General features: G+C 40.4%; 2 protein-coding genes across 2 annotated transcripts; one reads left to right on the forward strand and one right to left on the reverse strand.

The window, feature by feature from the left end:
• Positions 1 to 10754: 10754 nt before the first annotated feature.
• Positions 10755 to 36975, reverse strand: AASDHPPT (aminoadipate-semialdehyde dehydrogenase-phosphopantetheinyl transferase). Its single transcript, XM_081099646.1, has 6 exons — positions 36155 to 36975; positions 34086 to 34311; positions 19268 to 19389; positions 18556 to 18717; positions 14617 to 14688; positions 10755 to 12857 (listed from the first exon to the last, which is right to left on the reverse strand). The coding sequence occupies exons 1-6, from the start codon at positions 36296 to 36298 to the stop codon at positions 12693 to 12695; spliced, it is 891 nt and encodes a 296-aa protein (XP_080955772.1). The 5' UTR covers positions 36299 to 36975; the 3' UTR covers positions 10755 to 12692.
• KBTBD3 (kelch repeat and BTB domain containing 3) lies at positions 36693 to 59276 on the forward strand. The gene is made up of 4 exons (XM_081099645.1): positions 36693 to 36732; positions 36972 to 37124; positions 55208 to 55453; positions 57228 to 59276. The coding sequence occupies exons 3-4, from the start codon at positions 55233 to 55235 to the stop codon at positions 58828 to 58830; spliced, it is 1824 nt and encodes a 607-aa protein (XP_080955771.1). The 5' UTR covers positions 36693 to 36732; positions 36972 to 37124; positions 55208 to 55232; the 3' UTR covers positions 58831 to 59276.
• Positions 59277 to 64750: the final 5474 nt, after the last annotated feature.

Genomic DNA, 64750 nt, shown 5'->3' on the forward strand with positions numbered 1-64750 from the left:
GCCTGGTCCCCGCTGGCAAGTGAACATTCCCCCGAGGACTCCTGGGCTACCGGAGGGATGTCTGACTGCCAGCTTAGGCCCGATCCCCTGGGGAGGGGGCCTAAGCTGGCAGGTGGACATCCCCTGAGGGTTACCAGACTGCAAGAGGGCACAGGCCAGGCTGAGGGGCCTCCCTGAGTGCACAGGTTTTTGTGCTCCGGGCCTCTAGTCCTATATAATGAGGGAATATGCAAATTGACCATCACCCCTAGCACAAGATGGCCACCAAAAGATGGCCGGCAGGGGAGGGCAGTTGGAGGCGACTGGGCCAGCATGGGAGGGCAGTTGGGGGCGACTGGGCCAGCATGGGAGGGCAGTTGGGGGAGACTGGGCCAGCATGGGAGGGCAGTTGGGGGCAACTGGGCCAGCAGGGGAGCAGTTAGGTGTCGATCAGGCTGGCAGGGGAGTGGTTAGGGGGTGACCAGGCTGGCAGGCGAAAGCAGTTAGGGGCAATCAGGCAGGCAGGCAGGCAGGCAGGTGAGCAGTTGGGAGCCAGCAGTACCAGATTGGAGAGGGTGCAGGCTGGGCTAAGGGACACCCCCCCCCCCTTCCAGTGCACGAATTTTGTGCACCAGGCCTCTAGTGATAAATTGAGTTTCAAAGCCTGCCACAGTTTTTCACATAGAGCTCTGGCTTGTCTTCAAGAACATATGTTAAAACTTTTATAACAAAGGCACTGACCTTTCCCTCTGTACCTTAGAATAAAATAACAGCATTGCCTTGACATTAAACATTCATTGTATAATTCTGACACTTTAATAAGGAAATGAACTCTCTTAATACCCTTAGTTGCTAAATTTTACAAAGGGAAGAATAACTTCAGATGATCATCAAGGGCAACCGAATTACAGCTTTAAAATAATATAGATATGAGATTCAAATTCAACCTGTGGGTGTAATTATTTAGATTCTGTACTTAGTCCCCTTTTTCTGAACCATGAGACCTGCTTCAAAGTTAGTGTCACGCATAATACGTAAGGCAGAAATAGAGCTTTTCCCCATTCGTCTTGATGGCAGTGTGGTATAGATAAGAAAAGAGGTGCCCTAGCCAGTTTGGCTAAGTGGATAGAACGTCAGCCTGCGGACTGAAGGGTCCCAGGTTTGATTCTGGCCAAGGGCACATGCCCGAGTTTCAGGCTTGATCCCCAGTAGGGGACATGCAGGAGGCAGCTGATCAATGATTCTCTCTCATCATTGATGTTTCTATCTCTCTCTCTCCCTCTTCCTTCTTCTCTGAAATCAATAAATATATATTTAAAATAAAAATGTTTAAAAAGAGGTGTTTGAGTGAATTAAATTAAAATCACAATGACACCATTTACTAGTACTGTGACCTCGGAAACATCACCTAATCTCTTTTGAGCCTCAGTTTGTATACTCTTGAAATGAGAGTAATCATACACACCTTGAAGGGAGTTTATGGTGTTCAAGTTAAGAATATAATTGAAGTTTTTTGTTTGTTTGTTTTTTTAGTTAATCCTCATCCTAGGATATTTTTTTCATTGATTTTTAGAAAAAGTGGAAGGGAGAGGGAGAGACAGAGAGAAATATCGATGTGAGAGAGACCCACCAATTGTTTGCCTCCTGCACGCGCCCAGACCAGGGCCTGGGACTCTGTAACCAAGGTGGGTGCTCTTGACCAGAATTGAACCTGAGGCCCTTCAGTCCACAGGCCGATGCTCTATCCACTGAGCCAAACTGGCTAGGGCAAGAATATAATTGAAGTTTTAACACAACGTTAGGAACTGAGAATCCTAAATTAGAAGGAATACACAGACACTATACAAATAAATATACAGATATATAGTTACAAACTGGGATAAAGACAAAGAAGAAAAGACATCAGCACCAAGTGAGCAACTAATGAGGGGGAGAGGGGACAGAAATAACCCATCTGAGGAAGTGATTACAAATGTAATAGAGGGGCGGACTGGATGAAAGAAGGTGAAGGGAACAGCCAAAGGACATATATGCAGAGCTAATGGACACAGACAACAGTGTGGTGAGGGTCAGAGGGAGGGGAGGGTGGGCTCTGGATGGAGGTGGGCAAAGCGGGGAGGGGGATGTGGGACATCTGGAATAGTGTCAATAAGATAAAAAATTAAATAAATAAAATATATTAAATATGCATAAAATACACAATATAGATAGAAACATGTTATGGAATGAATTGCACATCCCCGAATTCATATGTTGAAATCTCCAAACTCCTCTTATGACTGTATTTAGACACTGGGTCTTTAAAGATGTAATTAAGGTTAAATGAGGTCATTAGGATGGGCCCTAATCCATTATAACTGGTATCCTTTTATGGATAGGCTAGGACACCGACACACACAGAGGCAGGACCATGTGAAAACACAGTGAGACGGTGGTCGTCTACAAACCAGGAGAAAGACCTTAGAAGGAACCAACCCTGCTGATCCACTGACCTTGACTTCCAGCTTCCAGGACTGGAATTTCTGCTGTTTAAGCCCCCCAGATTGAAGTACTTTATTAAGGCAGCTCTAATAAACTAATAGAAAATCCCAACATTCATTCATTCAACAAAGAGTTTTGGACCTTTTATATGAGTTAGAAACTGTTCTAGGTCCCTGAGGAACCCCAGCAGTAAATAAAACTAATTTAAATTCTTGTCCCCCATGGAGCTTACAGTCTTGCAGGGACTGGAGCAAGGCACAGATAGTAAACAAGAAAGGAAAATAAATGAGCACCATGAAGAAAAATAAAGTAGGGAAGGGACATTAGAAGTGTTGGGGTGGGAGAAGGGGAAGTTTTCAATGCTAGTGAGAGTAGCTAGGAAAGGCCCCACAGAGGAGGTGACAGATTAAAGAGCTGATGGAATAGAGGAGGGAGTCCCTTGGATATGTGGGAGAAGAACAGTCCAGAGGCAAAGCAAGTGCAAAGACCTGAAGCAGGAATGCGCCTGACATTTAAGGAATGGCAGGAGGCTAGTGTGCCTGCAGCAGAGTAAATATCCTCCTTCCTATGTAATAAAAGGCTAATATGCAAATTGACCGAATGGTAGAACGACCAGTCACTATGACGTGCACTGACCACCAGGGGGCAGACGCTCAACACAGGAGCTGCCCCCTGGTGGTTAGTTCGCTCCCACAGGGGAGCACCACTCAGCCAGAAGCCCTGAGCCGGGCTCATGGCTGGCAAGCATAGCAGCGGTGGTGGGAGCCTCTCTCATCTCCGCTGTAGTGCTAAGGATGTCCAACTGAGGCTTAGGCCTGCTCCCCATGGAGCCATCAGTAGGACATCCCCCGAAGGCTCCTGGACTGCAAGACGGCACAGGCCAGGCTGAGGGATGCCCTGAATGCACAAATTTCGTGCACCAGGCCTCTAGTGGGGAGAATAATTAGAGATAAGATCATGGAGGTAACAGAGGCCAGTAGATGTGAAGCAGACATGTTTAGTAGGCAGTTGGAATTATGAGTTTGAAGACAGGTAAGAGGTCTGGATAGGTCTGGGCAGGATACAAAGATTTGGGAGGCACAAGCATTTCAGTAGATTTGAAGCCTGAGGTTGGATGGGTAGAAGAGTTGTGGTTCAAGGACCAAGATTCGGGCTGCTCTACCTTTTAGGAAAAGGAGGAGGAACCCACAAAGACCCTGGTAAACAATGAAAGGTGGGGTGGGAAGAGGAAACAAGTAACATATCACGTTCTTGAAGATTTGTGGGGCGAAAAAAGTATTTAAAGAAAGTAATTTAACTGTGTCTATAAAATGGTGTCAATTAGTATTGTGAATGTCACTCACAAATTAGGTAGAACCGTTTCTATGGATAAGTGGAAGTGAAAACCTACTCAGAATTAGATTTAAGTGAGAATAAGAGAAGAGTTTGCAGTCACTGAGTATATACAATACCATAATGTAAAAAGAGAAATAGGGGGGTAGCAGATGGGGATTAATTATTAACTTTAACAGGGAGAAACAAATGTAAGTTGGTATGCTGAAGTGAATGATCCAATTCAGAAGAAACAAATGGTGATACAGAAGAGAGAGGGAAGAACTGCCAGAGCCACATTTTTTATTAATGAGAGGGGATGGGAAGTGGTCCACAGGTGCCTCCGTTAGGAGCATGATGCATCCGTAGTAACAGAAGACACGCCAGAGTTGTGAGAACAGAGGTAGGAAGGTGGGCTGATGAGATATTGCTAAGAGTTTATGGAAAGCTTCAAATTTTGTTCCGTGAAATAAGGAATGGCATCTGCTGAGAGCAATCCAGTGCAATGTCGGGGGTTTGAGAGAGGGAGGAGAGGTATGAAACAGAAATTTAGAAGAACAGAAGACTGAATGAATTATAGTGTGATGACTCACCAGGTGGCCAGCTTGTGGTCAATTATCATGAATTTAAACTGAGATCATGGAACCTAGTTTTCTCCAGCCAGGTTCAGTTACGTGAGTGCAGGCACAAAATAAACTGAGAGTGGGTTTAACCAGGTTTGTGGCTTACCCAAAAGTTTAACAAAGGAAGGGCAAGGAAATTAAGAGAATATGCAAGGAATGTTTGATCATAGAATTTGTTTGATCACATAATTTAAAATGATCAAGAAAGCAAGTAAGAACATGAAGGGAATAAGAGATAGTAAAACTGCAACAGGATCAATGAATTGAAGAATGAGTGAGATTAAGATTACTGGTTCATTTAGCAGAGAATGCGAGCTGAAAAGATGGGAGATGGTGGTTGGAAAGCAGGATGTCTGAAAATGAGGTGATAGAGAGGTTAGTTACTAAGGTCCAGGAATTGCTCATGGAAGAAAGTAGCTGAGGTAAGATGCAGAATGCTGGACAAGAGGTCAAGAAGCTGACACACTAGAATATTGGGCTGATCATCTACATGTACATTAGAGTCACCAAGAGTTTAATGTAATGGAGAGAGAGCACCAAGGAATAGGGGCAAGGGCCTCAGGTCCACAGGCAACTGCAGTAAGAAGAGACAGATGGTACGTGGTACAGACTGATGACATAGGAACAGGAGAAAGGAGGGGCTAGTCCAGTGATGGCGAACCTTTTGAGCTCGGCGTGTCAGCATTTTGAAAAACCCTAACTTAACTCTGGTGCCGTGTCACATATAGAATTTTTTTGGTATTTGCAACCATAGTCAAACAAAGACTTATATTTTTGATATTTATTTTATATATTTAAATGCCATTTAACAAAGAAAAATCAACCAAAAAAATGAGTTCGCGTGTCACCTCTGACACGCATGTCATAGGTTCGCCATCACTGGCCGCTAGTCTGAAGGTTTCATTAAGGAACAAGCAGAGAACCTATGCCACTTCCAGGTCGTGGTATTAGAACAGTCGGAATAGGAACAGCCACATTTGAGAGGTCTGGGGGGGGCGGGGGGGGGGAATGGTGCCTTCGGAAGAAAGCCACGTCTAATTAAAGCAAGGGAGTAGAGGGAATGTCAGAGGAAAGGCGGAGGAAAAAGGCTTTAGCTAATGACTGATCTTGCATTCCTGAGGGCACTATAAAAGGGTTTCAGTAGATGGTGAGGGGTGACAGATGGAAACAGATGGGGACAGCCGCCAACCTTCTCAGGGATGAACCGAGAATCATGAGCTCCCAGTGACTGACATGGGCAAACACTGGTGGGAGATTATTACTTGAGGCAGTAGGAGCTGGGGGTTATGTCAGTCTGGATTCAGTCAGGAAAACAGAAACCACTCATTATTTCAAGAAGAAAGGAGGTTTCTAATTAAGCTCTTTGACATAATTGTAAATTCACACACAGCTATAAAATACTAGAGCTATTCTACCCATTGCATATAAAACTGTAGAACAGTATCAACAGTCAGGATTTTGATCAGTCAAGATACATGGCATTAGCATCTCCACAGGATCCCTCATGTTGTCCCACAGCCATACCCGCCTCCTTTTTGCCCCCATCTCCCTCCTTAACTCCTGGCAATCACCAATCTGCTCTCCATCCCTATAATTTTATCGTCTTAAGGATGTTACATAAATAGAAGCATACAGTACGTAACCTTTTAGGACTGGCCTTTTCTCACTCAGCATAATTCTCTGGAGACCTGCCCAGGTTGTAGGTCCAGGTTGCTGAGTTAGTGCCCTAGGGTATGGATGTACCGGTTTGTTTAACCACTGACCTGTTGGACATACTGTAGTAGCCTAATTAATGGCCCCCCAAGATATCAAGTTCTAATCCCTGGAATCTGTGAATTTACCTTTATGGCAAGAGAGAGCAAAGATGTGATTTAGGTAGAGATCTGAGTGGGCCCTAAATGTACTCACAAACATCTCAGAGGGAGATTAGACACAAGCAAAAAGGAGGCAAGGTGACCATGAAGACAAAGATTGGAGTGATGTGAACAAAAGCCAGGGGATGAAGGCAGCCACCAGAAGAGGCGAAGAACAGAGTGCTAGATGCTAGAGCAGCGGTTCTCAACCTGTGGGTCGCGACCCCTTTGGGGGTGGAACAACCCTTTCACAGGGGTCGCCTAAGACCATCGGAAAACACATATATAATTACATATTGTTTTTGTGATTAATCACTATGCTTTAATTATGTTCAATTTGTAACAATGAAATTGGGGGTCACCACATGAGGAACTGTATTAAAGGGTCATGGCATTAGGAAGGTTGAGAACCACTGTGCTAGAGCCTCCAGAGGGAGTACAGCCCTGCTGACACCTTCATCTCAGCCCAGTGAAATGAATTTGCTTCTGGCCTTCAGACCTGTGAGAGAATACATTTCTGTTTTTGTAAGCCACAGAGCTTGGTTTGCATAGAACAGACCCATTCCTGTCTCCCTAGGACTTTGCCCTTTATAGCATGCCAGGAAAGTTCTGACATTTCAAACCAGTTGACTGTAGGCAGCCATTGAGTCATTGTTATCTCCACACTCAGGTTCCCAAGCCAACACATGAAATCGTGTTGCCTGTGAGTACACCCATATCAATGTGTCTGGCCTATCTTATACCATCGTTTTGGGTTTAATACTCTTAGAATTCATTCCTAGTTATTCCCCAAACTCCTACCAATGCAAAGTGATAATATCCTGCAACTCTTCTGCGTGAATGCCTTCCCTTTGATCTGATCTTCTACTTCTGTTTGGGATACACTGACATCTAATTTATTATCATTTTATTTCTTTAATCCTAATCTGAGGATATGTTTTCATTGATTTTTTAGAGATTAAAGGAGAGGAACATCGATGTGAGAAACCCCAATCTGGGATCAAACCTCCAACATAGGTATGTGCCCTGAGCAGCAATCAAACCCACAACCTTTTGGTGAACAGAAAGGTGCACCAACCAATTGAGCCACCTGGCCAGGGCTAATTTATTCTTTTCTAGTAAGTAAAGATGGACGGAAGATATGGATCTGAGAACTGATATTCCCTTATGAGAGAACAGTCTTAGTTGACACAGTTTCTTGAGGGTGTAAGGGTAAGACGGGTTCCTCAGAGAAGAAGAGTTGCTTCTATCAGCTACAAAAGATAAGATCCTCCCCTATGAGTTGCCATAAGTTTCGTGAAGTTTCACCCTTGCTTTCAATTTACTTTTTTTTCTGTGTGTATACCCTGGCAGTCCAAACCAACCACCTCAAAAGAATTACTTCTACCTCTGTGATTTACCAAATTTTCTCTTACAAAAAAACAAACAAAACACCTCAAAACAATGTTATCCCCACCAAGGCCATAGTGACTAACTGCTAAATGCTTGAGAAGTTCGGGTTTAAATGAGCTCATTATTGACACCATTGCCACTTTGAAGTGACAAAGATCCCCATTTTGATGTTTCAATCCTAATAGGAACATATAGGACATAACACTACCCACTGGCGATGGATGCATACACACATTATATGCATACAATGACAAGTGATAGGTTACTCCTGAAAGAGAAGGAGAGGCTACTGGGGGTGGGAGGTCTTTAACTGCATCTGAGGGGGGAAATTTTTCAAACAAGTATGGCAAAAACAGCATTATGTTAAACCAGGTGCTGGTTACAAGTGTGGCATTACTCTATGAAGTCAGCAAAAGCCATAAATAAAGCCTCCCAGACCTCGTCATCCCTGCCCCAGGATGCTCCTCGTTAAATCTGCCAGCATACCATTGAATTTAGTATGGTTAGGGCCCAGGATGGAGGATGTATGGTTTCAGAATCAAGTCCCCTATTCAATGACATATGATATACAGCAAGTTGCTTAATATCTCAAGACCTTATTTTCCCCACCTGCTAAATGGGGAAAATAGAACCTGCTCTATAAGCTTATGAGGATTGAATAGCTTGATGCATGTGAAACACTTACAAAGGAAGACAGCTGTTCGATTCCTGGTCAGGGCACATGCGTGGGAAGCAGCCTTGATTCCTACACGTGGGCATGGAGGAGGCAGCCAATCAATGATTCGCTCTCATCATTGATGTTTCTCTCTCTCCCTCTTCTTTCCTTTCTGAAATCAATAAAAATATTTAAAAATAAAAAAGGGGAGAATCAAGAATGATGCTAATTTTTAGAAAACTTATCCAAATCTATTTAATTCCTGAATTTCAAAAGCAAAAAAAGGTATGTACACACACAGACCCATTCTATTTATATGTTTTTATTGATTTTTTTTCTTTTTTAGAAAGAGGGAGAGGGATAGAAAAACACCAGTGAGAAAGAAACATCATTGATCAGCTGCCTCCTCCATGCCCCCTTCTGGAGATTGAGACCACAACCTGGGCATGTGCCCTAACGGGGAATCTAACCTCCATCTCTTGGTTCCTGGGTCGATGCTCAACAACTGAGCCACATGGGCCAGGCCACAGATCTATTTTTAACATCAGTTCATCAGAGTTCCTATGCAGGAAACTATAACAGACACCAATACTATACTCTGGGTAATGTGGTACAAGGAATAGTTTTGGACACCTCAATACGAAGCTGTCCTATGGTCTCAAAATGTATCTCCCATGTCCTCTTTGTTCTCGCGAAGTTACTCAAGGATATGATACACTGCTGGAAGCTATCCATTGTCAACACTATCATGAAAGTGCAATAGGGAATTTGGAAGGCTGATGGACCTTGAGCTTTAGCAAGGGCTAAAGCTATGCAGCGATTGTTCTGTGGAGATAATGGTGGCTCCAGCAATATCCTGACCTAATAGTCTCAAAGTAAACTTTTACTAATATTTACTGACCTTTAAGATAGTCTGTCTGCTACCGGATTGCCTGCCTAACTAAGGGCAAGACGTGTATTCTAAAATTGAATAAAAGCTAACAGGGCCAGGGCTTCAGGGAGCCTCTCCACTAGAGGGAAGGTTTCTGCCTGGCCCTGATGCCTTCTAAATTCTTATTTCTTGTCTAGTGTATTTGTTGTGTGCGGCCCCTTTTCCAGATCCTGAACCCTAGCCGCAAATTGATGCGACACTCACACATCACACACAAATGAAGGAGTAAATCTCAGACAGACATGAGATAGAGGAAGTGAGAAGTCAGGGAATCCCACATAGGGGAGAGGCAAGCAATCCTGGGATGATGGTGAAAAGAAATTATAAGATGACAGCTGTGTACCAGCCACAGGAGGCAAGAAGTCCAGATGGGACAAAACAGGAACAATTTCTTCAAGAAGATAGATGAAAATGATGAACAAATGAGTCTGAACATATGAAAAAGGTATTCATACATCTACTAGAGTTTGGGGTTAAACTAGCATTAAGTACATGGAAACCTCTGCAAACAAAGTCAACTATTAACTCAAGGAAATAAATATGCAGTATAAGGGGGCTAGTGAAAAAGGTGAAGGGATTAAGCAAAAACAAAGAGAAAAAAACAATCAGACACAGACAACAGTACTGTGATTACCCGAGGGAAAGGGGTATAGGGAGAGGGTAGAAGGGGTAAACAGTGATGGGAGGAGAGAGACTTGACTTTGGGTGGTGAACACACGAGACAATATACAGATGATGTATTATACAACTGTACACCTGAAACCTATATAATTTTATTAACCAATGTCACCCCAATAAAAATTTAAAAATAAATAAAATGGATTTACCTACATTTCAAAGGGACAGAGAAAAAAGTAAAGTAAAAAAAATGCAGTATGGGGGGGGGTGAGAATAATACATTCAGCTGTGTAGAGCATTAGCTAATCTTAGTAACATAAACATTCTTAATTCAGTTGTTAATGTAAACACTGAATTACAATAATTATGCTGGGGAAAGGGATCAAGGAAGGGAATATGTGATGGTTGGGAAGAAGAATAGCAACGCTTTATATTAGAAATTACAGAACTGCCTAAAACTGAAAAACCAAGCAAAAGCAATATATTAATGTTATTTGGGGATATGGTTATAAATAACAAAAATCAGCTAAAAGAGTTGAAAGAACTTGCTCTGGAGACAGGTATGGGAAGAGGTCAAGGTAGTGGTGTTTTTCATGTAAAAAATTGTAGATTTGACTCTTTACAGCAGCGGTTCTCAACCTGTGGGTCGCGACCCCTTTGGTGGTCGAACGACCCTTTCACAGGGGTCGCCTAAGACCATCCTGCATATCAGATATTTACATTATGATTCATAACAGTAGCAACATTACAGTTATGAAGTAGCAACGAAAATAATTTTATGGTTGGGTCACAACATGAGCAACTGTATTTAAAGGGCCAGAAGGTTGAGAACCACTGCTTTAAAGTATGTGTAATGTGCCGCTTTGATTCAGAAAGAATAGAAAAAAACAAAAACAAAATCTAGCACAATATCTGGCTCATAAAAATTCAATGTTAATCATTTTATTATAATAACAAGACAGATGACAGTTTTTCATATTACCATTACATTCATGCTAAGGATGATGCCATTTCTTGTATTATAAATGCCATTTGATCCATTTAAAACACGTTATTTACTATTCTTGGACTATTTGGGCATGCTTAATAAAATATTATAAAACATTCCAATTTTTTTTACTAAGCAAAGGATCTAATTTCACACAACTTTCAATTTCAGTAATGGAAACAATAAACTTATTTCACTTCTTGATATTAAGCAATAACAAGACTAATTCCCCAAGACATGCACTACAACCATATCATAGATCTGTCATCAATATGATGGGCTTGGCATTTTATATATTATGTTCCCACTTTAAATTAAGTCCTATTTACTAAAATGAAAACAGGCAAAGACAATAAACAGGCAGTTCATTAAAGAAGCAATACAAACAGCCAATAACAACACTGACATACCAATCTTATTTGTAATGAAAAGAAATAGAAATTTAAAAAATAAGGTACCATTTTCTACTTATATTGACAAAGATTAAATTAAAAAAAAATCTAGAGTTTACCAGGGAGTATGCAGGTGGTAGGTGCAAGGGGGGGTCACACATTTAAAACTAACTTGAAGTGCAAGTTGCACCACAGTTTTGGAGAGCAATTTGGCAATTTTTATCAAAGCTCTAGAAGTTTAAACCCTTTGAGCCAATCATTCCACTTCCAGAAACTTTCTCAAGGACATAAGCACATATCTCAAAATGTGTTTACAAGGATATTCACTGCACCACTTACAGTAAATCAAATGTCTAACCAAGGACAAAATGAGTCAATTGTGGTACACCCACTACCACAGGCAGTGGCTTTCCCTGGATGCCATTCTCCCCCTCACTTCAGCGTCTTCTTTACCAAGTCTGCTTCCCAGATTCCACATTGGCTTTCTCAGTGATCTGGTCTGAGTCCAGGGAAACTGAGGGGAAATCTTCTGGGGACTCATGGGAAATGTACTCCTCACTGACAAAACAGAGGTGAGAAGAGAAACAGCCTTCCCTATTTTCAGATGAAATTTTATGACGTGAAGATGGGAGCTATAGCACAGCAGCTATCATAAGCATGAGACGTCTAAGGCAAAACAAACTGAGGCTGAGGCAAAAAAAAGTCTCTCTAATGACCCCTCTCAACTGTATATTGTATGAGATAATGAATGTATGAGAACATTTATTATCTCAATTATATTTGGACACTGTTATCTCTGGTCAAAGCATCCTAACTGATATTAGCCCTTCAACAGAATACCTTAGAGCCAGGAAAAGTTTTGCCACGGAAGTATTTATGAACAGTAGATGTGCAGTTAAGAAAAAAAAAAAAGTATGTTCCCACTTTTTTTTATTAAAAAACAAATACATTAATATAGACTCATTTGCCAATAAAAGGGTTTAGAAATAGTTACCTCTGATATAGTTATGTCTGAAAGACAGGAAATTAAATGTTTCCTTATTGTAAATTTCCATTTTGTTTTTCTACAATAAACATGTATAGGCATGCTTCAGATATTACAGATTCAGTCCCAGATTACCATAGTAATCGTTTTGCTGGTGGAGGGTCTTGCTAACCATTTGTAAACAAGCAACACCCGTGAAGCACAAAGTGCAGTGAACCAAGGGGTGCCTGTGTCACCCAAAATTCTGCCTCCCTTTTCCATTTCTTCTGTCAATTCATGAGATTCTGGGGTGGGAGAAAAGGTAAACTTGTGTTCTGCTCAACTATTTTAAACTGGGAGTAAGTTTTATAATAGGAAAAGTTGTTTTTCTTTTTCAAACTGTTTTGTGAAATAAAATTTAATAGTATAATAGGATCAGGCATTTATTTTTTAGTGAATACAGAATATTACAAACAGCTTTCACTTCCTTTTGTTACTTGTCATATCATGACGTTGTACCATTTCGAATCAGAATTTCTTCTGTGAAGCAAAAACAGTCCCAAAATGAAGGATCTTCGGGGGTCATAGGAACAGCAGATGAGATTAAATCATTATAGGTAAGAATTGTAAACTGCCTCTGGGATGGTTTAGAATCATCTTGTGATGAAGCCTAAAAGGGAAAAAATAAATTACCTGACTGTTACACTGCATGTTAATCTTATGATCAAATTTATAATTAGGAAAATAACAAATAAGGCCAAATTACATTTCAGTAATATTAAAGTACAACACAGGATTTCCAATTGTTTTTTAATCCTTATATATTGCCAATATAGCAAATTCAGAAAAATAACTCGATTCTCACACTTCTTCTACATAACAATAACCTTTGATATTTGTTTAAACTGTCGACTTACTGAGTCACACATCCAAAAATTCTAATTCAGGAGATAAGTTAAAAGGGATCCCAAAATATATAACAAGAAGCTGGGTTATACTGATAGAGGGTGAGGGCCACCAGGCAAACTTTGGAGAAATACTCTAGACCCATAACCAGAGAGATGCAAAACTTCTTTAGGAAATGATTCATCAACACTAAAACTATCTTATTCTGTAAGATAGGTGCCCTTTTTCTTATTCTGTGAGATAGGCCCTTGTTTACAACTGAACCCCATAGAGACCTCTTTTAACATTCCATGCATTCTAGTAAAGATAATACTTGGATTTCATATAGTGTTTTAACAAGGTCAGTATCTATTTGCTGATATGGTTGTATTCTCAATTTTATAGATGGAGAATTGAGGCTTCGGAAGATCAACTTTGCCCAAGCTCACCACACAGGTTTAAACAGTCAGCCTAGGCCTAGAACCCAGGTCTTCGGAATAGTATTCTCGTCCTTTTCCCACTACGTCAATGCTGCTGCCTAAATAGGCTCTCTCCAGTGAAATAAAAAAGAAGTACCATGTGTGTAAATGTTACAAAAAATATAAAGCTCTATGGAAATATATGCTACTCAGAGAGAGTGCAGAGCTGAAGTAAAATAGGGTAGGTAACAAGGACAGGTAAACTTGGTCAGAACATCTTCAGATAACAGCGGTCCATTTTAATATGCTACCCCCTTTTAAGGAAGATAATCTATGAGAAATTTTAATCCTTTGTTAATCTATCTAAGGAATGGTCTGTGGACTGAACTACTTTTCTGGAAATAATGGTGTGTGTGTGTGTGTGTGTGTGTGTGTGTGTACTGATCACGCCCCATTCTCTCACATGGATTTGTTAAACAGGATATGCATGTAGTTTCAATTATTATAATATGATCAATTGTCCTTATATTAATACTACTGTAGAATCACAACTATATATAGGCTAAGCGTCCTTGGCCCTAAGTGTTCTGTGTGTTTTTTTAACTTTCTCTACTTACCAATTAACAGAAGTTTACAAACTGTAATAGGAAGAATTGAGACCACGTTATGCCACAATATGACACAAGGATTCTCATATGTTTGATAGTATAACTTGGGAATAACTGAGGATAGTACTACAAAAAAGGAGAAGGGGTTCAATTTGCCAAATAATTCCATTACTTACTACCTGTCAACTGGGTACCTTTATCTTCAAGATATTCACCGGGAAATAAACTACTGTTAAGATGACTAAGGTTGTGAAAAGGATGAGACTACTATTCAGAAGACCTGGCTTCTAGACCCAGGCTGACCATTTAACTACCTTCTTAAAATGTTCTGTAAAATCTCAAATGATTTTAAGGATTTGATAACAAAAAACACGTCTAAATCTGTAATCTAAAAATAAACAAAAAAAAATCCCTCTAAAGCTGAGGTAAACCAAGTGATTATTTCTACTAATAAAGAAAAAACTCAAAATTGATTCATGCTTTTAAAATAGAAGTCAGAGAAATCTTAAAATCTTACATCCTGATGTCTAGATCCATCGGGTTTCCTAAGAGCTACTGCAACAAAATGGTGTTCATCTATTTTGCTTTCCTAAAAAAAAAGAAAAAGTAAGTAAAAAATACAGATTACTAAATACGTAAACTTATACTTTCGTTTACATCTTTAAAATCTCAACCTCCTTCTCTCTCTACACACACACACAAACACACACACACAACACACACACACACCATACCCACCCACCCATTTTCCTTCACTTCCCCCAAACATTTAAGGAGAAGTCAAATACATTTTGACCCTTTAGTCTGAAATATTTCAATATGTATTTTCTAATAGGAATATTCTCTCACATAACCATAGTAGTTAATACCTTTGGTTTATGTAACATGGAAGTAGTACTTGAATCTACCACCTGTATTACAAATTTTTGAACTAATCCAATAATGTCTTTTATAGCATTCCCCCGACTCAAACAGGAGGTAGTCTAGGATTAATTTTGCATTCAGTTGCTATGTCTTGCTAACCTTTCTTTCAACAGTATTTTAAAATACAAGCCCCATTCTCCCCCTTTTACTGATAGAACACTGTTCATTTGGGGTTTGCTATTTCTTAATGATTTAAATAATACATTCTAAACCAGAGTACTACATAGATGAAGTGTCCTATCTAGGTACCACTAGAGAGCCCTCTGCCCTAATTGAAGATGCTAATTTTGTACAAGCTTAAAGTTAACATTAAAAAAACAAATCAGGTTGCAACACTGTGTATAAACATGTAGTTAACTATATACTATAGAAAATCATAGCGGAATTTTATAGACAAAGAATATTCAACTTTTGCCCAGTCGGTGTGGCTCAGTGGTTGAGCATCAACCTATGAACCAGGAGGTGACTGATTCGATTCCTGGTAGGGGCACATGCCCAGGTTACAAGCTCCATCCCCAGTATGGGGCGTGTAGGAGGCAGCCAATCAATTCTCTCTCACATTAATGTTTCTCTCCCCTTCTCCCGTCTCTAAAAATCAATAAAATTTTTAAAAAGTACACAAAAATACGAAACAAAATTTTCACTAAAAAGCCACTTTACTAAAGCAAACTACAATTACAAACTGAATTACTTAGGGACTTTATATCCTTTACCCTGTTTTTCTTATCTTCATATTTTAAGATATCCAAATTAATAAAACCTAAAATTCAATAAGAATAAATTTAGGAAAAAAACATTTAAAGAGGAAAAAAATATAACCAGTTAAGTATTAGAAAAGGTTTAATATTTTAAAGTTATTTTCACTTTAGCTGAAAAAAGCTCACAATATTTATTATAAACCAAACTATTCTTTTTTTTTTTAAATATATCTTATTGATTTTTTACAGAGAGGAAGTGAGAGAGACAGAGAGTCAGAAACATCGATGAGAGAGGAACATCGATCAGCTGCCTCCTGCACATCTCCCACTGGGGATGTGCCCGCAACCCAGGCACACGCCCCTGACCGGAATCGAACCCGGGACCCCCCAGTCCACAAGCCGACGCTCTATCCACTGAGCCAAACCGGCTTCGGCCAAACTATTCTTTTTAACACATGGTTGTCCTCCCATTCCTTACACAAAATATATTAATAATGTGAACATTATAACATACAGAGATGTTTTGGCTACAAAATTACTTCTGGAAAACCACTTAGATCACCAGTTCTATAGTGTCTGCATCTAATACACATGGCTTCCTTACTTTGGTAACTGGTACACTGAACTAACATAACACCCAGGGACATTTGGTGAAGAACTTCATTACTCTTCCATGGCTGCCTTCAAATGTGCCCTGATGCATCTCCCTTCCCAGCTCCTGGACAAGCTCTTTAGTCACTTTCAGCTTAAAAAACCCCTTTCACTCCTAGAGCAGATGCACAATCTTCCCCGTGGCCTCACCGTGCTCTTCGTTCTTCCTTTTCCACTTTCGTTTCCTTAAGGTGGGACATAAAGGGACTGCAGGGAAGGGGCAGAGGAATGACCAGTGCTGTTTAACGCAGTGTTTAGAACCACATGACGTATCAAAGGCAGGCTTATCTCACGGGTGGGCACCTGTGGTATTTTCAGTGACCCACTTTCAGTTCTTTAGCGCTCCCTGTACACTGCCTAGAGCTAGCAGTGTATTCAAGACAATTCTGCCCTCAGCAACTAGTAGACTGCCCACTGCCTCTTCCTTTGGAGTCCCTTTGAGTGGGGCCCTTTCTAGACACTTCAGGCCCACTGGCCACCATTTTCCACAGCATCTACTTGGTCTGAGGAACTCAGACATCTTTACCACCCAAAAACGTGAAGCACATCTGGCCCAGTCACTGACTCTTCCCTCCTCACCTTGCTACTAGGCCTACTCTCTTGGGCACCATTGAGAATAGAGGATTCCCCATGAGTGAAATAGCTAAGGTGTAATCTTGTAAGGACTAAAGGTTTTTACATAATTTTGGTTACAATTTTTAAAATTGTACACTTAAAATATCCTAAATGTAATGTACTCTTTAATTGATAAAATCCCTACCTTACTCAGTATGTTAGCAGTTTTAACCCAGTTCTCACTCTCAAAATACTTTCTACCTGCCTTGGATCCCCTAACACTACTCTCTTGTTTTATTTCTATTTTCGTCATTCTTTTTGTTTCCTCCACTCCACCTTTAATTATCAGTATTCTCAGCATGCTGTCCTAGGGCCTTCCTCTCTTCAAATTTAGGTAACCTCACTGCGGCAACTTAAACCCCATGGCTTCAACTACCATGCACATGTCAATGATTATGATTTTTCCCTCTAGCCCAGCCTTTCATTCTATTCACCGACACCTTCACTTGGGTGTTTCTATGGCATCTCAAATTTTATCGACTTGTTCTCTAGTACTCATTTTTTCAATAGAAGGTCCTATATAAGTCACAGAATTGTCATAACATCTTTGACATCTCACTTCCTTAACCTCCACCCAGACAGAACTCGGTCTTAAAATACAAATCTGATCTTATCACTCACTACTAACACTTGTTAAATTCTTTTGAGAAAACTGGTGAACACCTCTCATTTTATCTATTCATCACTAATTCTTTATTCTGGGCACCAACCTACTCCGAACACAATTCAGATGATTACTGCAGCAATAAGCACGTTAGTATTGAACCCATTTGCTGGGCTCTGAACACCGGATACAAGCTGGACCAATCACAGTAGACCACTTCCTTGGCTACAGTGACTAGTCAGAAGATAAGCCTCAGATCCAAGCTAGGTCGGGGAGTCCTTTCTCCAGGACTCTTAGGACTTGGAACAGAATGGGAGCTCACCAATCTCTGTGGGGTTTTAATCTGCAAATTGTTACACATAAGAGTGGTAGGCAGTCATTCCTGCTACACAAACCAGAAGTTAAGAAAGCCGATGTACAGAATGAGAAACCATGGTGGGAGAAAACTGAAGCTAGGATATATGGAAAGGCAAAAGTAAAATAGAAACGAGTTCTGAGTTTTCCAGTCCCTAATTCTAGTGAATCCTGAAGCCCAGTTACATGAAACACTCTACCAGCCTATACAGTATCTTTCTGGATGAAATGAGTTTATGTTGGGTTTCTCTCCTGGCAACTAAGAATCAATTACAGAAAGATAAAATCTTCAATCTGATCCATAATGCCCGGTATGATGTGACCAATCTAACATGGAAGCCCCTCAGCATGGCTTCTTTGGCTGTGCATACACAGAGCTCTTTCCATTCAGGGCCTCTTTCCCTGCTCATTTTACTTAACTCTCTGGCCAATCTTTCCAGTATCAGCTTGAATACTGTAGATACTCAGTTTCCCTGACTTCACCTTCAGAGCACCAGGATTCGATTCCAGCCGTGTTTTGTTCCAATGACTAGCCTCCCCAAATTAATCTCACACAAATGCACAAAATTAGCAAGTCCTTACAGTTACAGCAATCTGATCAATTTCTTACCTCAAATGCCCATTCCTTTTCTTCTTTTCCATCCAGAAACAAACGTGTTTCTTTATAAACCTGCCCTAAATCCAGGTTTAATGGGGACATATCAAATTCAAGCCGTTGCAATTCAAATCCAAGTCCAACACCTATGGCTTTTATGAAGCTTTCTTTCAGTGCCTAAGACACAGAAAACATTTTCTCTGAGAGCTTTTAGTAGATAAAATTTTTCATAAACTCTACAGGCCCCTAATATCTGGACCTTTGCTGGATGCAGTAAAGTAGGCCTGGAGACAAACCAGCTGTATAATCTTAAGGCAAATCATTTAAGTTCGCTGTACCTCCACTTTCTCATGTGTAACATGCAACAATAATAGTACTTTCCTCATAGGTCTTTCATAATAATTAAATTAGCTAACTTATAAAACACTTAATGTCTTCCAGCATATAGTAAATTTTATATAAGTGTTTATTAAATAAAGCCTCATCTGTATGAGTTCCTTTAGGACAGAAAACAATTCTAAAAAGTGATAAATAAAATGCCTTGTTTTAGCTCCAAAAGTAAACCTTCTAATTGAGCATTAAATATTTTCTTAAATGTCATTATAATGTAATAATGCATACATAAGAATCAAGTTCCCAAGTAATAACCTAAAATTTTCTGCTATTTTTTGCAAAGATAATGAAATAATTTCAGTCATTTACTCTGAAAATTAGAAAGAGATTATACCCAATTCCTATAAAACATATCCAGCTGAGTCCATTCATCCTTAAAGCTTTTGATTGTTTCCCATTCTTTATTCGTAAACTTTCTCTTCATAATATGGAAGAATTCTGAAATTGAACCACGACCTGTAAATTGAGGAAATAGTGAATTAAAAATAGCAATTCTATTACCAAATCTGTTAAAGACAGCACATAAAACTATAGCCCAACCTTACTTTTGAATAGTCACAATAATCTTAAACAAAGTTAAGTTTGGAATTAAAAGAATAACACACAGTGACAAGCTGGGTTTAGCCCCCCAAAAAGATAAGGCTAATAGCAATAATGAAAGTCTGTGAATTACTCAGTATTTAAGGAGAGAAACCATGTGATTTTATCAATAGATGCTCCTAAAGTTTTGAAAAAATTTAGCAGCAGCCAAACATGTTATACGTTTTAGTCAAGAGAAAATTCCTATACACAATAGAATATCATAAATACATAAGAACTCTTAAAATAGAGCAAGTCTATCCTGGAGTTTAAATTTTATTTTGCTATATAATAGGGGGAATGATTTCTTTATTATAATTTATTAGAAATGGGTTGAATGCTGAAAGTTGTTCTTTTATAAGTTATTACCACGACTGGAAAATACATTTTATTCAAAATAACTGTTTTAACATTTTGTAATATTACTTCTCCAAATAAAACAGATTTTAATTTCAATTCTTTTGGGGATAGTATGAATCAGGCTCATTTGAAATATTTTTGAAGTATATCCCTAACTCACCTATTTCCACAGACAAAATATTACATAGCATTCTAAAAATACATGACAAAAAGGACAGAACTCAAAGAATCTGATTGCTAGAGTTAAAGGCTAAGATACAAATTAAAATATACAGTATTTTTCAAAATATTATAATTATGTGTCTGTCTCTTTTTACTATTAGGCAGGAACTTTCTATCATCCATTTATTCTATAGGTAAGTAAAACACGTGAAAATATTACACAAATATGTACTGAACTAATGGTTAAAACAAGTCAATCATGGTTCTTGCCCTCACACACTTACAGTTTAAGTGGCCTATCAGAAAGCTGGGCCCAAGGCAAGGTAGGTAAACACAAATGTTTACTGTATGAATAAATGAATGTTAACCATTATTCGGTAAGTTATTTCCTAAATGTGCCCCATTATTTTCCAGAAAACCTCTTGAAGGTAGTCCCTCTGCAGATTCTGTCAACGTAGCTTATCTACTCTGCCTCCCATTTCTAAAATACCCAACTCCAAAATCTGACATTCTTAACTGATTGACTACAATTCTTAAAAAATGACATCTGCCAACACAGCATGCCTGGAAAAAAGATGTCAAATCCCCTTACTTAATGCTTTACTAGCATGTAATAACTATCTCCCCCATGACAATTCAACAATTAGCACTCTTATGATTATTCACACTCAAGTGCCCAAGTGCTAGACGCTGGGACTATCATGAGGAAAACAGATGTGACCCTTATCTTCATAGGGAGCTTATTATGTCTCCTACAGCAGCAATTTTCAACCATTTTCATCTCATGGCACACATAAACTATTTACTAAAGTTCTGCGGCACACCAAAAAATATGTATTTTTCCTGATTTGATATATAAAAACAATAGGTATAATTTTGATTCATTCATCCTGCAAGGCTATTGTTGTATTGGCAGTTGTCATCTTTAAATTTAACAGTCTAAGGCAGCGGTTCTCAACCTGTGGGTCGCGACCCCTTTGGGGATCAAATGACCCTTTCACAGGGGTCGCCTAAGACCATCCTGCATACCAGATATTTACATTATGATTCATAACAGTAGCAACATTACAGTTATGAAGTAGCAACGAAAATAATTTTATGGTTGGGTCACAACATGAGGAACTGTATTTAAAGGGCCAGAAGGTTGAGAACCACTGGTCTAAGGGAAAGGGAGTTAGTACCCCTGTCTAAATAGTTAGGTATTGCATGCTTTAAAAATTCTTGCAGCACACTGGTTGAAAATCACTGTCCTACAGTAAAGAAGTACCTTTCCCATAGTTATTTTCTACTAAGAGCAGCTCTCCCCAAAATTAAGATTCCCCTACCATCCCCACTTCAAGACTGTCAAAAGTCACCTCTTGTTTAGCCAGGAAATATTTCCAACAACCCTACAATACAATAATACATGGTCCTTTAATTCAAGACAAAGATCCTCTTTTATTTTCAAGTTCATTAAACTCATTTAATTCATCTATGTATTCCTAGCCCTCTCATTTTCTCAAGAATAACATTACAATCCATTTTATGAATTCAACTGATGTTTAATGTTTGTTAATTTAAAACTATTATTTCCTAAAAGTAGCCCAGCAAAGCTATAAAGTCATTTCATGCAATAGCATTGTTGAAGTATTAAACTGTGATCTTAGGAGCCCCAGGGCTATGAATCCCTTTGATAGTCAGCTATGTTTATTCCTTAAGGCCCTTAATAAAAACTATCTTGTTAAAATGCAAGCATCACTACTACATACTGGCTTGATAAATTACACACTAACGAAAGTAAAGCAAGCAAGCTTGCAAAAGTGATGAAAGTATATCTGAAGATTTTAACTAATGGGAGCACGACAGCTACATAAATCATGAACTGTTTCCTCTGAATAGATTCTGGCACAAACAGGGTAAATAATAACAATGGGAAGCTAGCTACCTTGGATTTGGAAGACAGCATTATATAACTGGATCGGAACTGTAGTTTAATAATACTATAAAAAAGCCTAAAATTTTAAAAGATATGCTTGTTGTCATATAAGTAATTTTATTTGTTGGTTTCTTCAAGTTACAATTTCATAATCTTCAAGCCCTCTGATTTTTAACTATATATGATGGGGCAATCAAGAAAAAGAAATTTAACTATGCATGCCAATAAAAAGCTGATTAACACAAAAAGCAACCTAGCACAATCACTGGAAAGCAATCACATAACTGATTATGTATCTGATATGAGTGCATTTTCATATACTTTTGAGAGCATCTTATTTATTCCACAAAATAACAGATTTGACGGCAAAAGAAAAAGATGATTTTGTAAACATTCAGCCAAAGCACAACAGTGCCACCCTGTGGCATTGTGGTGGAAAGACAAAGTGGGTGAGTACTCAAGGACTTTTGTTTAGAAAATTTAAATTAAAAAAAAAAATCAGCTCAGCCCATTTGGCTCAGTGGTTGAACGTAGACCATAAACCAGGTCATCACAGTTCGATACCCGGTCAGGGTCAGGGCACATGCCCAGGTTGTGGGCTTGATCCTGGTAGGGGGCATGCAGGAGGCAGCTGATCAATGATTCTCTCTTATCATTGATGTTTCTATCCCTCCCTCTCCCTTCTTCTCTGAAATAAATTAATATGTATATAAAAATGAAAAAAACAGCTAGAGAAGCTGGACAAAATATTTAATAAAAAAATCAGTAGGAAATACCACAATAGTAATTTGTCCTTCAAGCTATCTGAAGACAGCACAATTATTGGACATACCAATTGGCAAACCTGCCTAATAATACCATCACATATTCATGTTTATTACAATCTTCATTTTTATCATTCTATTACTGCACATGTAGAAACAAGTATATACATAAGATAAAATTACTTAAAATTTATATAGAACTATTAACCAAGTTTTAAAAAACCAGAACCCCATCTTATAGTTTAATCTTTAAGGAAAGCAGTATTAGATATTAACTAAATGTTCACAATAATAAATTAATCAAGGTCATACAGCAACTTGGGAGCTGATTAAACACACAGTATTAATCTACAACAAGATAATTGATAGTCAATACCCTAGGCTGCTACTACAAACCTATGGGAAAAAGAATCCTACTAATACCAGAACCTCAAGACCTACCACCATCAATCTCTCCTCACAATAAAATCAGCATCCCAGTTAAAGTTTGCCCCTCTTTTTAAAAAGGGCCAGTTATTTTAGAAGGAATTGAGCAATGTCCATATGTGTGCTTCAGAGTAATGAAATTAGCTTTGGATAATAAATTGTATTAGAAATTCTAGTAGTTTCATTTTCTAAGTACTGAATTACATGTAATCTTGCTTCCATGGGAGGTGATAGTCTTCTAAAATTTGAGATAATATGTATACAATAATGTTTGACTTACCAGCTCACTTGTCTGGGAATTTATCCAGATACAAATTCAGAATAAAACAAAAATGTCTAAGCTGCTAATATAGGTTTCATAACTACCACAAAGCCTGTAGCATGCTATTGACAAATGCAGACGAAATGGACCATATGCTAACCTGACTAGTTAGAGAAGGCCTGTATGACAGTTGTGCAAACTCAAAGACCTGGAAAAAACCACAAACGATGGTCTGAAAACTAAATATTTAACTACAAACAAGTTATAGTGGGTAGTCATGTCCTAGGCCAGTATTTTCCCTGACAAAGATCAACTTAGATCTTTACTGAGCCCATTTGTCTTTTTGCCTCTAAGATAACATATCTGTGAAATGTATGGGTAACTTGTAACTTCCCTTCCACGCCCCCAACCCCTCAGGGCACAGCAAATGGCACTGGGGCATTCCCTCATTGTTGCTGTTATCAAGTTAATCATCAACTGTTAATTATGTTAAACTATCCTGTATCCATCTATGCAAAAGAAGCATGTCTATCATTTCATTTTTTATCCTATCCCAGAGGATTCCCTGCTTTGCTTTATCCCACCTCCTTCATCTATCACCAATGAATTTCATGTAACCCACTTACGTATTTTCTTTTTGATGGTAAATTTATAAAAACAAGGTATGAACTACCCATTCTCCGGAGCATTATCTCAATTCATTGAGCTTCTCGGCAGATGTCCACAGTTTGGCTCAAATAAACTCACATAAATTCTTTACAGGTTTCAATGGTTTGTGGGTTTTTTTTGTTAACACAAAGGAGCTCTTAAGCCCTCCATACAAGTGGCTCAGCACAGAACACTAGATCGAAATATGACGACACAGGCTTGAAACTCTCCACCACTTAGGCAGGCCCAAATTGCAGTTGCCTAGTGTTTTTATTTCAATGTGCAGTTATCAACACCTACATGGATCAATACACACAGGCAAGAAAGGGCCTGCAGTTTGGGCTATGTGGCTGCAAAGATTTTATCCTTCAAGTGAAGGGAAGGACTCCAAAAGCAGGGCAGAAGGGCAAAGGGTGGGGCCACGCTGAGGAGCCAAAGGACAGTGCAGGGAGCCCCCAAGGATTAACCTTAGGCATGGACACCTAATGCAATTTGCTCCCCTGGGTTTTGAACTTGGTTGGGATCCTTGCCTGACCTCTTTTTCCTTCCAACTTCTCCCTTTTAAAATGGAAATGTCTATCATATGCCTGCCCCACCAATGTGTTTTAGAAGCAGGTAATTTCTTCTCCCGTTTTACAGATTCACTGATGAGAGAAGAATTTTGTCCCACATTGCATCATACAGAGTCTCACCCACGCCTAATTTAGATGATTCAGATAATGAGATTTAGGACTTTTTGAGTTGATATTTAGGTAAGACCTAGGCTTTAAAGTTAATGTTGGAATAGTTTAAGACTTAAGGATGCTGGGATGGGATAAATTTACTTTCTTAAAGCTATAAATTAGGGACAAAGAGTTGGGCATATCTATCTATCTATATAAAAGCCTAAGCGACAGTCTGACCGGTAGCTATGATGCACACTGACCACCAGGGGGCAGACGCTCAATGCACAGGCATGGAAACATGGAACAGATTGATGAATCTCATGGAGAAGGGGATAGGGGGGAGGGCAGGAAAAGATTAACCAAGGATCTTATATGCATACTAGAGGCCTGGTACATGGATTAGTGCACTGGTGGGGTCCCTCGGCCTGGCCTGCGGGGATCAGGCTGAAACTGACTCTTCGAATCCCCCGAGGGGTCCTGGATTGTGAAAGGGTGCAGGCCAGGCCAAGGGACCCCACTGGTGCACGAATCCGTGTACTGGGCCTCTAGTTAAGAAATAAACATGTAAAGTGCCCAGAACTATTAAGTACTTAATAAATATTAGATCTAAAGTTGTTGGGGTAGTAGTTATATATATTTCCTCTTTTGTGAATTGTTTTCTCAGGTTCTTTGTCCATTCATCAAGTAAGTCTTAAGTAATTTTACTATTAATATAAGCATTTTATATATTAACAACATTAACCTTTGTCTGTCAGATTTTGCCACAAACATATTCTCTGGTTTGTGAGAGAAAAGATATCATATGAAATTAACCACAAACTTTGTGGTTTCTTGCCTTTCTAAGCTTAAAAGACATCCTTTAAGAAGTCACATCAAGGCCCCCTGGTGGTTACCACAGGCTGTGTTCTGACACTGACTGTACAGAAATAGGAGGCAGAGTAAACTTACCCCATATACACCTCAGCTCAGGCTCTTTGCCTGGTCTGTATTGTGAATGGGGAAATATTGAAAAAAAAAAAAAAAAAAAGAGACCAAATATACAATTCTATTGTGTTCTATTAATTGTTATTAAAACCTAACTCTAACCATACTGTTGTACAGTGTGAAACAAAGGTCTAAAGGGCTTTATGATTATTTAACTCATAAAAAATGTTGATTGGTTGTAATTTGCTTTGATAACTCTGAAAATTACATCTAATATGTTGTCTAAACATTAATGTGTCTAACCTGGGAAATTATTTATATAGAGAGAGAGTCATTAGTTGCATCTCAGAAATTCTGGGTCAGTAAGGTAGGTAGTTTCAAAAAAATTTGAATTTTTATTAAAATCCACACTGATTTTAATATTCTGACCACCATTCTGGAAATATTATCTTACCTAATAATAGACAAACATGTAAATTGATTGTACCTTCACTACACTAACCAGCCAATCAGGAGAGTATGCAAATTAACCCAACAAACATGGCAGTTAATTTGCATACATAGGCTCCAAGCCAGGGAGCGAAGCCTGACGGAAGCGCAGTGTGTTTATGTCTCTTGTCAGGCCCCAGCAGCCCCAAGCCCCACCGCCTCGGTGCTGGGGCTGCTGGGGGCCAGAATGGAGACACAAACACGCAGGGGAGCCCGGCACGCAGCAGCCCCAAGCCACTCCAGCGGGCCTATCACAGACTCGGCCAGGAGCCGCGGGGCTGAGCAGCGAGGCACAACCCACCCAGGCCTGCGGGCCGATTGTGGCAGTGTCCAGGCCTGTGGGCCGGGCCACGGGGGATGAGCAGGAAGGCATGACCCACCCACTCTGGCAGGCCAATGCAGCCTCGCCTCTCTGCCACCGCCGCCTCCACCTCCGCAGTGTTCGGACCCAGGCCCCCAGCCTGCCCTGGGCTCCGCTCAAGGAGGGGCTGGGGGCCTGGGGTTTACTAAACTTTACTGGAGCTGCTCCCCAAACCCCCAACCCCTGCCCCAGAACCACGCTGCCCACAGCAAGACGCCCCGGCAGCGTCCTGACAGGTGGGGGTGGGAGAGCCATGGAAGGGCGGGGCCACCAGAGCCAAGCTCCCGGGGGTCTGAGAAGAGCCTGAAGGAAGAGGAAGCTTCAGCAAAGCGGCCGGCCAGGAGCCCTGGCCATGGGGTCTGCAGTCGCGCAGACAGGCCTCTGCCTGAGGGGCGGCTCCTGGGCAAGCGCCACGGCTTCGGCGAAGCAGCGCCAAGGTGGGGTGCACTGGAGGGGGCTCAGGCCTGGGCAGGGTGCTGGCGGGCAGGGATCTGCCTCGCCCGCAGAGAGCAAGGTTCTGCAGTGGCCCCAAGACATGGGAAACTAGAGGCAATGACTGCGGCGTGGAAGGACACGCGGGCGGAGGGGCACAGACTCACAGCCCTGAGGCGGGGGTGGAGGGGCGGCGCCACCTCAGTGGAGGAGTGCCGCACTGCTGGGTACCCCACTGCGGCAGTTTGGTGAAGCTCCCGGCCTAACTGGGCCTCGCCGCAGCCTGAGCACTTGAGAGGCTGGGACTCCTACTCCCACGTTGGCCCAAAAGCCAGCCTGTGCCCACCCTGCACCCAGTTCCCGCCTCGCTCCACGCCCAGTTCTCGCCCCGCCCCATGGGGGTGCACACCTGCACGGTGAGTGCAAGCCTACCGCCTGCTCCCCAGAAGGGGGGGCATAAAGAATGGAGTCGGGGGCGGGGGAGAGGAAATAATGTGGAGCATCCATGATGAAGAGGTGGTTGAGAACGAGGCTCAGAAGCCTCACGGGCAGGTTTGTTCTGTTTGCTTTGTGGCTGTCCCTTAGGAAAGGTGGAGAGCATGGCTGTGAGGGCTCCCTGTGCGCGCGGAGTCCAGTTCCATAGCAAACTGGAATTGGCCTCAGTTTCCTGGTCTGTAAAATGGATTAAGCATGTCCCAGTGCCTTCGCTGAGCTTTGAGGGCCAATTGAGATACTATATAAAGAAAATGAGGGAAGACATGAGAAAGAAAAGGAAGGGCGAGCAACACAAAAGAAAGACTGGAAGGAACCTGTAAAACTATTGTCACTTAAGTAGGGAATATAGTCAATAGTGTTGTAATGATGGTATGAAGCCAGGTGGGTACTGGAAATATCAGGGAACACTTTGTAAAGTATATGATTGCCTAACCCAGGGGTGGGCAAACTTTTTGACTCGAGGGCCACAGTGGGTTCTTAAACTGGACCAGAGGGCCGGAACAAAAGCATGGATGGAGTGTTTGTGTGAACTAATATAAATTCAAAGTAAACATCATGACATAAAAGGGTACGGTCTTTTTTTTTTTTTTTAGTTTTATTCATTTCAAACGGGCTGGATCTGGCCCGTGGGCCGTAGTTTGCCCACGGCTGGCCTAACCACTATTCTGTAACTAATATAAAACCTGAAACTAATACAAAATAATATTGAATGTAAATAAATGAAAAGAGGAGTGAAATTTTTCTAAATTTCAAAGTTTAAATAAAGGCTGTAAAGGAAGGAAGGGGGAGAATAAAAATAGTGTTTTTCATTTTACCACTTTATTGTCGTTTTAGTACATGAAAAAGACAGTTGTCTTTATGTGATGCTTTTATACTTTTCTAAGTCATTACCTCATTTGATGTTCAGGGCAACTTAAAGATAATTATTCCCTCCACTATTCAAAGAAAGGAAATCTTGGTGCCTGGCCCCAATGATTCAATCGTCAAGCCCTTATTGTAAAGCAGGGTTAGTGAAATTTTCTGTGAAGGGTCATATCTATACTAATAAAAGCCTTGGGGGTGATCTGGCCAGCAGGGGAGGGCAGTTGGGGATGATCAGGCTGGCAGGGGAGTAGTTAGGCATCAATCAGGCTGGCAGGGGAGCTGTTAGGGGGCGAGCAGGCAGGCACGCAGGCAAGCGGTTAGGAGACAGTGGTCCAGGATTGTGAGAGGGATGTCCAACTGCCGGTTTAGGCCCAATCCCAGCAATCGGACATTCTGGGATCAGGCCTGCCAGACATCCAGGGACATCCTGGGATCAGGCCTAAACCAGCAGTCGACATCCCCCAAAGGGTCTGAGATTGGAGAAGGTGCAGGCTGGGCTGAGGGACGCCCCCCCCCTCCCGTGCACAAATTTCGTGCACCAGGCCACTAGTATACATATAACAGTAACAGCCACCACAACAATTTAGAGCTAACATTTATCAGGAACTTAAGAATACCATTCACTTTACATGTTTTCCCTATCTACCCAACTCTGATGTTGATAGAACTGTTTAGCCATCAGGATCTAAAATATACTATATACATATACCCACAAATTCTACAGGAATACAATTAAATATAAAAAAATACAATTTTAGACTAAAATCTAGGAGACTCTATAACCTACGATTGGGAGTAAATCTTTTACCAATTTATTCTTTTTTCCGAACGAGACAGAATTCAGAATTTATCAAGGAAAAGACAAGTATATTTAATCAAGTAAACTTCATATGGCAAATAATAAAACCCAATTCAAAAGATAATATATAAATACTGGGCTCTAACTCTTCTCTCTCCTAGTTGTCTATTGTTTTGCTAACACCACACTCATGTTTATAATACCTGTTTTAAAAATGGTAAGTCAAGTTTTCTTAGACATTAGTTCCTCTATAAAAACTTTAAATTTAACCTAGTTCCACAGAATTGTAAATCCTTAAACATTATCAATAAAGCCTGGCATTGAGAGGCCATATATTGTAGAGCAGGGGTCCTCAAACTACGGCCCACGGGCCACATGCGGCCCGCCGGGTGTTTTTGCCGCCGCTGTGTGCATAGGAATTTGTTCATAGTTTTTTTTTAAACTATAGTCTGGCCCTCCAACGGACTGAGGGACAGTGAACTGGCCCCCTGTTTAAAAAGTTTGAGGACCCCTTTTGTAGAGGGTAGTGCCCAAATACACAGGTTTTGTAGTATGGGTTCAAATCCATGATCTTCTCCTGTTTAAGTTGCCTTGAGCAAGTGTCTTAATCTATTTCATAAAATAACAACATTGCTGGCCCTTGAACAATGGGGGTTTCAACTGCAAAAGTCCACTTACATGTGGATTTTTTTCCAATATAGTCAGTCTTCCCTATCCCAGAGTTTCACATCTATGGATTCAACCAACCACAGACCAAATATATGTATATATTGGTTAATCCTCACCCAAGGATATTTTTCATTGATTTTTTAGAAAGAGTGGAAGGGGTGGGGGGAGACAGAAAGAGAAAGATAGATGTAAGAGAGACACATTGACTGGCTGCCTCCTGAACGCGCCTGCCTGGGACCAGGGATCGAGCCTGCAACCAAGGTATGTGCCCTTGACTGGAATTGAACCAGGAACCCTTTAGTCTGAGGGCTGTCTATCCACTGTCAAACCAGCCAGGGCTTACAGACAGTTATTTACTTATTCATTTATTGTATTTTCCCCCACCCCAGGCCTTCAGCACCCTATTGGTTATGCATATATGCATATAAGGTCTTTGGTTGATTACCTCCCACCACCCACCCTCTCCCACCTTCACTCTGAGATTCCGCACCCTGTTCCATGCTTCAAGTCTCTGGATCCACTCTGTTCATCAGTTTATTTTGTTACTTAGATTCCACATGAGATCACGTGATACTTGTCTTTCTCTGACTGACTTATTTCACTGAGCATGATACTCTCCAGGTCCCTCCATGCTGTCTCAAAGGGCAAGAGATTCTTCTTTTTTACTGCTGCATAGTCTTCCATGGCACCAGTTTTTTTATCCACTCATCTACTGATGGGCACTTGGTCTGTTTCCAGATCTTAGCTATTGTAAACTGTGCTATGAACTTAGGGGTGCATTCTTTGCAATTGGTACTTCAGGTTTCTTAGGATATATTCCTAGAAGTGAGATCACTGGGTCAAACAGTATGGAAAACATACTGTTTTCCATAATTGTTGCACCAGTCTTTATTCCCACCAGCAGTGTACTAGGATTCCCTTTTCTCCACATCCTCACCAGCACTTGTTTGTTCATTTTTGATGACAGCCATTCTGACAGGTGTGAGGTAATATCTCACTGTGGTTTAAATTTACATTTCTCTGATGATTAGTGACTTTGAGAATATATAAGGAACTCATACAACTTTAAAAAAGGAAGGAAGACAGTATTTTTGAAGTAGGGTTGGAAATCCACAGATGCAGAGTTGACTGTATGCATTTGTCTATACCATTTTATGTAAGGGAATTGAGCACCTGCAGATTCTGGTATCCACAAGGGTTCCTAGAACCAGTGCCCAGCAGATATTGAGGGAAGACTGTAGTTAAGTCTTTGGGGAGTCCAAAGTTAGACAAAGATTTTCAACTGCATGGGAATTCAGTGCTCCTGAGCCCGGTGTTTGTTCAAGGGTCAACTGAACTTACATCTTAGACTATATTTTCTCCTGCCCTGCCACAGAAGCAATGGGAGAACTGGGAGGAGGTGGAGGGAAGTGATCTGCACCTAGTAGATATAGCTAATGAGACAAGGAAAGACTCCACAAGTTCCTACATGTTTCCCTGCAGACAAAATAAGAGTCATGAAAATGAGTCTTTCAAATACAAATGATGCCCACAAAGATTGACTCCATCTCCAGAGGTGACAATCTAATAACATGTCCAGTACAAACTACAATGCACTCAAGGCTGTCCTAAATGTTACCCTCCATCATTTAGTAACTTTTGGGAATGTCCCTTAGCTCAATTTCATTCCTTATTCTGATAAGCAGTGGGATTCAAATGATTCTCCAATGAAATAAACCACTGTCTGCTACCCACCCTCACTGAGAAATAATGTCCATCACTGTTATCACTAGTGGAAATTACTGACATGATAACAATACTAGTGACACTGGAAAGTATCACTTGTCTTATGATTTACTGGATATATCATAGCTTTTTGGCAATCAACCAGACAAAGAATAGGAAAAGGCATGGATACTATGCTTAGTCAAATAAGATAATAAAAGTTGGGGGTAAAAAAAAAGTATTAATATAATAATCAGGAAACTAGACCTTCAATATAATGCTCAGTTATCATCCTATCATTTACTAAAAGTTTCAGTGAGTAATTATCTGTTTATTTAGTGTTGATCAAAGCCAACATTATCCATCAAGGCAACTGGTAATAAAATCTGTGTCTTACAGTAAAGCATAATTTCCAGGCAGATATCAACCTGATGAGCCAACCTTTCTATGTAATTAAGCTGACTGCACTCTGAGGAGCAATGGCCTCTCTGGTAATTTCTGACTTTAGGAAAAGTTCATAAAGGGACAAAAGAACATTATGAAGGCTTAAGGGCTCATTCCAAATCCTCTACAGCAGTGGTTCTTTCAGAATAAGCATTTTATGACACTGCTGAAAAACAGATCCTCTCCTGAGAAAAATTCACACAAAATGTGGCAAATAATTTCAGTAGGTTAAAATAAAATGACTTGATGCTTATCCTGGGTCTCAGGTCAAGAATCCCTGTCATTGCTAGCAGAGCCTCTTGCTGAGCAAAGTTAACAATAGAGTTGTAATAGAAAGGTTTTATGATCAAGTCAGAGAACAAGTAGCTGGTGGGAAAATTCAAGGTAAAGACAATTACAGCAAAAGTGAGAGGTGAGATTCACAGCCATACTCTGAATGAAACCTTACTATAGCAGCACATTTGACAAATATTTATTGGGCATTATTATAACCTAGGTAGGGTGCTACGAGATGTGATAGTGAACGAACTCAGAGGTAGCTAACATAGTTCCTGCTCTCATGTGGCTTATTAGAACTGGGGGAATGGCAATCAATCATCCTGATAAATAATTATGAACAGATGTAATACCAGAATGCAGGAAATACATTTTATAAGAGAGCCTACAACGAAAAAACCTAGCTTAGATTAAAAGTTCGCCAAACCGGTTTGGCTCAGTGGACGGAGCGTCTGCCTGCGGACTGAAAGGTCCCAGGTTCGATTCCGGTCAAGGGCACGTACCTCGGTTGCAGGCACATCCCCAGTAGGAGATGTGCAGGAGGCGGCTGGTCGATGTTTCTCTCTCATCGATGTTTCTAACTCTCTATCCCTCTCCCTTCCTCTCTGTAAAAAATCAATAAAATATATTTAAAAAATAAAAAAATAAAAGTTCACAAAGGCTTTCCTAAAGACTGAGGTGAAAGGTAACCAGTCAATAAGTTATCTACACAGAAATTGGGGTGGGGGATAAAGTTAATACAAATCTTCCAGACCCAGGAAAACATAAGCAAAGATTCTGAGGTAGTGTGGAGATGAAGAAGTTGCACTATGAAATAAGAAAGATGTTTCTATTAATAGCTTTCTTCTTTGCTACTTATCTTTTGATAAAAATAACAGTATATCCATTTTAGGGTGGTTGGGACAATTAAATCAGAGAATATATGCAAAGCACTTAGTAAAATGCCTTGGCACACAATAAGTGCTAAATGTTAATGATGATAAAAATTATAGCTAAGAGAACCTGTGTTCTATAAAATTCCCTGGGCATATTCAACTCACAACAAATGTTAGCAGTTCCTACATCCACCAATTACAAATTTTTAAGGCAAAATATAAGCAAGTTAAATATTTTAATAATTGCTTGCTCTTCATTTTTACTTATATAAATGTGCTACAAAGAGTTGTAGATATAGCATAAACACATGTTAACTTTTCTAAGAACTACAATATACTTTATCATTGAGATTACCTTTTAAACAAACCAAACAATTTACTGATTAATTTTGAGATATCTTTAAGTGAAACAAAGTTCTTATAATTATTGTTTTTAATAGAACGCCACTAAAAATTAACTCAAGCCCAGTTCGAGTTAACATCATTTAAATAAGATAAGAGCTATTGAAAAACTTTACACATTTAAGACTTCTAAAATAGTTTCAAATTTAGTCTTTCTTAAGCTGAGGTATAGTTCAAAAATCTTTACATTTCACTTTGCCTCTGGCAGAACATTATATGGAGAATATATTCTTTTTTAAAAATACATTTTTATTGATTTCAGAGAGGAAGGGAGAGGGAGAGAGAGATAAGAAACATCAATGATGAGAGAGAATCATCCATCGGTTGCCTCCTGCAACCCCTGCATAAGCCCTGACTGGGAATGGAACCATGACCTACCTCCTGGTTCAAAGGTCCATGCCCAACCACGGAGCCACGCAGGCCAGGAGAGAATCTATTCTTTATGTAGAAGTTCATTAATATTCTAAGTAATATACCCTTTTTATATATATGCTGTCTCAGATATACTACCTTTGAGTATTGAGCATATTTTTCCTAAATTTAAGTATGTAAATTACATCTCCTGGCCTGATTACTCAATAGGTATGAATGGAGACAAGGAGATACAAACTCTTGCACTACAAAAATTCAACATTACCTGGAAAACTAGTTTTCATTATATCAATTCCAACCTGTAGCTCAGGTTCAGCAGCAAGTACAGCATAGTCCCCTTGATGAGAGATGTTAAAGTTGAAATTGGGGTAAGGATTCAATGAGTCTTTTGCAAGAACTGGTTTTCCTTTTGCAGTTCTTTGCAAACGAATATTATTCCAAGGGATATTCAATTTCTCTGTAATTAATTTCCTTATCATCAGACGACCAGCCTGTTAAGAAAATAAAACATAAATATTTGGTATGTGTAAGTACATTGCCTGTAATATACAAAGTATGTTTCTGTGGTTTCTAAAATATTTTTTAGGGTTTTAAAACATACATTGCATTAAGATTTAAGCAATGCGTAAGAAGATAGGAGAAAAAGTTAGTCCCTCCTTAGCAATTCTCTCCCTTCAACAGGTAAGCAATATTAACAAGTAGGCATCCTTCCAGTCTTTTTTCTAAGTACCCAAATATAAGTTCATGGGCATATGATTTTGCTATCTATCTACACATATGTGATCCTACCCTATGTAGTATTCTACCGTGTATAATCTTTTTAACTCGTGCTGGGGATTATTCCGTATCTGTCCATATCCATCTGTTCTGTGCACTTTTAACTATAGCATAGTGTTTCACAGTACCAAGGAAGTATAAATAGATTGACTTACTCCATTATTGGACATTTTAGGTTGCCTCTAGTCTTGCTATTACAAAAAACTCCCCAGTGAGTAACGACTCCTGTTGTACATACATCTCTGTGCATATGTGCAAGCATGTCTAGATCCTACACACCAGCGACTTCCAAATGGTGTGATGCAAGAATTTTTAAAACATGAAATACCAGACTGGTCAGGGGCACTGACCTCTTTTCCCTTACATTGTCAAATTATAAAATGACAACAGCCAACACAACAACAGCCACAGGTGTGAACGAATCAAAACGATACCTATTTTTGGTCAGATTGTAAAAAAAAAAAAATTGTATTTTTTGGTGTACCACAGAATTTCAGATGTTTATGTGTGCCACATGAAAAAGGTTGAAAATCGCTGCTATATACCCATCACTCATTTTCAACAATTGGCTATGCATGATCTACCTTTTGTCACATACACGCCCCCTCCTCCTCTCCCCCACCTCCACCTAATACTTAAGAAATTACTATAATCACACATAAATACCCAGGGGTATAACAAAGTATACAATATTTTGTAAGATAGCTTTCATTGTTGTTTTTTGTGGGGGTTTTTTTTGCTTCAATCTAACGAGTTTTAGATACTGCAATACTTTGAATTTCACAATGTCTTACAACTGAAAAAAAAAAGAGTATAAAAATATTCACCCATATACCTTCAAAAGATTAATGAATTAGGCCAGATTTCAAGTGAAAAGGCGTTTCAACATAGGAGCAATTTCAAGAAACGACTGTTTCTGGAGGGATGGCCATTACAGGCTGCTTCAAACTGCGCTACACAGAAATAATTTTGAAGTCCAATTTTCCATTTGTTGCTTAAAAATACGTAACTAAAGTAAACTTCTATTTCAGACGCTGTGTTCCAAGCTATGTGGTCAGGAAGGTAGCCACGGGGCCGCATCCTCCGGGGGCTCCCGCTTCGCGGGCGCAGGAGGCCGGTCTGGGCCTCGTCCGGCTCCCCGGGGCGCAAAGATAAACGCAGTCGCACCGCCAGTGTTTTGGGGGCCTCTCACGTGCAGGGTGCCCTCGGGGAGCGGTGGGACATTCCACAGGCAGGCGCCCAAGCAAAAAAAAATTAAAAAGGTAAAAACAGAAATACAAAAGCATTCATTGCGAGGAAAGAAATGCAAGTCCCACGCAGGCCTTCCCTACACCTTCTCGCGGTTTCGCAGGGTCCCCGTTTCCATGGCAACGTGGGAGGGGCTCACTTTTTGGCCGCGAGCGAGGCCTTCGAAGCGACTACAAAGGCCGCGGAGACCAGGCCGAGGCTCCGACTCGCAGCGCCCACGCTCCGCGCCCGGACCCGCCCCGCGTGTCCGCCGGCCCGCCTCCCCCAACAGCTGCGCCCTCGGCTCACAATCCCCAAGCCCCGCAGTACCATGGCTGCCTTGGCGTCCCGGGCGAAGACGAACTGGCCAATGCGCTCCTTCTCCTCGGGCTGGATCGACCGCACCGCCAGCAGCCACTCGGCGCGGCTCGGCAGCCACGTGCCGCAGGGGAAGGCCCAGCGCACGCCCTCCATCGCGGGCACCGAGCAGAACCGCCGGCCGGGCGGAGCCGGGAAGCATACGCTGGAAACGAGCCTCGCCGCCACCTCGGGCCTGGCGGCACGGACGCTGACCGGGCTCCAGCCCCTCTTCCCGGCGTCCGTGCGGAAGGGGCGGGGCGTCGCGTCGCGCAGGTCCTCGCGCACGCTCCCACCTTGACCCCTCACTGCCCCGCCCCCAGCGCCGCGGCGGGGCGGAGACAGAGACCCGCCCCTGCGCTCTGCGGCAGCGTGTGACGTCACGGGGCGGGGCTTCGGCGCGAGCGGAAGGCGGGACCAAGGCCAGGAGCCGGCGAGTGATGCCACTCACACTCGGGAAAGAGCTAACGGGACAGCGGCGCAAGCCAATCGCAGTCAGCCCTCCGGAGGCAGGGAGACCGGGGTGGAGACTTCGGATGCCGCGGTTGCAGGTGGGTGATCTCTGGGGTCGGACCGAGTGGGGTGATGGCGTCTTATTCCAGGAGACCCCCGGGGCCCACAGGAGAGAGGATCCCCCTGGCCACGGCTGCCTCTACCGCTCCTTCGCGTTCGGGAGAGGTTCCCGCGTCTGGGAAGGGACTGCCTGGTGCCGGTTGGACTCGCCTTCCTCCCCCAGCCCCCACCCCCTTGGTTGGACCCCTCCGCTCACCTAGGACTCTTCTGCCCCCAGGAGCCCAGTGGGGCCGAGGCTGCCCGCGAGCCCGAGCCGCTGGGCCGCTGTTGACCCTTTGTTCTCACCATCAAGTGACTCGGGCTGCTCTGCGATTGCCAAGCCTGGACCAAACCCCGGGGGAGAAAACAGGATTCCCTCGCTGAGGCACCGGTGGGTCCACGCGTCACAGGTCCTTGCTCTAAAAGCCGCGGAGCCGAGTTAAATAACTGCAGCAGCCCTTCCGAGCTGCTGTCTCTGCTCCGTTATTTTTGCTGATGTCTCTGCTCCCACAGTTGTTCCAGGTAGACTGTCGGTGACTCCTAGGACCGCCCTGGTGACCGAAGCCCCTCCCGGGGACGGGTCCAGGGGAAAGGTGATCTCTGCAGATGAATGCCAATGCCTGACTCTGGTTGGTTCCGTGCTACACACACGGTGGGATTCAGATGCTCTTCTTCCTCCGGTTGCCAAGAAACGCCAATAAAAGGCCAGCGATAGGAATGAACACAATCGTACTCTTTCACGCGGGTTGTGTTCTGTTTGCATCGATGCCTGTTTCCATTAGCTTTTCGTGGTATCATGAGCCCCCTTCAATACTTTGCAGATAAGTGGGCTTTTGAACACACACATACACAAGTGTGCAAAGAGCTGTAAAATGAATTCCTCTCTTGATATATGAGTTTACGATAAAAGTCCGTGGCAATGTGTGATATTTAAGGTCTGCTTACCATCTTGCAGAGTTTACAGTCTGGCAAAGCAGATAAGATAAGGCATGTACAAAAATGCTCCTGTAAGAAAAAATATAAAGATATGTAAAGTATAAGGCATTCTACTTACTAATACTTGTTTTAGTGCAGTGAAAGAGAGGACCTTGATTATAGTGGTCTCTGCTACCTGGAGGTGAAGAACTAGAGACTGTTTTTTGTTTTTATTGATTTCAGAGAGGAAGGGTGAGGGAGGGAGAGAGGTAGAAACATCAGTGATGAGAGAGAATCATTGATAGGCTGCCTCCTGCACACCCCCTACTGGGGACAGAATCCGAACCCCCGTACCTGTGCCCTTGGACGGAATCGAACCCAGGACCCTTCAATCCATAGGCCGATGCTCTATCCATTGAGCCAAACCAGCCAGGGCACTATAGATTGTTCATTAAAGAAGTTTTTCTCAATTAGGGTGTAACAAATGGGATGATAGCTAGAGGGGAATAAAAGGTCAAAGGATATAGTTTTGTTTGATGTTTATTTAAAGATGGAAGGTACTAACATGTGTACACTTACGGAAAATGTCCAGTAGAGTGGAAGAAATTGTTGATGTAACGTAAAGAGAGGTGTGTGTGTACCACTCTAAAGTTTATTCCAGAGTGCAGGACTTTGTATTGTTTTTGCTGCATTTGCAGTACCTTGGATAGAGCTTGCCACCATATTAGCTACTCCGTAAACTTTTTAAATTTGTTGAATAAATGAGTGACTTGGACTCGATTTCTCTTACCTTCTTAAAATTCATTCTTCAAACATCAGCCAGAACGATATTTAAAAATATAAATCAGGTTCTGTCACTGTTCATTTCAAAATCTTCTGTGATTCCAGTTGCACTTAGAATAAAATTTCAGGTTCTTGTGGCTTATGGGATCCTGCATGAGGTAGCACTGGCCTTCTGGAGTCCTATCTCACCTATCTCCTAGCTCTTGTTAACTATATCCCAGTGATGAAAGTGATAGGGGTGACTTATAATCTAATAGATAGGGCACCTGCATTAATCTGAGAAATAATCATTTTAAATCTTAGGACATATACTTATGTGAATAGGGGGTTAAGTTTTTTATATGTGAACTAGAGGTCCAGGGAAGGACATTTGTTTACTGGGGGAATTGGGGGGAGGAGGGGAAAGGGCAGGGGGAGATCCCAGCGCCCTTTCACAGTCCAGGAGCCCTCGGGGGATGTCAGCCCCGCTTCTGACTGATCGCATTGACCACCAGGGGGCAGCTCCTGCATTGAGCATCTGCCCCCTGGAGGTCAGTGCACGTCATAACGACCGGTCGTTGTGCTGGTCAGCTTATTTGCATATTACCCTTTTATTATATAGGAGGATAGGAGGGTAAGTTTTTCTTAAAGTTTCCTTTTCAAGGGCTGTGTGAGGTGATTAGGGAGGTTACTCAGCTGTGAATCCAGCAAGCAGAACCGATAAGCAGGGTCAGATGGACCCACCAAGAGCCAAAACATGATCTCATCAAATCATCTCGCCCCCTTGATGACTAGTTACAAAAGCTGACGTCTGCAGACCCCCAGCCTCACCTTATCCCCTTCCCCTTTATAATCCTGTCCCCTACACCTTGCTGTAAGACAGGATTTGATGCTTGTAAGCGCCTTGTTTTCTTGGGACCCTTTCCCACTTTAGGGCTTTATACACATTTTGTTCAGCAGCCCCTTACCTTCTCATCATTCAGGTGTCAACTTAAATGACACTTTTCTCAGACAGACTCTCTCTCCCTAATGTTGTAGTGGATGAAAACAAGGACCTGGGATCAGACTGTGAGTTTTCAAGCCAGCTCCCTATTTATGTGCTACATCATCTTGGGCAATTTAGTTAAATTCTCAAAGCTTCCTTTTCCCTGTGTATAAAATGGGGACAATAGTGGTTTAGAAGATTAAAGAGTATATAAAGTATGGACTACAGAGCCTGACACATAGTAACACTATGTAAGTGTTCACTGTTACCATTTTTATATGAAATTGAATACTTCCCCTCACAGTGTTCATTTTTATTTCCTTTTCTCAGGTGTTTCTTCACAGTATTTATAATAATTTATAATTTGTCAGTCTTTTTCACTAGATACTAAATACCAAGAAACCAGGGATCAAATCTGACTTTATTCTCCACTCGTAGCCTGGTGCACGAAATTCGTGCACATTAAAAGGGAATTAATTAGAGGAAATATTTTAGTATTGCTATTTGCCCTTTTTCTATAATAGAAGTGTCAGATATGAAAGAAAATTAGTAAAATGTATATGAAAATCTTCCTCCTGTCAGAGTCTGGGGCCTGCCGCGGGACCCAGAGTCAAGTCCCCGCCCACCCACATCTGCCTAAAAATCGCATGAGACCCAGACCTGGCCAGCCCCACCCCCATTAGGCGAGATGCAGACCCAGCCGGCCCCATCCCCGTTAAGCCCCACCAGATGAGGGGCACAGCCTCAGGTCCCCCGGTGCATGTCGGTGGGGGTGCAGCCTCAGGTCCCCTGGCCTGGGCCAGGGTGGGGGACATGCCTTGAGGTTCCCTGTCAAGCCCCGCCAGGCGGGGGGCACAGCCTGAGGTCTCCCGTCAAACCCTGCCAAGTGGGGGGGCACAGCCTGAGGTCCCCCATCAAGCCCTGCCAGGTGGGGGTGCGGCCTTAGGTCTCCTGGGCCAGGGTGGGGGGTGCACCTTGAGGTCCCCCGTCAAGCCCCGCTGGGCTGGGAGCACAGCCTGAGGTCCCCTGGCCTGGCGCCGGGGTGGGGGATGTGGCCTGAGGTCTCCCATCAAGCCCTGCCAGGTGGGGGGTGCGGCCTGAGGTGCCCCAGCCCAGCCCTGTGCAGGGGGCACAGCCTCAGGTCCCCTGGCATGGCGCCGGGGCAAAGGGCGCGGCCTGAGGTCCCCATCAAGCCCCGCTGGGCAGGGGGTGCGGCCTGAGGTCCTCTGATCCGGACTGGGGTCGGGGGATGCTTTGAAGTCCCCTGTCAAGCCCCACCGGGCAGGGGGCGTGGCCTGAAGTCCCTCCCTCCCCCCCACCCCCTGACCGGCCCGGCGCTACACAGCCTCAGATCCCTGCTGATCGCTTGTTCTGGCTCATTATGGGAACCCCACCTCCGCTGTGGGCACAGTCATCTTGTGTTACAGGAACCCTGCCTCTGCTGTGGGCACAGCCATCTTGTGATGGTGTGAGGATTAATTTGCATATTACCTCTTTATTATATAAGATACTATCTCTAGTGCCTAATTTGATACCTGGCAATGTAGTTAGCACTCTATAACAAATATGGAATAGAATAGGCCAGAAATCATGCTCTTTATTAAAACATCAGTGACCAAACTAATATCACTGGGGGGACCAATGAAATCAAAGTCCTTTTCTAAAAAAATTATGTATCCCCCTAGTACATATATAAAAAAATATATAAGCAAAATTAGTTGAGATGCTCTTAAAACTTCTTCACATTCAGAGTCTTTAACTCTTCTAATTCACTTTCTTGATGTCCATATTTTACCACATACCGTTCTCTGTTATGAACATTAATGATGTATCATTTCTTTTTTTTTAAAATATATTTTTATTGATTTTGTACAGAGAGGAAGGGAGAGGGATAGAGAGTTAGAAACATCGATCAGAGAGAAACATCGACCAGCTGCCTCCTGCACACCTACTGGGGATGTGCCCACAACCAAGGTACATGCCCTTGACCGGAATCGAACCTGGGACCCTTCAGTCCACAGGCTGACGCTCTATCCACTGAGCCAAACCGGTTTGGCAATGATGTATCATTTCTTAAATGAGTATCCATTATTATCTATCTCCAGTGTTTTCTTTAAGATGCTGATACCCATTCTTCACACTTGGAGGCATGTACACATAGTTACAAATATGATGACTGCTCCCTGAGCAAAAGTGATTTTAAGATACCTATCAATTTTAGATATGTTAAATGTGGGAAAAAGTGTCAAAATTAATGAAATATGATATTGAATTTGCAGAATGTTTGGAGGGGAAAAATGCCTTACAGATATTTTTCCCAGAATTAAAATAATGTTACTGGGTAAGTACATGCTATTACTGATTTTAATAATACATGATTTTTATTTGCATACCACTTGACAATATTTAATATTCATGATATCAATTAAGCATTACAATAGTACAGTGTGATTGGTGTGTCCACTTGGCAGATGGGCAAGCCAAACCCTCAGAGAGCCTCAATAGAAGTCACTAGTAACTGCTGAGCCATTTAGGACAGTGATGGTGAACCTATGACACGCGTGTCAGATGACATGCGAACTTATTTTTTTGGTTGATTTTTCTTTGTTAAATGGCATTTAAATATATAAAATAAATATCAAAAATATAAGTCTTTGTTTTACTATGGTTTCAAATATCAAAAAATTTCTATATGTGACACGGCACCAGATTTAAGTTAGGGTTTTTCAAAATGCTGACATGCCAAGCTCAAAAGGTTCGCCATCACTGATTTAGGACCTTTACTCAAACCAAATATAAGAAATAAAATTTTCAGCTTTTTTAGATTTGTCATTAGGATATACATGAAAGACTTTAACTTTTAGCAACTTTATACAAGTGAATAGCTACATATGAGATTTTATTTATTTGTTTTTTAGAGAGGAAGGGAGAGAGAGAGAGAGAAGCATCAATATGAGAGACGAGCATCTATAGGCTCCCCTACACGCCCTGACAGGGATCAAACCAGCAACTTAGGTATGTGCCCTGACTGGGAATTGAACCCACAACCTTTTGGCACATGGGGTGATGCTCCAACCAACTGAGCCACACAGGCCAGGGCTGTATGGGCTTTTTAAAATTAATATTCTCAAGATTTGTGCCACTACGCAAGAAATACAGTTTTTATCCTTTTGAAAGTTTCAGGTTTGGGTTCCTTTCAGCTGTTTTGTTTTACATTCAACTTCGTTTTTAAAAACTGAGGAACCACATATGGATACCAAAAAACAATGTTTTCTTTGCATTTTCTAAGTATTTTAAATTAGAACAAAACTGGGATATCAAAATAGTTTCTGAACTGAATTTATATTTTATTGTATTTTTCTTTCAATTTTTATTTTGAAACATTGCAGATACAGGAACTTATAAAGATAGTATAGAGTGATCACATGTATCCTTCACTCAGTTTCTTCAGTGGTTATAACTTTATAAATTATTGACCAAAATCAAAACCAGGAATTTGTTATTTGTACATATAGTTCTGTCGTTTTATCACATGTGTAGATAGATTCCTGTAACTACCACCACAATCAAGTTACGATTACTACAAAGGTCTTATGCCTACCTCACCCCCCACCCTCACCTTGTGCATACCCATCTCCTCATCTTCCTCAGTCACAGCTGAGGATTGCGAACCATAATCTCAATCCCTGGAAACCACTAATCTGTATTCCATGTCTCTAATTTTGTCATTTCAAGAATGTTATAGATATGGAATCATATGGTGTGCGACTTCTAGAGATTGACCTTTTTCACTCATCATAACGCCCTTAAAAGTCATCTAAGTCAGTGGTTCTCAACCTGTGGGTCGCGACCCCTTTGGGGGTCGAACAACCCTTTCACAGGGGTCGCCTAAGACCATCCTGCATATCAGCTATTTATATTACGATTCATAACAGTAGCAACAACAGTTATGAAGTAGCAACGAAAATAATTTTATGGTTGGGTCACAACATGAGGAACTGTATTTAAAGGGCCAGAAGGTTGAGAACCACTGATCTAAGTTGTTATATAAATAATTTATTCCTTTTTAAGGATGAGTATATTCCATGGTATGGATGTACCATGGTTGTATACTCATTTCTCTACTGAGCAACATTTTGGTTGCTTTTCAGTTTAAAGCTGCTATAAAAAAATCATCTATAAATTTTTGGGATTGAGTCTGCAACCCTGGCATGTGCCCTGACTGGGCCCCAACCAAGAATCAAACCATGACCCCCTGGTTTATAGGTTAATGCTCAACCCCTGAGGCATGCCAGCCCAGCTGCCCATTTTTATTTATTTTTATTTTTTAAATTTTTATTGATTTGAGAGAGGAGGGAGAGGGAGAGAGAGATAGAAACATCAATGATGAAAAGAATCATTGATCAACTGCCTCCTGCATGCCCCCCTCTTGGGGTTCGACCCCACAGTCCAGGCATGTGCCCCTGACCAGAATTGAACCCGGGACCCTTCAGTCTACAGGCTGACACTCTATATCCACTGAGCCAAACCAGCAAGGACGGCTGCCCATTTTAATTGGATTAGTTGGAGTTTTTGTGCTGCTGAGTTATTGTTGTTATTGTTGTTGTTAATCCACACCTGAGGATATTTTTTCAATTGATTTTCCGAGAGAGTGGAAGGGAGGGGAGATGGGGAGAGAAAGAGAGAAATACCGATGTGAGCGAGACACATCGACTGATTGCCTTCTGCATGCGCCCCAAACAGGAATGGGGAAGGAACCTACAACCCAGGTACGTGCCCTTGACCAGGAATCTAATCCAAGACCCTTCAGTCCGTGGGCCGACACTCTAACCACTGAACAACCAGCGAGGGCTGTATATTATATATTTTGGATTGTAACACCTTAGATATGTGATTGCAGAATATTTCCTTCCATTTTATAGGTTGCCTTTTTATTTTGTTGACTGTTTCTTTTACTGTGCAGAAGCTTCTTACTTTGATGTAGTGTCATTGGTTATTTTTGTTTTTGTTGCCTGACTTTAGGTGTTAGGTCCAAAAAAATCATTGCTATTACTAATGGCAAGGAGCATATTCTCTATTTTTTTTCTAAGAGTTTTATGGTTTCAGGTGTTACATTTACATCTTTAATTGATTTTGAGTTAATTTTTGTGAGTGGTATGAGATAGAGGTCTAATTTCACTTCTTTTGCATGTAAATATCCAATTTCCCAGCATTATTTACTAAAGAAAGTGTTTTCCCTCCATTGAGTATCTGTGGCTTCCTGTCAAATATTAGTTGACTCTGTATGTTTACTTCTGAGCTTTCGATTCTTTTCCATTAGTCTGTGTGTCTGTTTTTATGCCAGTATCATATGGCTTTGATTACTATACCCTTGTAATATAGTTTACAATTAGGAAATGTGATGTGTCTGATGTTGGTTTTTTTCTCAGGATTGTTTTGGCTATTTAGAGTCTTCAGTTCCATATGAATTTTAGGATTGTTTTTTCTTTTTTGTGAAAAATGCCTTAGAAATCTTTTTTTTTTTTTAATTGATTTGAGAGAGAGAGAGAGAGAGAGAAACATCTTTTGGTTTCCTCCTATACGTGCCCTGGCCGGGATCAAACCTGAAACCCTTTTTGGTCTTCAGACACTCCAACCTACTGGGCCGGTGCATGCCTTGGAAATCTCGATAGGGATTGCGTTGAATCTCCTGATGGCTTTGGGTAGTGTGGACATTTTAACAATATTAATTCTTCTGATCCATGAACACGGGTTATCTTTCCATTTATTTAAGTTCTTTAATCAGTGTCTTTTAGTTTTCAGTGTATAAATCTTTCACCTACTTGGTTAAATTTATTCCTGTGTATTTTATCGGTTTTGATGCTATTGTAATTGGAGTGTTATTATTATTTCATTTTTAGATAATTTGTTGTTAGTACTACTAATTTTTGTATGTTAATTTTGTATCCTGCCACTTTACTGAATTCATTTATTAGTTCTAACACTTTTTTTGGTGGAGTCCTTAGGCCTTTCTATATAGAAAATCATGACATCTGTAAAAAAGACAGTTTGACTTCCTTTCCACTTCTGATGCCTTTTATTTATTTTCTTGCCGGATTACTCTGGCTAGAACTTGCACACTATGTTGAATAGTGGTGAGAGTGGGCACCCTTTTTCTTAAGCCCAATATTAGAGAGAAAGCCTTCAGCTTTGCACAATTGAGTATGATGTTAGCTGTGGGCTTGTAATAGTTTGCCTTTATTATTGTGTTGAGATTTTTTTTGGTCTTTATTATTGAGAGTATTGTAAATGTCCCTCCTTTTTCCCCCATTGCTCCTCCATCTGGTTCCTGTCCCACTTTAGGCCTTCCTTCACAGCACTATTGTCTGTGGCCACGGGCAATGCATATGTGCATATAAGTTATTTGGTTAATCTCTTACTGCCCACCTCTCCTCTTCTCTCCAAGGTTCCTTAGCCTGTTGCATGCTTCTATGCCTCTGGATCTATTTAGTTTGTCAGTTTATTTTGTTCCTTAGATTCCACATATAAGTAAGATCATGTGATATTTGTCTTTCTCTGACTGGCTTATTTTGCTTAACATAATAACCTCTAGGTCTAGTTTGTTGAGAATTTTTATGAATAGAGATTGAATTTTCAAATACCTTTTCTGGATCTATTGAGTGATTGTATGATTTGTATCTTATAATTAACTGGAGGCCCAGTGCACGAACTTCGTGCACAGGTAGGGTCCCTAGTGGCTGCCGGCTGCTGGCCGGGGTGCCTCCCTTCCCCTGGCCACCTGTCGCCTGGTCAAACTCCTGGTCAAACTCCCAGTCAAGGGGACAATTTGCATATTAGGCTTTTATTATATAGGATGTAATGAATCACATTTACTGTTTTGTGTAAGTTGCATACCAGGGATGAATCATGGAATATCTTTTTATAATATGCTGTTGAATTTGGCCTGCTTATATTTTGTTGAGATTTTTTTTTGCATCTATATTTATTAGGGATTTGCTTCTAGTTTTATGTAATGGCTTTATGTGGCTTGGTATCACAGTAATGATGGCCTTGTAAAATGAGTTTATGTGTTCCTTCCTCTTCAGTTGTTTTGGAAATGTTTGAGAAGGATTGGCCTTAATTCTTTTTTATTAAGTGTTTGGTAAATTTTACCCATCAATCCATCTGCTCTTGGACTTTTCTTTGTTGGAAGGTTTCTGATTATTCATTCAATCTTATAGTAATTGGTCAGATTTTCTATTTCTTCATGAGTCAGAGTTGGGAGGTTGTTTCTAGGAATTTATCCAGTTCATCTAGGTCAGGGGTCCTCAAACTTTTTAAACAGGGGGCCAGTTCACTGGCCCTCAGACTGTTGGAGGGCCAGACTATAGTTTAAAAAAAAAACTATGAACAAATTCCTATGCACACTGCACATATCTTATTTTGAAGTAAAAAAACAAAACGGGAACAAATACAATATTTGTATTTGCATGTGGCCCACGGGCCATAGTTTGAGGACCCCTGATCTAGGTAATCTGATGTGATGATGATAAATGTTCATAGTAGTTTCTTATGATCCTTTGTATTTCTGTGATACCAATTTTAATGTCTCTTCTTTTATTTATAATTTTATGCATTTGTGATCTCCCCACCTCTCCCTCTCTCTCTGGTTAGTTTATGTACAGTTTTTTCATCTATTCAAAGAACTATGTCTTGGTTTTGTCAATCTTATTATTTTTTTCCCTATTTCATTTATTTCTGCTCTAATCTTTATTATTTCCTTACTTTTCCTAGCTCCTTGAGATGTAAAATTAATTTGTTTTAGTTGAGAGCCTTTTCTTGATTTATGCATTTATTGCTATAAATTTTCCTCTTAGAACTCCTTTTGCTTCATTTCATAAGTTTTGGTATGTTGTAATTTCACTTTCATTTGTCTCAAGATACTTTTTATTTCCTACTTAATTGCTTCTTTGATACATTGATTGTTCAAGAATGTGTTGTTTAATTTCCAAATATTTGCCAATTTTCTAATTTTCCTCCTGTTACTGATTTCTAGTTTCATATGATTATGGCTAGAAAACAGAGTTGATATGGTTTTAGTCTTCTGAAATTTGCTAAGACTTACTCTGTGGCCTAACATATGTCTCTATTCTAGAAAATGTTCTGTTTATGCTTGAGAAGAATCATTATTCAGCTTTTGTTGGACAGAATGTTCTGTAAACATCTGTTAGTTCTCTTTGGTCTATAATGCTGTTCAAATCCTCTGTTTCCTTATTGATTTTCTGTCTGGATGATCTATCCATGTTGAAAGTGGGGTATTAAAGTCCCCAATTATTACTGTTTTGCTGTTTCTACCTCCTGATAGTTCTGTTAATATTTGCTTTATATATTTTGATGCTCTGATGTTGGGTGTATGAATATTTATAATTTTTATATCTTCTTGATGGATTGACCCCATTATTATCTTTGTCTCTTTTGACTATTTTTAGCTTAAAATCCATTTTTTTTGTTATAAGTACAACTACCCCTTGCTTTCTTTTAATGACCATTTGTTTAAAATATCTTTCTCTACATCTTTACTCTCATTCTGTGTGTGTCTATTGCCAAAGTGAGTTCTATGTTGGCAGCTTATTGTTGGATTTCGTGTTTTGTTTTGTTTTTAGTGTTTTTATCGATTTCAGAGAGGAAGGGAGAGGGATAGACAGATAGAAACATCAATGATGAGGGAGAATCATCCATCGGTTGCCTCCTGCACTCTCCCCACTGGGGATCAAGCCAGCAACCCAGGCATGTGCACTTGGCCAGAATCGAACCTGGGACCCTTCAGTTCGCAGACCGATGCTCTATCCACTGATTCAAACTGGCTAGGGCTGGATTTTGTGTTTTACCCATTCAGCCATTCTTTCTTTTGTTTGGAGACTTTAATCTATTTACATTTAAAGTAATTATTGTTAGGTAAAATCTTGCTATTGCCATGTTGTTAATTGTGTTCTGACAGTTTTGTATATCCTTTGTTTCTTGTTTCTTTATCTTTCTGTCTTCTTTGTGATTTGATGACTTTTTGTAGCATTATTCTTAGACACCTGAATCACAATATTCTGTGTAATTACTACAGGTTTTTCCTTATTGGTTACCATGAGACTTACATAAAATGTAACACCCTTTAAGCTGATAACTTAATTTTGCTAACATACAAACTGGACATTTTTGCTCCCTCCCTCCCCTAGTATATTTTAGGTTATTGATGTTTCAATTTATATCAGTTTTATATTGTGTATTCAGTAACAAATTATTGTATTTATAGTTATTTTTAATATGTTTGTTTTTTAACTTTTAAACTCAAGTTGTCATTCAGTTATTTAGCACCATTATAGTATTTAGAAATTTGACTTTGACTGTATATTTACCATTACCAGTTAGTGTTACACTTAACATTCATACATTCTCATGATTTTAGTTAGCATCCTATTTCTGCTTGAGGAACTTACTTTAGTATTTTTTGTAAGACAGGTAGAGTGGTAATGGACTCCCTCAGCTTTTGTTTTTTGGGGAAAGCTTTTACTTCTCATTTTTTCTGAGAAGCAGCTTTGCCAGGTATAGTATTCTTAGCTGATAATTTTATTCTTTCAATATTTTAAATATATCACCTCATTCTCTACTGGTCTGCAGAATTTCTGCCCATAGTCTATTGGGGGTGTGGTGTCGAGGGGGAGGGTTGTATGTGATGTTTTACTCTTCTGCTTCTTTCAGTATCATTCTGTCTTTGACTTTTGACAATGTCATTATGATGTGTCTCTGTGTAGCACTCTTTGGCATCCTTTGGGCCTCATGACTCTGGATGTCCATGTCTTGCTCCAGGTTTGGGAAGTTTTCAGCTATTATTGCTTTACAAATGCTTTCTGTCCTTTCCTCTTTATCTTCCTCCCAGCATTTTCCTAATGCACATATTATTCTTTGGATGGTATCCTATGAGTCCCATATGCTTTCTTCACTTTTTCATTTTTTATTTTCCTCTGTGCTCCTCCTCCTAGTAAACTGATTCTTGTAAACTGATTCTTCTGCTTGACTGAGTCTGATGTTTAAACTCTCCAATGAATTCTTCAGGCCAGTCATATATTTCAACTTTAAAATTGCTGGGTATTTTTTTTAATATTGTTTTATTGCTTAAAATATTACTAAGAGTAGTGCATATGTCTCCTTTTTTCCCCCCTTGATTGCTGGGTATTTTTAAATTTTAATTCTTTGTTGAAATTCTCATTTTGTTCATACATTATTTTGCTCATCTATGTATATAAAAGCCTAAGTGACCAAATGACTGAACAACTGAATGACTGGTCGACCAGTTGCTATGATGCACATTGACCACCAGGGGGTAGATGCTCAATGCAGGAGCTGCCCCCTGGTGGTCAGTGTGCTCCCACAGTGGAAGCGCAGCTCAGCTGACCAATGGGCGCCAGATGCAGGGCTCACGGCTGGCTGCTGTAGCCCGGAGACCACAGCGAAGTGGCAGCGAGCCTACCGAGCTACTGCAGGCGCAGGGGCGTGGGGGGTGGGGGGGGAGGGGGCCTGGATGAGCAGGAGCGGCAGGCGGTGTGGGACTGCTGGTTTCGTTCCAATCCCCGCAGGCTGCTCCAAGGGACCCCACTGGGGCATAAAGCCCTGCCCCAGGCCTCTAGTTTTATTTAACTGTCTGTGTTTTCTTATAGTTCAGTAAATATTTGTAAGAGGATTATTCTGAATTCTTCGCAGACAGTTCATAAATCTCCTTTTCTTTAGGGTTAGTTATTGGAATTTATTACTTTCCTTTAGTGGTGCCATGTTGGCTCAGCTCTCTATTCCAGTGCCATTGTAAGCAGAGCTGTAGGTTGGGCTATGCAGCTACCCGGGTATTCTGGTTAGGCTACATGGCTTGGTAGGCCTGGAGGCTATTTTCAGCCCTACGCAGGGCTCCAAATTTGCTTCCCAAACTGGTCTGTGTAACAGACGCCACAGTTGATACGGCTTGCTGGCTGGGAACCTGAATAAGACAAAACTGAGCACCAACCTTCCGGGCCATATGGGGTCACCAGCTGGGTTTTGCAGATGAGCAGGATCACTGGTCGGGTGCTCTGCTTACATACTACTGGCCTGCTTAGCTTCCCAGGTGCTCTGGCCAGGTTTCTTGGTGAGGTGGGACTGGAGGCTGCACTCAGCAGTAGACAGCTAAGAATTGGCATCCCTGCCCGAGTGGGCAGCATAACTGGCTCCCAAGCCAGCAAGGCTCGTTGTTTGAGGTCTTGAATCTGGCAAAACTGTGCATCGAGTTTCCTGGCCAGATGGGATCATGTCTTGTGTTCATATTCTTAAGAAACTGTCAAGTTGCCGAAACCGGTTTGGCTCAGTGGATGGAGTGTCGGCCTGCAGACTGAGGGGTCCCAGGTTCGATTCCGGTCAAGGGCATGTACCTGGGTTGCGGGCACATCCCTGGTGGGGGATGTGCAGGAGGCGGCTGATCGATGTTTCTCTCTCATCGATGTTTCTGACTCTCTATCTCTCTCCCTTCCTCTCTGTAAAAAATCAATAAAATATATTTAAAAAAAAAAAAAGAAAGAAACTGTCAAGTATGACAGTTGAATGTCAAGTATGAATGATCCAGTGTCTCTACATCCTCTTAAGCACTTGGTGTTATCACAGTTCTTCATATTAGCCATTCTAATAGATGAGTAGTGGTATTTCATTGTGGTCTTAGTTTTGCAATTTCATAGATTTTTGCTCTTTACGTTTCCTTCTGCATATCTTGAGTTTAATTTGCTTTTTATTCTAGTTTCCTGAGATGGGAGCTTATATCATTGACTTGAGACCTTTATTCTTTTCTAATGTCAGTGCTTAGTGCTATGAATTTTTCTCTGTGTTGTTTTAGCTACATCACACACATCTAGATATATTGTATTTTCATTTTTATTCAGTTTAATGTGTTATTGTTTGTGGTGTTGTTTTTTTTTTTTCGTTCTCTTGAGACCTTCTCTGACTCATGGATTAATTAGAAGTGTGTTATTTAGTTCCCAAGTGTGGACAATTTTATGTTATCTTTTTCCTGTTTCTAGTTTGATTCCATTGTGGTCAGAGAACATAGAATGTGTGATTTCAGTTCTTTTAAATCATTTGGGGTTTGCTTTGTGGGTCAAGATACTGTCACTCTTGGTATATATTCCACAGTCACTTGAAAATAATATGTATTTTGTTGTTTGGTGGAGTTTTCTATAAAAGTTTATTAGATTGTGTTGGTTGATGGTATTATTGAGTTCTATATCACTGCTGACTTACTGACTTCTTGATTAATGTTAGAAAGAGGTATTAATGTTTCCAGCTGTAATAGTATATTTGTCTGTTATTCTTTTCGGTTCCATCAGTTTTTGCTTCACATATTTTGCAGCTCTTTAGTTTGGTACATACACCGTTAGGTTTTCTTCTTGGTAGATTGACATGATGTAATGTTACTCTCTGTCTCTGATCATTTCCCTTGCTGAAGTCTACTCGGTAGAGCCATACCTGTCTTCTTTTAATTAATGCTTGCATAGTCTGTCTCTTTCCATCCTTTTACTTTCAACCTAATTATATAATTCTATTTGGAATGAGTTGTTTGTAGGAAATATAAAGTTGATTCATTTTTTTCAATCTATGCTGCTAATATCTGTCTTTTAATCAGTGCGTATAGACTGTTTACACTTATTGATTTACATGTATTGCAGTTATTGATAAGTTAGTATTTAAGTCTGCATTTTTTTGTTTGGTTGTCTGTTTAGTAGTCACATTGATTAGTTGCCTCCCATTCGCACACTGACTGGGGCCAGGGATCAAGCCTGCAACTGAGATATGTGCCCTTGACCAGGAATCAAATCCATGACCCTTTGGTCTGAGGGCCAATGCTCTAACCACTGAGCAAACTAGCCAGATCCATACTATTCTTAATATAGTACATGAGCTATCCAGTGAAACTTGATTTGTGCTATGAAAAATAATAGGCACTACCCACATGTCTTAGTTGAGGGTTCTCCAGAGAAATGAACCAATTGGAGGGAGGGATAGATGATAGATAGATAGATAGATAGATAGATAGATAGATAGATAGATGATAGATAGATTGATTTACTATAAGGATTTGGCTTACATGTTTATGAAGGTAGAGAAGTCTCAGTCAGCAAGCTGGAGACCCAGGAGAGCTGATAGTAAAGTTGTTGTCTATCTGAGTCTTAGTTCGAGGAGAAGCCTGATGTCCCAACTCAAAGACAGTCAGGCAGAGAGAAATAATTCTTTCCTACCTTTCTGTTTTCTTCAGGCTTTCAGTGGATTGGGTGAGTCCCACTCATTAAGGAAGGCAATTTGCTTTATTCAGTCTACTGATTCAAATGATAATCTCATCCAGAAACACCCTGGCAGACACATCTACAAATAATAGCCAAATAGTGAATTGGACACATAAAAGTAACCATCACATTACCAGTATATATGGCTACTGATCACTTAAAATATCACTAGAGCAACTAAGAAACTATTTTTTTTAAATTTGTAATTAATTTAAAGAGCTAAACATGGCCCATGGTTACTGTCCACAGCAGTAGATTGTCTCAGTCCTCAAATGGAGCTTTGATGCTGTAGGACAGTGGTCGGCAAACTGTGTCTCGCGAGCCACATGCGGCTCTTTGGCCCCTTGAGTGTGGCCAGGAAGTTTCAATCGCACTGTACGTGCGCGCCCGCACGTGGTATTTTGTGGAAGAGCCACACTCAAGGGGCCGCAGTTTGCCGATCACTCCTGTAGGAGCATTCAGACTACTTCTCTAGTGTCTGGTTTCCATCTAGGCTAGAAACATCCCCTCTGGGAGGACCAGCTTGGTGGTGAGAAGTCCAGATACCATGAGTCTGCCACATATAGGGACGTATAAGCTATCCACATGGAGAGATCGCAGAGAGAGAGGGAACCCCATGTGTTCTAGCAGTCCATTTGAAGCATCAGAAATGTGAATGAAGAAGCCATATTGGACCTCTAACCCAGTCAGGCCTTCGGATTGAGACAGGCCAGTAAGCCAGGACAAGTGGAGTAGGGAAACAGACAGAGAGCTGAACAAACTGGCAGAGCAATTGCCCGCAGATACAGAAAGTCACCTCCCTAGAGATAACATTAGGCCTCAGTTGTATTTCAGCTCCAAGTCTGGAAAAGCAGGAAAACCAGGTGGGCAACAGTAGGACCAGCTGCAATGACTAAGGACCCCCTGCCCTGACACTGACCAATCAGTGGAGACCATGACCCTGAAGGAGCACACCTAGAAAACTGATGAATAATCTGCCGAAACCCTTCCCGGAGACCTCCACTAAGATTCCCACCCACAAGAGAGAGAGAAAAACCTCAAGGCAAAGGCCCCAGCTTGCGCACTCCCTGTGGGGAGCAGACCCTTTCCTTCTTCCCTCTCTTATTCCCCCACAGACAGGTGTATCCTAAACCGTAAAGGACCCCATGAGACTTGCAACCAGGGGAGCAATAGGCAGCAGCAGCTCCTCCCAGGCTCACCCCTGAGCCTGTTCCCAAGGTCCCCTTTTCTCTGCCTTCCCAGTGAGCTAGGGCAGCCCAGCCTAGGCTCTCCTGTTGCTGCTTCCATGCAAAGCCCTTTCTTGTTCTACTGTCCCAGCTTTAATAAATGTTCCCACATAGCCACCTGGGCTCATGTGAAATTTTTCCTGCACTAAGTCAAGAACCCACACACTACTGGTGGGTCCTAGGAGACCCACCAAGGGCTCGATTCCCTTCCCAGTAACAAGATGATTCAGCCAGAGCTGCCACCTGACTCTAACCATATGAAAACCCCCGAGCAAGAAGCTTCAGCTAATCCCACAGAACCATAAGAGATTACAAGTTTTTTGTCTTAAGCCACTAAATTTTGGGGTGATTTGCAAAGCAATAGATAACCAAAACAGAACTATCCTAAGAAATCGAGGTTCTATATTTCTTTGCCTACTCTCATTCCTGGTCATCTTTATTTTTTTTTTCCTACTTCCTTGCTTTTGGTGGTGTCAACTTTCATGCTGAGCACTGAGTTTGCAGTTTGGGATAGTCACAGTTATCTGGCCTTCAACTATCCAAGATTTCTGACCTCATGTTTAAAAGGCCTTTAAAATAAAGTTATTTGTTTTTTCTTTCTGCTTTCAAATAAGCCAACTTGGCTCAATGCTTGCCTTTTTCTTTCTTAGCAAAGGCCATAAATAGTTAATACAATTTAACACAGATTCCACCAACCCCCCCCCCCCCCCTGCCCATCAGTTGTCTTTTAAAAGTCAAAAGGCATATAGCTGCAAGGAGTGTCTTGGTCATGACTGTAAGAACCCACTCTTTACATTGGGAATTCTGCTTACTGGTGTCAGAATCAAACAACTTATTTGTGCCAGAATCAAAATCAATATTTTAACATCTGCTTTGTTACCAGAAGAAAATGAGTGGGCGGGGAGAGGGATGTGTTGGGTATATACCCAAATGATTATATAAACAATGGCTCTTACATAAAACAAGACCAGTCAGGTAGTGAGATTCTATATAAGCTATTTATACAATTTATAAATTGTGCTGCTTAACACATTTATATATCTTGAACTGTATCCCTTAATAATATACTTTTTATTCCAGTGAACACATTTATACAAATTTAAAAGGAATTTATTTTTAAGTGTCATGAAAAAAAATGTTTAGAACAAGGATTACTATTTTGTCATTGTTCTTAGTGCGCATTTTTTATAATTGATAAGAGGGCAAATTTTGATCTGAAAATTTTATTGGGACTCTACTTCAGTGATTTTTCTTTTCATTTCAGTTCTAAGTACAAATAGAAATTGGCTATGGATAATTCATATGCTTTCAATCAACGAAGCTCATGTAATGGAATTCCATCTGAGAAAACAAACAACTTACTTGTGTCAGAAGATCATGGACAGAAAATCTTGAGTGTACTACAGAATTTTAGAGAACAAAATGTCTTTTATGATTTCAAAATAATCATGAAAGATGAAATAATCCCATGTCATCGTTGTGTGTTAGCAGCGTGCAGTGACTTTTTCAGGTATTTTACCTTGTGTATGCCTCAGATTTTATGATATGGATAATTAAGTTAGCTTTTTAAACTCTCCTCAACTCTCCATCCACAGGAGCATGCAACAATGATTTTTATTTCTTGAAAAGAGCTCATTAGAGCCTAGATTAACTAATTCTTTTTGAGCATGAAAATTTAGGACTATCTTTTGTGATGTTTTATAGAACATTAGTCCCTTAAAATGTTCAGGGGAAAATTGTTTCCATCTGCAGTCATTTTATGTAGGGGATCCCTGCACTGTATCCTTTAGAAAAAGAGGAAAGAACAGATTCGTCCAAAATGGAAGCCAAGTTCAAAGAAAATGAGGAGCCTGAGAGGAAACCACATTTCAGTCACATATTGATTGTATCAATGGATTATTGGGAAGGGAGGGACTCCAACCCAAAGGATTTCACTATAGTAGTGAGAAGTTCCTCCAGAAGCATTTCTGAAGGGGACCCAGCTTGTTCCAGTTTGGGCAGCCTTCTGAATATAAGTTGGTTCTCATGTAGATCATCTTACAAGGAGTGTCTTAGTCATGGCACTGTAAGAACCCACTGTTCACATTGGGAATTCTGCAAGGGTTGGGGTCAAACACAGGACCCTGTGAGGCCTCTTGGTGGCATCCTGGACTTCAGCCGTCCTAGTCACACTGCAGTAAACTGAAGCGCTCGTTGCAACCTTTTCCATTATGTTCAAGTTTGAAGCAATTTTTATTTGACGTAAACAGGTTTTAAATCTCTAATAAACAAACAATGTAAGAGTAAAATTTAAGACAAAAATACAACTCTTAGCTGTTTGCCTAACTACACTGCATGTTTTCATCTGTTTTTTGTTTGTTTTCCCAGTTCTTTTCTCAGATAACTTCTGTTATTTTTCTTTATACTTCCCTGGAGCCCTAACTGTTCTTATGCTCTGTCACGCTCAGGTTCCACCAGTTTCTTCCCCTCTATCCCAATCCAGTTTTTCTTCCAAGTAGTTCTGTTCTGCTCCCTTATCCTCATGTCACCTCTTCATCAGAGGAAGCTGTACAGCACAGTGCTGCAGCACTTGGCCTCTTAATACTCATGCCCTAAATCTAAATCCCAGCTCTACCATTTATTCAATAGGTGACCGTAGGTGTGGGGCCTGGTTACTGTTTCATTTTTTGAAATCACTTTCCCTTTTTCCTCAAGTGCTGTATGAAATGTGTCCTTTTAGATGTGCGTTTGTCTTATTTGGTGGATTTTCCCCAGACAGGCAGATGCACTTGCAACATCTGATATCTCACTGTATTCCCTCTTTCATAGGTCTCAGTACTGCCAAATCAAAAATTCATTTTGAAAGAGACTTTTAAATGCTAACCGCAGAAGCATTATGCACCTTAAATAATTTTAGTTGTTACCTGCAGAGTTGGTACTGATTAACCAACCCATAAATAAACAAATTAAGTCATAAGAGAGAGATTTTATGAATAATATTTATGAATAATACATAAGAACATCAAATCAGTATACAAAATTTGAATCTTTTTATAGCCTTCTTTGGATTAGTTGCTGTAGCTCAGTTATAATGAATATTGTGCAATATGGGAGTTATGTAATACATCTGTTTTGTAGATAAATAGTATTGTATGTATCCATTCAAATTTTAAACTAATTTATTACGATGCTTTGAAATATATTTTAAATCAACTTAAGGTTAAAGGAAATCTTTTCAAGGTAATACTGAAAATTTTCATGGAGTAGATTATTTCTGTTTACTTCTATGTTTTTTATTTTTGCAGGGCTATGTTTGAAGTAAACATGAAAGAAAGAGATGGTGGGAGTGTTACCATTACCAATTTGTCCGCCGAAGCAGTAAAAGCCTTTCTTGATTATGCCTATACTGGAAAAACAAAGATAACAGATGATAATGTGGAAATGTTCTTCCAGGTGTCATCGTTTTTTCAAGTTCCCTTCCTATCCAAAGCCTGCAGTGACTTCTTAATAAAAAGTATTAATATTGTCAATTGTTTACAGTTATTATCTATATCAGATAGCTATGGCTCTCCCCGTTTGTTTGATCATGCATTATACTTTGTACAACATCACTTTTCCTTGTTATTTAAATCCAGTGATTTCTTAGAGATGAATTTTGGAGTAGTGCAGAAATGTCTGGAATCAGATGAATTAGATGTTCCTGAAGAAGAAACTGTCCTGAAAGTTGTCCTGAATTGGACTAAATATAACTTAGAAGCAAGGCAAAAGCATCTGCCTTATTTGATTAAAAAAGTAAGATTACATCAATTACCTGAGGAGACACTTCAAGACTGTCTGCTTAGTGAAGAGTGTTTACTCAAAAACACCAACTGTTTTGACATAGTCATGGATGCAATTAAATGTGTGCAAGGTTCTGGTGGACTTTTCCCTGATGCGCGACCATCCACAACTGAAAAATACATCTTTGTTCACAAAACTGAGGAAAATGGCGAAAATCAACATACATTTTGCTATAATATCAAAACTGATTCGTGGAAAATACTGCCACAATCACACCTGATTGATTTGCCCGGATCTAGTCTGGCAAGTTACGGAGAAAAAATATTCTTGACAGGTGGTTGCAAGGGGCCGTGTTGTCGAACAGTTCGGCTTCATATTGCAGAGTCATATCATGACGCCACTGATCAAACCTGGTGCTATTGTCCAATCAAAAATGATTTCTGCCCAGTATCAACCATGAAAACACCCAGAACCATGCATACATCGGTTATGGCTCTTAATAGATTGTTTGTCATAGGTGGAAAGACGACGGGATCTCAGGACATTAAAAGTCTCCTAGACGTTGAATCTTACAACCCTCTTTCCAAAGAATGGATGTCTGTTAGCCCGTTACCCAGGGGCATATACTACCCCGAAGCAAGTGCATGCCAAAATGTAATTTATGTGCTTGGATCAGAGGTAGAGATTACAGATGCCTTTAACCCATCGCTTGATTGCTTTTTTAGATACAATGCTACAACTGATCAGTGGTCTGAATTAGTAGCAGAGTTCGGGCAATTTTTTCATGCCACACTAATTAAAGCTGTCCCGGTAAACTGCACACTGTATATATGTGACCTTTCCACCTACAAGGTTTACAGTTTTTGTCCCGATACTTGTGTCTGGAAGGGTGAAGGATCTTTTGAATGCGCAGGCTTTAATGCAGGTGCTGTTGGAATTGAGGATAAAATTTACATATTAGGCGGTGACTACGCACCCGATGAAATCACAGATGAAGTGCAAGTCTACCACAGCAGCAGGTCCGAGTGGGAGGAAGTGTCGCCGATGCCAAGAGCCTTAACTGAGTTTTACTGCCAGGTGATTCGGTTTAACAAATACCGGGACCCCTGGTTTTCTAACCATTTCTAAAAGTAGTGTGTGCTTAGACATTGTAAAACTCTTCCGGTTCTCGAAACCTAGGGGAGGTTTGTTAAATAACAGTCGGTAAAAAAGGTCTATACATCTTAAATTAAAATTTACCTTCTATTAGAGAATTACTGTGAATGTACACTGTGTAAGAATTAGCAGTTCCCAGAAACTTAAAATATAAAATGCATTTTACCAAAAACTATACTGAATATAATTTAATCTTGGAGAATCCAGAATACTTGTATTGTCTTCTGTAAATAAAACTCTAGGCTTGAATGTTTTAATTTTTAACAATGAAACACAGAAACAAATCAAATAGTAAGAACAAAGTTCACAGATTTGTACTATGTAAATGGGAGAAATCCCTTTAGGTAGTAAAAATGAATTATGTACACTATATTTTATGAACTGAAAAATAAATTACAAAGGTGAGAATCCTACCCTGTTACTACAGGTTCAAGAGTTATTGAATTCCTATCCTTTCTGATCATAGTTAGCTTCTTTTAAGTACTTTTTTCTTTCACCATTATTTTTCTAAAATGCAATGTGTTTCCCCAGCATCCTAAACTGTACACTGAACATGAACATTTTTTATAATTCAACTTTTTAATGACTCAACTCCTCATTAGGAGTGTAATGTACCATATTATACTTTCATAATGCTACCAGCAGTTACTGAAATGTTTTAAAAATTGCCGTTCCTATTAGAACTCAGTGTTAGTTGGCGTTGATGTCTAGCAGTATGTCTCCCTTATTTTCTGGCTCAAGCTCAATAAATTAACATTCTTGATTTAATTATTAGTTCTACATTACACTGCCCTGAGTTTACTTAACATGTGTGAAGTTCTTGGATTCTTGGATGGAAATGCTGAGATACTTTTTCTGTATCATTGCCAGGTTCCAACATAATTGAGGATATAGGCAATCGGACCTCTGGCTAAGTGGATCATTATCATTGCATTTCTTAAACGATTAAATGCCCAACTTTGTGTTGCAAATAGGGATTTCAGCACTTAAATTAGTACCATATGAGTTTCCTGTGATGATATCCAAGTGTAAAGCACCAGGTTGGTTTGTTACTTTAGTAAATTATTCATAGTGAATTATTTTCTAAATTAAGAACAAAATTTAAATTTAGAAAATGTTGGTATTGATAGTAGTATTCACAACCAACATCTGTTTAGATGTTTCATCATCTTTAACCCAAACAATGGAAGAGTATTCATCATCCTTATTCTCAGCTAGGATGATTCTGGCTTTGCAAAAGGATATGCTTCTTTAATCAGTTTAAAAGATATAAACATTTTAGGTTTTAAGACCCCCTATTTACATCTCAGGCAATGTGTAGATTGGATTTCTCCAATGTAGTTCCCATACTCTAGTAAATGTTATTCTGTTGTAAATGTCCATATTCTTTAGAAGTATGTTCCAAAGTAGAAATATACTTAAGTGAAGGTTCTTTTATTTTATCATATAAATGTATACAATCATAAGTTCAAATGTATTTTTCAAAATAGAATAGGATATTAGAACACATTATCATGCAATTACAAAACCAGGGACTGGCCCTAATCAGATAGGAAGTATTCTGTAGAATTGGTGGCCTTCTTCCCTGCCTACCTTAGTTGGCTTTCTCTCTCTCTCTCTCTCTCTCTCTCTCTCTCTCTCTCTCTCTCTCTCTCTCTCTCTCTCTCTCTCTCTCTCTCTGGCTTTGAAAACAAATTTACACCATAACAGTGGGTGGCTTATATGTATGTGGATTCACTCAACTCTATCACTCTTCTCATCGCCCATTGATTAATGGTAATATTTCTGGAAATAGCCTTGTAATCCAGGCCTGGGTGGCTCCCTCTGCATTTGATATAATATACTTTCTAATGCACAAGGCCTCCTGCCTTGGTTTCTATAATTGCTGCAGGCTACGTAATCATTTTTCCTATTGCCATCCCTTTACATCTGTACCCATGTGCTCTTCATCGTTTATATCTGCCAGAAAAGTATTCTCTCTAGTCACAAATCCCCAAACTCTTCCTTTACTGTTCCTTTTCCTTGGCCCGGTTGTGACCTGTGGTAGGCTTGTCCCTGTTAATAGTTGCTGTTGTTCTAATTGTGTGCCTTCTTATAAGGTAACACTTTAATTTGACCTGTCTGCACTGGTTCTGTGTATTCAAAAATCCTCAGCACCCAACCACGCAGACACATGGTCAGTGACTGAACTGGTTATATTTTCCTGATCTTGTCAATCACCGTGGCTTCACTGCCAGGAACCGTGTGTGTGTGTGTGTGTGTGTGTGTGTGTGTGTGTGTGTGTGTGTGTATAAATTCAGATCTCACTCTCCATTCTGGATCTCTGACGTGCAAGTTTCAGTGTTTTCTCATCTATTCAGTACCCCAGAAGGAGCTATTTTTTCTGCCTCTAAGATTAGGGAAGAGAGAATAATATTCTTTTATCGGTGACCTCTTCCTTAAGTATTTTTTTCCTTTCTAGTCTGATTTTTTTTCATTATCATTCTTCAGCCACTGCCGCAGTGTAAGAGACAAAATGATTGTGCTCATTATCCAGATTGCTTTCAATCTTGTGGAAGAACTCTAACACTTTTAATCCTTTATCATTTCTCTTGCTCCACTACATTTGGATTATGCACACACACAAAATGCTGATATTGTAAATCTTCTAAAATTGAAAGTAGGTATATGGCATTATTAAATGTAAAAAAGATTACACTTAACATTTTTTGAAATAAATTCAAAGTTAATGGATATTCCTAGAGTGATCTTCAAACTTGATTTAAAATGTGGAGCATCTTTTATTCATCTGTTGCCTGGGAGATGGAGCATATGAAGAATATTTGAATAATCAAAATTGACTACATTCCCAAAACACTCAACTGTAGTTTGGGGATGGAAAGAGGTCTTTATCACCACATCCTGCAACATAATTCCATTTTCCCCAGATACCAAGAAGAGCAGTTGAGTATATGTTCAGTATACCCAGTTCAAGGTACACGATTCGGGAATCGGAGTCAAGTATAGAGGGAAGCGTGTGTGTGCATTTTGAGATATGGAAGCAATAAATTTAATGTAATGATTAAATATATTGTTGACTATATAATGTTACTTTTAGATCACCATTTGCAGTTTAATTGGATCCAGTATTTGGAATATCTTTTCTCATATTTAGAGCAGAATTTGTAAGACTCAAAAATGTCTCCCAATAGGCAGCTCTCGAGGGCAACCTAAAAGCAAAGGCTAGAATCTGTAGGGAAGCAGATTTCTGTTCAACATAAGAAAAAACTTTACTCCAAATTATAAAGCCACGTATATAAAGAGACAAGTGATCAAAGGCTGAGGCATGTGGCACATGAATAGTCCAATAAATCCCTACACGGGAATGCACACCCCAAGATTTCTACATTCTATTTACATCCACCTTTTTATCTTAATAGTTTTCTGACATGTGACTAATTGCTTTCTCCTCCAATTTATTCAGGATTTTTGTAACAACTTCAATGGTTCTGCATACTTAAGATTTAAATAGGATTTGAGTCTTAAAACTACATCATTTCAAGAGCGTTCCTATTAAAATTTGTTCTGTGTTCTTTAATTACTCAGGAAAAAGTCTGCAAATGGTGCTGACATAATGGTAAGCTGCTAATAAGGATTTTTCCTTCTGCCTACCATAGGTGCACATTTGTTTTATATAAATAGAAACTGAAAGACCAGTACCTAACATTTTCTTCTGAATTATTGTTCTTATTTTGCTGCTAATGTATCTATATATTTAAATGTAGTGATTCTCATTAAAGGTTGTGTGATTTAAGAGAAATCTTTATCTTAAAAATGTAGATGTATTTATAAATAATATTTGATAGCACTATGATGCTTAATCAAATTTAATATCTAAATAGGGGATATAATCAGAGGATGATGCTATCACATCAAAAGACAACTATTCTAAACCATAGTAAAACTTGAAAATAACCAAAATAACCTTAGCATCTAATACAGCTTTCACCTGTTGCAGACACCCCTCTAAATTCTAAAACATCCTTGAACGATGATTTTTTAAAATTTGTAAGTCAATGTTTTCAGCGGTAAAGAGCTCACCCCTCCATTTTTGAGCAGTTCTATTGGAAAGTTCTTCCTAACATTAAAAGCAATTCTGCCTCCTGGTAATAATTTCCAGCCCTTCGTCCTAGATTGCTGTCTCCATAAGTGTCCCACTTCTCTAAGATCAAAGCCTCATTTTCCTTCTTATTTACATGTTTAGCACTTTAAAACCTGCCACAATGGCCAGGAAGGCATGCTTCTCCTTGTATAACTGCCTCTGTGGTGGGTTGCACCTGACCAGCATCACAGAAACTCTTGATAATGCAGGCATCTCTGTAGATCCTATGAATCCAATTTGGGCTGGAGCCTCTCTTCTCTCTTCTCTCTTCTCTCTTCTCTCTCTTCTCTCTTCTCTCTCTTCTCTCTTCTCTCTTCTCTCTTCTCTCTCTTCTCTCTTCTCTCTTCTCTCTTCTCTCTCTTCTCTCTTCTCTCTCTTCTTCTCTTCTCTCTTCTCTCTTCTCTCTCTCTCTCTTCTCTCTTCTCTCTCTTCTCTCTTCTCTCTTCTCTCTCTTCTCTCTTCTCTCTTCTCTCTTCTCTCTCTTCTCTCTTCTCTCTTCTCTCTTCTCTCTTCTCTCTTCTCTCTTCTCTCTCTTCTCTCTTCTCTCTTCTCTCTCTTCTCTCTTCTCTCTTCTCTCTTCTCTCTCTTCTCTCTTCTCTCTTCTCTCTTCTCTCTCTCTCTCTTCTCTCTTCTCTCTTCTCTCTTCTCTCTTCTCTCTCTTCTCTCTTCTCTCTCTTCTCTCTTCTCTCTTCTCTCTCTTCTCTCTTCTCTCTTCTCTCTTCTCTCTCTTCTCTCTTCTCTCTTCTCTCTCTTCTCTCTTCTCTCTCTTCTCTCTTCTCTCTTCTCTCTTCTCTCTCTTCTCTCTTCTCTCTTCTCTCTTCTCTCTTCTCTCTCTTCTCTCTTCTCTCTTCTCTCTTCTCTCTTCTCTCTCTTCTCTCTTCTCTCTTCTCTCTCTTCTCTCTTCTCTCTTCTCTCTCTTCTCTCTTCTCTCTTCTCTCTCCTCTCTCTTCTCTCTTCTCTCTTCTCTCTCTTCTCTCTTCTCTCTTCTCTCTTCTCTCTCCTCTCTCTTCTCTCTTCTCTCTCTTCTCTCTTCTCTCTCTTCTCTCTTCTCTCTTCTCTCTTCTCTCTCTTCTCTCTTCTCTCTTCTCTCTCTTCTCTCTTCTCTCTTCTCTCTTCTCTCTCTTCTCTCTTCTCTCTTCTCTCTTCTCTCTCTTCTCTCTTCTCTCTTCTCTCTTCTCTCTTCTCTCTTCTCTCTTCTCTCTTCTCTCTTCTCTCTCTTCTCTCTTCTCTCTTCTCTCTCTTCTCTCTTCTCTCTTCTCTCTTCTCTCTCTTCTCTCTTCTCTCTTCTCTCTCTTCTCTCTTCTCTCTTCTCTCTTCTCTCTTCTCTCTTCTCCTCTCTCTTCTCTCTTCTCTCTTCTCTCTTCTCTCTTCTCTCTCTTCTCTCTTCTCTCTTCTCTCTTCTCTCTTCTCTCTCTTCTCTCTTCTCTCTTCTCTCTCTTCTCTCTTCTCTCTTCTCTCTTCTCTCTTCTCTCTCTTCTCTCTTCTCTCTTCTCTCTTCTCTCTTCTCTCTTCTCTCTTCTCTCTTCTCTCTTCTCTCTCTTTCTCTCCTATCCTCACTCCCTCCTTCTACTCTTATCAACATAACCACATCATATTTTCTGGGAGAGGAATTCTACAACCAAATTTTAATGTCTTTTAATCATGTGTCATTGGATACGGTTTTCAGAATTTTAAAAACACATCTAAAACAAGACTCTAAAAAGTGTACACAAAAAAAGAAAGAAACCAAAGTAGTCACATCCTTGATGGTTA

This window comes from Myotis nattereri (genome assembly GCF_964212035.1).
Source record: "Myotis nattereri genome assembly, chromosome: 9".
NCBI classification, from domain to species: domain Eukaryota; kingdom Metazoa; phylum Chordata; class Mammalia; order Chiroptera; family Vespertilionidae; genus Myotis; species Myotis nattereri.

Bases quoted from the DNA above. Each gene is read 5' to 3' on its own strand.
- AASDHPPT (XM_081099646.1), bottom strand. From the start codon at position 36,298: ATGGAGGGCGTGCGCTGGGCCTTCCCCTGCGGCACGTGGCTGCCGAGC. The intron at 18,718-19,267 runs GTATAATCTCTT...TCTGTGTCTTAG, and splicing joins ATATGTTTTATAGGAATTGG to GCACTGAAAGAAAGCTTCAT. The intron at 12,858-14,616 runs GTAAGATTTTAA...TTTCCCTTTTAG, and splicing joins ATGGATCTAGACATCAGGAT to GCTTCATCACAAGATGATTC.
- KBTBD3 (XM_081099645.1), top strand. From the start codon at position 55,233: ATGGATAATTCATATGCTTTCAATCAACGAAGCTCATGTAATGGAATT. The intron at 55,454-57,227 runs GTATTTTACCTT...TTATTTTTGCAG, and splicing joins GCGTGCAGTGACTTTTTCAG to GGCTATGTTTGAAGTAAACA.